A 72,089-nucleotide genomic window follows, 5' to 3' on the forward strand; every position below is an offset into this window, starting at 1 on the left:
AACTCGTAATACTGGCGCTATGGAAATCCCATTGAAAAATAACTTTTTGAAAGGTGCGGTAGTTACGTTACGGCCAAAAAGGTGTGCGGTACAGCTATACCTACAAGACTCGTAATAGCAGAGGTAGTGAAAAAGCAGCGTTATGAGCCATAACGCAAAACTCGTAATCTACCTGAATGTTATTTTATTTAGGAGGTCTCCACTTACATTGTTACCTCATTATCTTTTCTCATTGTTACAATTTTAACATGTATATTATGTATACTTTCCAATGAGGAATTGCTTTATCTGGACTTTCCAATCTAAGGATATATCTTATCAGAACTTATCATTAGATGTCAAAACTAGCTATACTGTTGATCATTTGAAATCCAATTAAATGGAACATTCCTCATTCTATTAAAGCTGATCAAGGAGCACCGCACAATTCCTCTTGACAAAGTCTGGACGCTGCCAGACAAAATGCGTTGAGGTTACAGGTCACATGTTCCAGTCCCGACATCCGCACTCACCACTTAGAGGCTTGGCGGTTCTTTGGATTAGTGCACAGCACGGAACAAGCAGCTTCAAAGTAACAGCATGTTGCGGTGTAGACGGGTCATCGGACTACATTGAGACTGTTTATGTGCTAGTATGCAACTTACTTCTAGTAAGTTTTTCTTTTATTTGCACATTATTTATGTGAAATAAATTGATTACCCTTAGAGTGGGATACACTTTGTTTTTCTTATTTTTTTTTACATAGAAACAAACACTGGTGCCATAGACTGCTAAAAGCATGTGAACACTCCTGAGCTCCTATCAGCCTACCTAGCTTTATCTTTCAAAAAAAGATATCAAGAGAACAAAGCAAATTTGATAATAGAAGTAAATTGAAATGTTGTTTATAATTACATTCTCTTTCTGAAATATGACAGTGTATAAATAAAGGGACATTATACACTAGATTTTTGTTTGCATAGATTTTTTGTAGATGATCCATTTATATAGCCCATACAGTTGTTGTTTTTTTTTTGTTTTTGTTTTTTTAAATGGATAGTTTTGCTTATTTTTAAATAACATTTCTCTGATTTTCAGACTCCTAACCAAGCCTCAAAGTTTTAGGAGAATACCGACGTATAACTACTCCAGTTTGCTTCTGTTTGTGTAAAGGGTCTTTTCATATGCAAAGGAAGGGGGGGGGGGTCCGCTATTTCCCATTTGCAGTGGGTGTCCCAGTAACATTTTAAACAGAGCTAAACTGGAAGCTTCTATGTAAGTTTTTAAACGGTTTAATACTGGATTTTTATATCAGTATCTGTGCATAATATTCATTATAGTCGTGTCTATTACATGCAGTTATATGAAAATTGGTATATACTGTCCCTTAAAGGCTTGCTACAAGGTATCCCACCAGATCGGCATTGCCAGCGAAATTCGGGGATGCTGGTGACATCATAATTTATGGGGGTGGGGATGTCACCAAGCTCCAGAAACACAGAAACCAGGCTGTTGAGGCAGAAAAAGGAAGCTGGATGGGGCTAAGAATTAAAAAAAAAAAAACTCCCTTAAAAAATGTCAACTTCCTTTAAGACCTAGAATCTCCAAGACCAGCTGTTTGAAAGGTTCTTTCAGATGGTGGGTCTTAGGGTATGAAGTTTAAGCACACAAAAAAATTACACACTTTTATAATCTGGGGTTCTCCAAACTATTATAATAGGCCATCAAATTGGCCTAGTGACCCCTGAAATAAAGCCGCTATAAAGGTTTTAATAGCCATGGCATCACTGTGATAATAGTGATAATTTGACATAAATAAATGTGCATTTCAGAGTTATATAAACATACCCAAAGACCCTTTATATATGGATAAACCCTTTTTGTTTTGACTACACGTTTTAGAAGAAAAAAAAGAAAAAAAGGGAGCTTAGTAGGGAGGTGGGTGGTCGGCCCATCGCTACCCGGCATCGGGTTCCTGTATGTGCAAAGTGCACGCCAGGTGCCGGGAGCATGCGGGGGGGACCTGCGGGATGTGTGCGCAGCAACTACTGCCCCCAATGTCCTGGAATTGGAAGGAGGGAGAGGGAGGGGGGGAACAAAAAGAAAGATCAAAGGATCTGGGAGGGGGAGGGGGGTATTGAGGGGGGGCAGCTATACTACAGAAAAATCTATATTTTATCAAAAAAATAAAAAAAAACTTTTGTTTGGGGAGCAAACTGGGTACTGGCGGGGACAATTGTACTTAAGATGACGGGGACTTAAGATGGCGAGGACAATTGTGGGGTGGGGGAGGGAAGAGAGCTGTTTGGGAGATATCAGGGGGTGGGATGTGTCAGGTGGGAGGCTGATCTCTACACTAAAGCTAAAATTAACCCTACAAGTTACCTTATTAACCCCTTCACTGCTGGGCATAATACAAGTGTGCAGCGGCATTTAGCGGCCTTCTAATTACCAAAAAACAATACCAAAGCCATATATGTCTGCTATTTCTGAACAAAGGGGATCCCAGAGAAGCATTTACAACCATTTGTGCCATAATTGCACTAGCTGTTTGTAAATAATTTTAGTGTGAAACCTAAAGCTTGTTAAAAAGTGAACATTTTCTTTTATTTGATCGCATTTGGCGGTGAAATGTTGGCATGAAATATACCAAAATGGGCCTAGATCAATACTTGGAGTTGTCTACTACACTACACTAAAGCTAAAATTAACCCTACATGCTCCCTAATTAACCCCTTCCCTGCTTGGCATAATACACATGTGGTGCGCAGCGGCATTTAGCGGTCTTCTAATTACCAAAAAGCAACACCAAAGCCATATATACCTGCTATTTCTGAACAAAGGGGATCCCAGAGAAGCATTTACAACCATTTGTGCCATAATTGCACAAGCTGTTTGTAAATAATTACAGTGAGAAACCTAAAGTTTGTGAAAAAGTGAACTTTTTTTTTTATTTGATCGCATTTGGCGTTGAAATGGTGGCATGAAATATACCAAAATGGGCCTAGATCAATACTTTGGGTTGTCTACTAAAAAATATATATACATGTGAAGGGATATTCAGGGATTGCCCTTTAACTTGCAAAAAAAGCAAAGAACATGTAAACATTGGGTATTTCTAAACTCAGGACAAAATTTAGAAACTAATTAGCATGGGTATATTTTGGTGGTTGTAGATGTGTAACAGATTTTGGGGGTCAAATTTAGAAAAAGTGTTTTTTTCCATTTTTTCATCATATTTTAAAATATTTTTTTATGGTAAATTCTAAGATATGATAAAAATAATGGAATCTTTAGAAAGTCCCTTTAATGGCAAGAAAAATGCCATTAAAAAAAATGCCATTAAAAAAAAAAAAAATGAATTAGCTGATTTTGTGTTTTGAAGCTACAACCTAATAAAATGGGTTGAGCTTGTAGGAATAATCAGATCTCATTACTTCATCACATTGTGTACATATACCTGCTTCTTTATTTTATATCTGTCCATAAACCAATCACCAATACTTGGAAAGAACAATGGAAAATTAACATTTTATTACCTTATCTCTTCTATAGCCCACTGGGAGTGTAATTTCTTCTACTGGCTGTGTTAATACAGCGTGGCCAAAAACTTTCAGGATGGGTGGGGATACCACAGGCTAAATAAATAAACTAATTCAAATGCCAATATAAGGGTAATGGAAATACTTGTAAACAACTTAATACACTCCAGCAGGTAAAGTGGATCATTGGGAACAAATTAAAGGGGAGAACATTTTTGAGTAAACTGTCCCTTTAAAGGAAGGAAATTGAAAAATGGTCTTGTCCTTAAGGGGTTAAATCTGCAGGGTCTGCTAAATAAATGTCAAAAAATAGATATAATAATATGTTTGCTTGTTTCTTACTGAAAATGACTTACAGTACAGCTTAAATGTGAGCAACATCTGACCTACATTACAGCTTAAATGTAAGCAGCATTTAAAAACTCGAAAACAGCTCAGTACAAGGGTGTAAAATTGCTCTGCAGCTAATTGTATACTTACCATTGACAAAAAGAAAAATGATTATGTCTTTTGGAAAGTCACTGTTTCTTTACAAGGCTTTTCTAATGCGACTTCCTGAATATTACGTCAAAAGCTCTGGATTGGAAGATACTCTTATTTTCCAAAAAAATATGGGTCAGTCCAAGAAAAGTATGGTATTTAAATAAACAAATTATATAACTTGCAATTAATTTCATAATAATACAAAGACTTCTATGTCTCTTTCATCACATCATCTTTTCCAGATTATACACATTATTTCTGTGAATCACAAGATCTTTCAGGGTTTTATTTGTGCTGTAGATTTTAAAAATGTATTTCACATTTTGCTGTTTTAGGCTCTATGACGTGTAAGTATAATTTCTTCTCACTTCTGTGTAAGACCTGCTGCCTCCTGACTTGCCTTTGGATAGTGTCTTTGCCTGTCTGACTACCTATGTATGACCCTGTTGTTTTTGCTTGACTTTGGTAACTGTTTTAACCTTACTTGCTGCGTTTTAATGTATAATTACCTGATGCTGTCTGACCTTTCTGGATCTCATATTTCCCTATGAATTACCATGTATGACTACGCTGTTCTAGACTGATTTTACTAACTACTGTACCCTTGGTTTCTAAGTATCAATGTATGTATGACTTACTGCTACTTCCTGATAGCAATTTAGAACAAGTAGAACTGTCCAATAATGTCTAGGTGAAAGGAATATCCAAAACACACTGTTTGTTCAGGAAGGATCAATAGTTCAAGGGTAGCATCAAAGAAGAATCTTAAAGATCAAGCAAATAATCCAGGAAACAGGTCGAGGTTTGGTAACAGATAATCAAATTCAGTCAGACAAAGATCAGACATGATGCACCATCTTGAAAAAAAGATGTAACATGGCAGCTTTCATAGATAATTCCCAAGGTATAATGTTTATACTGAGATTCCATCTGTGTCTCTCATGAATTTGATACTCCTTAGCGCTCCATTACTTGGAAGCAGAATCCACTGTCCTACTAAACAATGAAACCATTATTCACAAGATCCTAAACTAAATAATGTGTGACCTGACCAGTCACTTATAGACAGGTCCATACCCTGTACAAATCAGACCAGTGTCTCATGTATTGCTCTCACACACGATAACCCTATCAGACAGGGTTCAAGCATTACTGGGCATAATCAGCTGCCGAAGAACAATACATATGTTTCTTAATCGAGGGATTTAATGTACTGACAATATATCCAAACATATAAATGTAATATAGCCCCAAAGGATGGATAAAGACATGTATGTCCACACACTTAACATCCCAAAAATAAGAAATCAATACACCATGAAAACTAATCCGAACCATTTGGAATTCCCACTTTTGGAGTGTTACCTGTGTGCCAATTAATGGCTTTCTTTTCCTTTTCTGTGGGATTATTTTGCATTTAATTAGTTTGAGACATTGGGCATCTCCCATTTATTAAATTATGGGATGGTTAAAATATGATGGTGAATAGAGTAGGTATACTGGAGCTACTGACTATATAGTCTAAATCACTGCCTATTTCTATTTAGATTATAATACATCCAATCATAACAGAACAGTATACCTAGAACATTTGGTTACCAATAACTCTTTTTTGTTCTTTCACAAAAAAAATGTGTGTTTATAAATATTTACACAATACCAACAATGATCATTGAATAAATCTACCTCCCACATTTTATTTTAACAGCACTACACTAGGCTTGGCGTCCACCAGTAAAATCCATGCTTTCTAATGCATCTATAGACCAGAATATCATTTGACTTGAATATAAAATATTAGCTCAATAAGGAAAAAAGCAAGACCCCTAGCCTTTAAAACCTATAAAGACCTTCATACTAATAGTTTTTATTAACAATATTTTCTGATATATTGTATACAGTACATCATTTGAGCAGTTTTATTCATTCATATGTCATAAACACAGTGTTTTTGCAGTTTATAAATTAATTGCAATATATTAAAATGCAAATATTATTATTTCATGGGAATATATGAAATATTTGATTAAACATTTAAAGAAACAATTTAATGAGCAAATCCTACATTTATTAACTTATCATAAGGAAATGAGTCTAAAACACAAAGACAGTGCCCTGTGACAGTTCAAATTAATAATTAATATAACATGATGTTTAATATATAGCAGGATTTGCTCAGCCATCAGTAAATAAATACACTAGCAAACAAGGATTCATTTATCAATCAAAACAAAAACAAAAGTGATTTAAATGAAAAAAATATATATATTTTTTTTTTTACCCATTAGCTAAATTATCTGATTTAAGTTATATAAATTGAGGAAGTCTGCAGAGAAAATCTCCTGCCTGCAGGTTATTTTTAGGACCCCTGGCTAAATATCACCCAGTGTATCCCAGCTTCATGCTGGCAAGTGTGTCATTCTATGCACTGACGAATACTCATTTTCCTCATGCTAACACTGAAAAATAAGTCAGCTACACACAAAGAAACAGAGCAAGGCAGATACAGGCAACACAGGCAGATCCCTGCTCCAGATGAAACCTGCAGCTTACTGACCTGTCAATGGTCTTCTGCACCAGTTACACTGAACAGCTCAGCTAACACATCTTGGCTTTTTCTTTCTCCATTCTGGTAAGTGACTTGAATATTTCTTTTTTTTATTTTTTTCTTTACTTCTTTTTCCAGCTGGAAAACATCATGAATACTGAGTTGGTGGGGGCAGGTAAACATGTTTATTCTACCTGTATCAATACACCTGTCATTGCAAAGAAAAAAAGAAACAGAAGTGTCATTCATGCAATGAAGGCTTTTCATCATTATTTTCCAATGTTTTTTATATTGACATATCTTAATATATAATGTTGTGGGCACAAATTAAAAAAATATACACAGTCTTTTATATCAGATACAACTTACTCTAAGGAGCTTTACAAAGCACTTTTATAGATTAATTTGAAACATGTATTATAATCTTTTATTTTATTTTTTATTTATTTATTAATTGCAGAAAAATAGCGAGTGGTTGATCTTGTGTTTAGCTTGTTTTAGAAATGTATCTATTAGTTACTTTAATTATTTTGAAAATTGATAACTTCATTTTTCATATAAAACATAAATAAGCTACCAAAATAATGCAGATTTATAAAAAAAAAAATTCTTGTAGTTGTGCAATACACATAAAATCCAAGTTTATTTAGTGTACTTTCTATGTAAATTGACAGTAGTGATGCGAGTACAAAGCAAACGACTGCATCATTTGACTTCTTGAGTACTAAGGTGTGAAATAATGTCCAGGCACTTGAAGATCACAAAGAGAGGCAAAAAGGCATCTGCTTCTGTTTTTAATTGATTTTGCATTACTTCTTCTTGAAAAGACACCACTAACAGACTTTTCGTTTCCCATTGAGTGCTTGGCTAATGGGTGGCTAAAAGTGTTTGAATGCTTTTTTTTAATTAGTTGTTGCTTTTTCTGAGACAATAAATATATTTTGAATACCATATATCTCAATGTTGACTGTACATTATGGCATTTGCACCTGCTACCCAGAAGCCAACAATAAAGCTGTATATCTTTGTTCTATTAGAGTGTTAATTCATAGAGCTTCAGAATTCATTTCACTCATCTTTTACAGGGTGAAGGTCAGCATGAACCAGTGGTAACATTGTAAACCTGTATTAAGATGTAAGTATTGTATATACAATGTGATCCAATACTAACACAGATGCAGGTTTTCATTATTGGATTTTCTGTATCCCTTCTCAGAAATATATAGGTTAATTGACATAACAAAATGATTCACTGGCCAGATTGCTGGGTTGTGTTTTACATTTCTAGAATGTGACCTTTCTAATAACAGAGGAACTGTTGGTGCTTCACACATGCCTTCCGGAACAGGAAAACTCATTCCCTTTATAAGCCATTAATGCATGTTGCATGTGTTTGAACGTTGGCCAGCTGTATATTTATTCTCTTCTGCTTCTGACAGTCTCTAGGCAAGACTAAAGAAACGTGATGTTGCCACAGAATTACTGTAACAAATTTAGCCAAAGACTAATGATTTGTTTCCATAGAAAAAAATAGACTATTATTCTACTGTTATTCCAGACATTAAACATCCAAGTAGCATCTTTCATTGTACTGAAAGCAAATATGATGCGGGAAACTAAACACTTTATTTGTTAAAAATTATTAAACTGCACAGGAAGTTAAATTCAAATGAAAGTTTTATCTTTGAGAAAGTGCATCATCAATGTATCGTTTATCATCAATTCATTAAGCTAAGAGAATGTAAAAGGGACATAAAGGTATAAAAATCATAAATATTCAAAGCAGACACATAGATACCGTTGCCAGACCATCTCTTTTCCAGCTGAGCTGAAATAGATTACTGGTTCCCTACTTGGAAAAACAATATTTGCAGAAACTTGAGTGCCCTCTACTGTTGCAATAACTATAATGAATCTAAGCACATATGTTATCTAGCGTTAGATAAGGGTAAACATGTTATATTCTATTAAAATGTCCAGTGAACAAAGCTCAAATAACCTCTATTGTGAGGCACTAACATTCATTTGCTGAGCTGAGAGCAGCTGTCAATCACAAAGGTTCAAAATCAATGGGGGGTTTTTTTTTGTTTTTTTTTTTTGTAGAAGTAAAAAAGAAGTTTATCTTTTCATTGAAAATAACTGATTTTTATCTGTGAGATACAGTGAGGAAGCATCTTCTGTAAAATTCTGTGATCCTAACACCCTTGCACCCCCACCCCCAAAAATAAGCAAACTACTCTGACAGCTGTGAGTGGAGAAATCTGGAATAACAGTGTGAATTCAAGTGGTAGAAGATTAAATGCCACTTTACAATGCTGATAAAATCTCCTTTAATCAGCCTTTTGATAACTCTCCTTGGGAATTGCTTTATAATGTTACTGGTGTATCTGGCTATAATTTAATACAGATTATATTAAGTAAATTGCTGTAGAACAATGACAAAATGATCACAGCTGAAACCCATACTAGTCTTGTGTAGTTCTCCCCTCCTCCACATTCATAGCAATGACCCTGCATTCCTTTCCATTTGATTTCACCTAAAACTGTGAACAATCAAGTAAAGACTGTATGCTTAGGAGGGAGGTTCTAGAAACATGTCTACATGTGAAACTCACAGTTATATATATATATATATATATATATATATATGTGTGTGTGTGTCATATGTTAAATTTCCAGGAAAAATATTTTTAGATGACTGAAAACAATACTCAATCAACTGGTAGTAAAACAAAACTTTAGAAATGTAAGACTGTTGTAGTTGTTACCAGTTCAATTTACAACTGGAATGTTTTCCAGAACTAGGCAATTTATTTGGTTCACAAACACAGTTTTTTTTATTTTTTATATATAACAAAAACTAAGGTGGCAATATATTTCTAGGCTCAATAAACATATAATGTATTACACTAAGATTATTTGTTTTTTATGTGTCGTGATAACATAAATAAATGTGTTAGAAATGTGCCTTGATAAGTAAACACACATTTAGCCAAAAAATAGTCCCTACGTCACTATACTAAAAGGAATAGGGTGCATTGTAGGTGGCAGCTGACAGCACATTCCTTAGGTAGTGGTGAATAGAGACTATTATGAAAACTCTGGGCATAAAAAATGTTGCCCAGTCTGCAAGGCTTACTAGTGGCTTCCTCTTTGGATAATGGTTAGCAAGTAGAAACGTTACTTTAAAATAGCTGGCGTATGCTAGAAATTTGTCAGAATAAAATTAGCTGGAAGACCACCCATAAATTCTGGCTTTCATACTTTACATACGGGATGCAGCAGAGCTGGAATGCATCATAGACTGTTAAAGATTTCTTTTTTGCTCCATCATATAGTGATCTGTACTAAGTTTTGGTGTTCAAATACCTACAACATCAATGGCATGCATATATATTGCTAATTTGAGGAAGAATATAATTTGTCAAATATGTTAAAATGTTATGACAAGTTTATATTTCATATACTGCAGAATAAATGCCTCTAATTTTAAGTAAGCATAGTTTAAAAAATTGCAGAAACTAAACTATACGCACAAATCATGGGACAGATATTCCCTATTGCGTACATCTATAAAACAAGGGGTGCTGTGAGCCTTAGAGTATGCGCATTAATTGCATTCCAGTGCTCCCTAGTTACTGCTACAGACAGCTCACATAAAAGGGCTGCTAGAGCACTGCACTCAGATAAAGAGCACACCTGAATGTCCACACAAAAAAGCCTTCTGTACGTAGCACTGAAACAAAGCAAATATGAGTGCAAGTGGAATAGTTACTATGCTGGGCAAGGTAGGGAAGGCTGTCACATATATTATGTTGGGAAAACATCACTATAGTGAGTGGAATGATTGCAGTTGGTGGGCACATGAGGGCAGCCATTATACCTGGTAGGCAATGCCCCCCCTGGGCCTCCCCAAAGACACTTATGTAACTGACTCCAAGATTTAAAATGCACTAGAAATTAATTTGTAACATAAATCACCTAATACAGAAATTAGTACAGAAGTTTTAGCTGTAGAAATGCCTCACCATAGAACACTGGTTTTCAAACCTATCCTCAAGCATCCCCCAACAGGCCAGGTTTTCAGGATTACCTTGGATGAGTGCAGGTAAAATAACCAGGTTTACTAATCAGCTGATTATTTCATCTGTGCTGCAGTTAAGATCTCCTAAAATGTGGCCTGTTAGGGAGGCCCGAGGACAGGTTTGTAAAACAGTGCCATAGAAAAATAAGACAGATCCTCAAGGTCAATACCAGATGTGTAACTAGGCCTCACAGCAGCCTATTTTTAAAGGGTGTTCCTGTGGATGCTTCGAATACAATTAACTCGATTTAGCTGCTTGCCTGAGTACATTGTCACTATGGGTTCGATTTATCAAGCTGTTCGCCAAGCTCCGACTGCAGATTCTCACGAGAACCTGCAGTCAGTATTTGTCAAGCAGCGGTCATCAGACTGCTGCTTCCTAGCCTCTTCTCAACCTCTTAGGTGGAGAATTTCAACAATTCCTGCCTGAGCGTGATTGGCTGTGTGCGGGCAGGGGGCGGGATTACACATGAGCACAAAATAGCAACCTAGTCCGGCCCAGCTTGATAAATCGAGCCATATAAGTTGTACTATCTGCAGCTGCAAATTATTGTCTCTTCCAAATGGAATTAGTGATGGTTTTAACCACTTTTTGGGGGTTAAACACAAAACAAGGGATACTATTGCAAAAATAATATGATCCAATTTTACTTTTACAGTAGACTGTTCCTTTTAAAGGGACGGGGTTTTTTTCTCTTAAAGAGGGCATTTGAAAACGTGTTTGTTTTTTTTCCAAATAAACCAGTTTTATTGCCTCACTTACAGAAGCATGGCTCTCTATACCATTATAGTAGAGGCAGTTGTCCTAATCAGCCAATGAGGATTAGTAAGGAGTACAAAACCAACATTACAGTATTTAACCATAATATAAATAGCATTCATTTATATTTTTCATACAAAAAAAAAATATTTAATACGTGTAAATGTTGCTCTTTTATAAGCATGGTAGATTTGTTTTTAATATGACTGGTTAATAGGGACAAGAAGCCATGATTTAGAGAGAGCTTGCAATTTTAAACAACTTTCCAATTTATTTCTATTATCCGATTAGTAGTGTTCTCTTAGTAGCCTTTGTTGAGAAGCATACTTTGGAAGGCTCAGAATCTGCTGATTGGTGGCTGCACATATATGCCTCATGTTATTGGCTCACCCATGTGCATTACTGTTTCTTCAACAAAGGATACCAATAGAATGAAGCAAATCAGACAATAGAAGTAAATTGGAAAGTTGTTTAAAATTGTATTCTCTATCTGTATTAGACATGTGCATTTGTATATTTAGCTACTATCCGAATGCAGAAGTTGTCGCCCACTTGTGGCATTCAGCACTTTTTGGAGATGGATTTCTTTTTGAAAGTGCAATACACTAAGAAATGTGCAAATCCAGATATTAGTGTGTTGCACTTACACAAGAAGAAATCTGGCTTTGAAAAGAGCTGAACGCAGCAAGTGGATGCCTTCTTCCGCAATCTGATAGTAACTAAATATGCGAATGAACGTCTAATCTAAATCATGAAAGAAATATTTAGCAACCCTGCAATACTCTTTGTTTAACCCTGCAAAGTGGTTAAATACACAATAGAAATACCCCTTGGGACCTGCAGAGCACTGCTGCTCCAATCAGCAGGACTACACAGCTGATTTTTGTACAACTAGCCATGCTGATTGGAACAGTGACAGTTTCCACTTGCCTGATGAAACTGTCACCTATACTGAAAATGTCAATACTACTGCAGCAGAAATCAACCTACAAACAGGGGATAGGAGAGATAGAGCCCAGCCCGTTTGAAAGGGTATTCCAGCAGCAGCTTTTAATAAAATATCTTTATAGCTGCTTGCATGAGTACATTGTTGTGACGTACAGGGTTTTACTAAACTTGCAACAGTCACCAGATTGTCACAGAAAGGGTTAACCGACTCTTTCCACCTTAACCAGTTTGTCACAGTCTAGCAACTCCAGGCAAGTCCATGATGTAGTTCAGTGGGTGCAAGGGTAGACCCAGAAAAATGTCAAAACTTCCCTTTAATGTCACCCACACTAAATTGTCGCTGCATCCACAATCTAAAGAAAGTTATATGAAAAATCCTACAAAAAACCCAGACTAACAGATTACAAATCCCAAAACCCAATTTGCCGAAAATCAATCTTAAAAACACAGTACTGCTATTACTAATCTCTTGTTAAGGGGTTGCGCAGCAGCATCCCTCATTTTCTCCAATGTAGAAATGATCTTCTGGGCCTACTGAGAACACTGACTCTGCCCTTATACCAGTGTGCTGGATGGGTCTGTGGTGCTGTGTAAATACACTCTCTGTATGTCTCCTCTTCAAATCCTCAGTCTGAGTCTGTCCTTGTTCCTAGTTTGTCGCTGTCACCCACACTCTTTCACAATCACTCTGGGGGGGCCTCAAGGAGTATCTTGTACCCTCCTCACCCACTCATTTTGGATTATGGGGCACTGCTGCTTCTGGCACAGATTGGTCCACACTCTCCTTCTGCCCTCGCTCACAGTCAATTTGCCCCTTCACATCGCCACTCAGGGTTTGGGATCCTTCTGGCTTTGGAACATACAGGCACATATTGTCCTCCTGCCCCTTCTCACAGTTATTCTGTCCTTTTACATCCTCTACAGGGGACTTTATTGGTTCAGGCACACACCATCCATCTGCCCTTTTGCCCAGTCAGTCTTTCCCTTTACATTGTCAGTTGGTACCGCAGACCCCACTGGTTCTGGCACCAACTGATTCTTGCTGTAATTTGATCCTCTCACATTTTCACACCTTAGCACAGACACTGCCCGTTCAGGTACAGATTGTTGCAAAGATGCACTCTGCCCTCCCTCCCAGTGACTATGTCCCTGAGCTTTTTTACCCACAGTCCTTTGCACATCAGGGACCATATCTAATGTAACTAGGTCACAGGCAAATACAGTGATAACTTGCCAAGATCAGTACCCAGTAATACATCAGTAGGAATAATGCCAGATACCCCCACATTTATTAGACCTCTACCTGCTACCCAATCAAGTTATACCCCCCCCCCCCCAGAACTTAAAGGTATAGTCTAGTCAAAATAAAACTTTCATTATTCAGACAGAACACACAATTTTAAACAACTTTCAATTTGTCTTTGTTCTCTTGGTATCTTTATTTTAAAAAGGAAGAATGTAAGCTTAGGAGCCGGACCATTTTTTGCTCAGAACTTGCTGATTGGTGGTTACATTTAGACACCAATCAGCAAGCACTACCCAGGTGCTGAACAAAAGATGGTCTGGCTCCTATGCTTACATTCCTGCTTTTTCAAATAAAGATACCAAGAGAAAGAAGAAAAATTGATAATAGGAGTAAATTAGAAACTTGCTTCAAATTGTGTGATCTGTCTGAACTATGAAAGAATAAATGTGGGTTTCATATCCCTTTAACTCTTTCAAAAACTAGTATTGCGAAAGTTGTGTTACTGTAACACCCCCATACTGCTCAATATCTTGATAAGGTCAGTTATTAGCGCATTCACTTGTAGGCCTGCTGCTGATTTGCTCAACAGCAGCATCCTCATCTGGAGTAATATAGGAGCACAAATGAGAGAATATGTAGTTTGCAGGGTTTAAACATGAAATGGATTTGTTTAACAATGAGCACTATAATGTAAACAGGTAGCCCTCAGTTTACGCCGGGGTTAGGTTCCAGAAGGAATGGTTGTAAATCGAAACCGTTGTAAATTGAAACCCAGTTTATAATGTAAGTCAATGGGAAGTGAGGGAGATAGGTTCCAGGTCCCTCTCAAAATTGTCATAAGTAACACCTAATACATTATTTTTAAAGCTTTGAAATGAAGACTTTAAATGCTAGACAGCATTATAAACCTAATAAAATAATCACACAACACAGAATATATAATTAAACTAAGTTAAATGAACAAAAACATTTGCTAAACAACATTATAAACCTAATAAAATAATCACACAACACAGACATCACTTGCATTTTTCTGCAAACAGTTCTTTCTATGCATTCCAATCTGGACTGAGTTATAGACAGTAAGATCTTGTTTCTTTGAAATCTGCTCGATAGCTTAGGTCTGGTTAAACTGATTAATTTCAGCTTGCTTGGCTTTGCTGCAACACAAGCGGACAGCTCCACCTACGGGCTATTTTAATAAATGCACTGCTTCTCAATAGCAGTCGCATGACTGGAAAAAAGGTTGTTATTCTGAAACGTTGTAAATTGAACCGTTGTAAAAGAGGGCCACTTGTATTTTAGAGTAATTGCAGCTGCATGCAATCATTCAACAATAGAATAATTAACATTTTAAACAGAAGCAAAGTCTAATTAAAAACTTGCTGAACAGCACCTTATAAGGGGGAAAGAATATTCTTTAGGTTGTCCATGTATAGCTCAGTGAATGGCCTTCTTTCTTAAAGTTTGTTATGTAACCTGGACAACCTCCATTAGTTAAAAGGATTATAGTTTTTCTGTATACACACTTGTTAAGCAGTTAACCCTATATAGTTTTGTAAGGCATCACTCCTCCTATGTATCACTCTTGGATGTATGTAGCATACATTTTCCCCAACCCGCTAGTGCAGATTTTAGTCACAGGGGGCCCTGGAATGCTGGCTGGGGTGGGGATCAGGTTCAAGACACAGGCCAGCCCTCTTCTTCTCCTCTCAGCCAATCATATCCCCGCCCAGTTAAGGTTACATTCCGATTTGGAAGGCTAGACAGCAAGTCCCGTGACTCTAGAAGGCCTCTCATCTGGGTTTTTACAATTAAATAGTAATTGAATGAGGAGATGTGATATCAACAAATTATTAGTGCATTAGATTATGGCGATGAGATCAGCACTTCCCCTTAAGAATCCTTAGCTACAATAGGTGAACTACATATAAAAAACAAACCATACCACTTATGTATATTACCTCAGAATAAACCGTGTGCATAACCTGCTGTTAACTGCACTATGGTATCTAAAGAGTGTATTTTCAAGCGTACAAGGTTATAACAAGCGATGCTGAAAGTCAAATATTTTTTTTAAACCCGTTCCCTTAGACTGCAAAACAACGCGTTACACGGGAGCCATGGGGTTAATGGAGAACTAGTTTTCCTTCAGCCTAATACGCTATTTGTGTGTTAGACTTAACATGAGGCCGTGGGTTTTCATTTGAAGGATCCCAGGTCACAACTCCCCTGCTGAGCAGCGCTCCCCACACCAGGCTTTGCAGTAAGAAAACGATTCATACGGAGCACAAATGACTTTATTCTTAAACTGAAGTTGGGCGGTTTCAATGTTGACCAGGCAGGGGCGGAAGTTGTGCAGTCTCTGCTTATCTGATTGGCTACCTGAGAAAAGATTGATGGTTTTCTGGCTGTGGAGTGGTGGGGGAGAGGAGATGGGAGACGCCCCAATGAGTAGCAGTCGCCGCCACTCTCCTCCCCGCTGTCCCATTCCTGTACATTCAGTGTCTGTGCTGTTCTAGTCGCTATTCCGGGATATTTGCAACAAAATAACGATCTATTTAAGCTCTTTTCCAGTTTTATTTGTTTCCTTTGTTTTTTTTTGTCTGTGTTGCTTTTTCTACTTTTGCATTTTTGTACTTTTACATTCTTACATTTTGTGTTTTATTTATTTTTTGCACTTTTTTTTAACCCCTTCGTGCCATCGTTAAGGAAGAAGAGGAAACGATATACCCACTCCTCTTACGACGAAAGCTGCGTCTCCTTTTGCTTCTCTACCCGTGCTGAGCCCCAGAGCCCGGCATTGCGACCTGAATGGATGGGCATGGGGAAAAGGGCCGCACTCTCCTACCACTGGGCTGATCGCCTGCGGTTGCCCCGCAGCGGCACATTCAGCCCTCTGCACCTTCTCTTATTACTCACCCTCTGGACGGACACAGGTAAGAAAAAGAAAGCTCATATTTTCTTGTATTTTGCATAGGGCATCATGTATTGTATAATATATATATATATATATATATATATATATATATATATATACTCTGTTTTAATTCATACAATGTACTTTAAAATTCAGAACACATACTTGCATGTTCTTATTTAAAGTTTTCGCCAAGGATGGATCTAACATGTTGGATATCATTTCTTTGATGTCCTCTAGAACCTAAGTGGTTAAATAAACTTAATCGATATAGACCTCTATGTCATAGGTTTGCAAATTTGTTTAAAGCTTCCATACCTGTTTAAGAGACAGATAATATTTTTATGTTTGGATTTAATGTAACAACATACATAATTAATATTATAGGAGCCATGGATTATTGGTTAATGGGAAGTGTGAAGCCCTGTTTTATAACAAGCAATGGGTTAAATATTAGATGTAAGGGGGGGGGGGGGGAGCTATGACACCCAAGGCGTTAAAACCCGTTTTGGGAAGTCAAGGGGGGATGTAGGTAAACAATGGAGCCTTGACAGTTTAGATAAGTGCTGTAGTCACTTTTAAAACAGATAAGATAATTTATATACAGATCATGTGTTACATCTTTATGTGAGATATTTAAAAAATAAGTATGTGTATATATATATATATATATATATATATATATATATATATAACTAGAAATCAATCACTGTATAATTATTTGGGACTATAAACTCATGCGATATGTAAACATAACTGCTAATTGTTCCAAAGTGAAACTACTTAGTATTGAGCTTTTTCTATTAAACCAGTTTAAACCTAATTTTTCTTAGTTCTTTATGATTACAAAGAAATGTCCCATCTAATTGAATACCATCTCAAAAGTTTAGTTACTGTTTAGTACAGAATTTACAATTTTAGTTTAGTATTTATTATTTTTTGATATAGAATTATGTGGATACTAGATATGTAGGTATGAATGTTCATGCAAATATAGCCCCATACAAATCCATTGTTAAAATAGGCTAGACCTAGGCTTGACAAATGCATGTGCCTGGCTCCTCAACATTCTTGCTGGCTCCTAAGATTTGAATACATTTTGTTGACTCTCAAATTTGAGAAATGAATGTTAAAGGGGGCATTTTTAAATTGTCAGACCATATAATGTTTAGTATGGACTCAAGTTGTTTTAGATGTGTGTGTGTGTGTATATATATATATATATGTATGTGTTTTGTGGAAAATCAAAACCATGTAAACTTGTTTGCATCAATCATATACATTGTATGTGTGTAATTGATGTAAACAAGCTTACATGGTTTTGATTTTCCACAAATAAGTGTTTTTTTTTTTTTGTTTTTTTTAGAGATATATTGCACATATAATTCTTCCGGGGTCTGCTCATCTGCGACCTTTGTGTAAAATTGATGTTTAATAACACAGATGGCACAGCTGGAAGAAAGTTTCATTATAGATGTGCTGCAAGGCATCAGTGATTTCCCCAAGGTGGGGGATGGATTTAGAACTCTGTATAATGCATTGGTACATATGCCTGGCCATATGTGTATGAAGGTAATTTTAATCTTTTGAAAAATGTAAAAATCAAATTTAAGAATATGTCTGGGCAGGGCACATGTAATTATGTAAATAAAGCCCCATACATATTCTGTGGGTGCCCTGGTTTCTGGTATTGGTCAAGTTCTGACATAAATGTGTTTTAAAGGCCATATAAGGAGTACATTTGAGCTAATACCTATTGCTTTTGTGGGGTGCTAATTCAGTAACTGTTTTGGTGTGTGGGCCAAGCCATAGACATGTCATATTGTCAGTGGGGTTAAACTGCTATTGCTATTATGGTGTGGGGTAACATTTACTATTCTTTCTCTATCTTTAAGAGTTAATGTTCTGTTATACTCAAGGTATATAGTAATCCAGATGTATTTTCCTTCCCTCAAATTCCCCCATTCCTTTCCTGGTGTTTGCTGAAAGTCAGCCTGAGATCAGGTTTCCAGCTCTACAAGAAAAGAAGGAAGCCTTGTACAGTTTCTTCTGTGGATGGGAGTTGGAAAGAATTTAACCCTACAGACACACTTTTTATGATTTAAAATTGACTATTTATGAATATCAGTTGTGAATTGCAAATGTAGAGTATGTGTTAAACTGTTGCAACCCGTTTAACCTATAGTTGCCTAGTTGCCTTGTGGGGGAGTATTGTAGTTTATTGCAACATAAACTTTGATAGTTGCAATTTCAGAATTCTAGTTACTTACATAATATATATTATTACAATTCCTGCTGTGGTCATGCACATAGTAAAATACAATGGGGCAGGGAACCTCTTTTGGGTGTAAGCAGTTGGAGAGAGGCTGGGATATAGTCCTAGAGGTTTTTAAAACATGGAGTCCACATATGTGATTTGACCTTTGCATAACATCGTAATATTTGTGGCTTGTGACTAATTTGAACAGTTTATAAGGGGGTAGATGTCTGAGAGGGTCTTTTGTTCAAGATCACTGGTTTTGGATAATTCTTCCAGCAATTATCCAAGATGGGGTTGAGGAAGAATAATCTTAAATTTGATTAACAAAGCCCAGTTATCTATTAAATGTTTTCATGTGCATTTAAATTCATCTGAGTTATTAATTAACCCATTCGGTTTAGGAGCCGTCCAGTGTGTTACTGCTCAGTGTTGTGCAAGCAATCTCTAGGGCATAAAAAAACATTTAAATTTATTGAGACATTGCACTTACTGAATTGTGTGTCCATGAGTCATTAGTGCAATGTCATAATTCTCAAATGTTCTGCATTCACTAGCGTTTTTAAGACATTCTATAAATATCCAGCTGAATACCTGTTTTGTGAAATAAACACTGGCAATTTAAAAAGCACCATTTTTAAAGAATCCCATGAAATAAAACTTTGATTTGTAAGAACTGATGTAGAAAAAAACAAACTGATTTTGTGTGTTATGTATGCAATGGTAAGTAAGCAAACATATGGACATGTCATAAATTCCCTCTGCTCACTGTTTATTCACCTTTAATGTGGAACTGAGCATTGGAAGAAACATGGGTGCATCATTATCACTTGGCATCAGATTTATTAAAGGGACAGTCTACAATAGAATTTTTATTGTTTTAAAAGATAGATAATCCCTTTATTACCCATTCCCTAGTTTTGTATAACCAATAGTTATATTAAAGGGACACTGAACCCAAATTTTTTCTTTCGTGATTCAGATAGAGCATGACATTTTATTTCTTATCTATTGACTTGCATTTTAGCCAATTAGTGCTGTGTTGTGCTGACTCTTAAATAACTCCCGGGTCATAAACACAATGTTATCTATATGGCCCACATGCAGGGGTCAAGTCCTACAAAAAAGTGTGGGAACTCACCAAGACTTCCACCGCTATTATTATTATTATTATTATTATTATTATTATTATTATTATTATTATTATTATTTATATATATACACACACACTGTATTTATATGTTTATAATCTATACACTTTGGTTAATGAAAGCAAATTAAATCCAATGAATGGTTGCCTGAGAATCCCTCCTCTGTCACAGTCTCACCCAGTTAAAGAGACAGTATACATCAATTTTCATATAACTGTATGTAATAGACACTACTATAAAGAATAATATGCACAGATCCTGATATAAAAATCCAGTATAAAATCGTTTAAAAACTTACCTAGAAGCTTCCAGTTTAGCTCTGTTTAAAAGGTTACTGGAACACCCACTGCAAGTGGGAAATAGCAGACACCCCCCGCCCCCTTCCTTTGCATATGAATAGACCCTTTATACAAACAGAAGCAAGCTGGAGTAGGTATATGTTGGTATTCTCCTAAATCTTTGGGGCTTGGTTAGGAGTCTGAAAATTAGAGCAATACTATTTAAAAATAAGAAAAACTATCCATTTTAAAAAAACAAAAATAAAAAACTGTATGGGCTATATAAATGGATCATCTACAAAAAATTTATGCAAAGAAAAATCTAGTGTATAATGTCTCTTTAAGGTGCAATAGTCCTATTTCTGTAGTGGGTAGCTAAATAACCCCAGAGCAAGCCTCACAGAAATGCAAGCACCATGTGTTACACACAGTGCAGGGTGATCACACAGCAGGACCACTGACAGACTTGAATTTCGTGTATTGTAGGAAGGTTTACTGATTATTACTAGAGGATCTCACTATCCCTCTAAACAGACTGTGCTTTAGCTCTTTCCACCAGCAGCAGCAGTGTTTACTAAAGCATTTCTGTTTTCTGTCCAGAGGGAACTTAGTCCCTCCGGCAAAAATAGTGCAGAAACTCTGTTCCCATGCGATCCTGCTAGACTTGATCCCTGCCCACATGAACTAGCAGTCTCCTATTGTGAAAAGCAAATAAAAAAGCAAGTGATAAGAAGCTGTCAGTAGTGGCTTAGAAACAGGCAGACATTTAGAGGTTTAAAGGGACAGTCTAGTCCAAAACAAACTTTCATTATTCATATAGGGCATGTAATTTTAAATGATTTTCCAATTTACTTCTATCACCAATTTTGCTTTGTTCTCTTAGTAGTATTAGTTGAAAGCTAAATCTAGTAGGTTCATATGCTAATTTCTAAGCCCTTAAAGGCCGCCTCTTAGCGCAGGGCATTTTGACAGTTTTTCCCCACTAGGGGGTGTTAGTTCATGTGTTTCATATAGATAACTCTGTGCTCATGCACGTGGAGTTCATAGGAGTCATCACTGATTGGCTAAAATGCAAGTCTGTCAAAGGGACTGAAATAATTAGCAGTTCGCAGAGGCTTAGATACAAGATAATTAGAGGTAAAAAGTGTATTAATATAACTGTGTTGGTTATGCAAAACTAGGGACTGAGTAATAAAGGGATTATCTATCTTTTAAAACAACAAATATTCTGGTGTAGACTGTCCCTTTTTAATTGTTAAAAAGTATATTAATATAACAATGTTGGTTGTGTAAAGCTGGGAAATGGGTAGTAAAGGCAATATCTATCTTTTTTTAAACAATAACAATTTTAGTGTTAACTGTCCCTTTTTTTTTAAAGCTGCGTATTTAAAATTTAGATATATTTAGTTAACTTTTAAAAAATTGTAACTGAGGGCTGTGTAAAATTGTTTTTTAAATACTTGTATCTCCTGTTTCTTGAAGTATTTGGTGATGCATTTTTCCTACTGGAGTGTATTACATTAGGTTTTCTTTACACAACACCAATACTGTATTTGACGTCAGAAATCAACCTCCCAGTTCAGAGTGGGAGAGAGAACCAATTCTATGGTGTTCCTAACAATGGTAAATTTTTATTTTCAGCTGCTAAACATAGTTCATTATCCCCTTTTAGAGTTAAACAGCTTTTTACTTGGAGGGACATGATAGTTAAAATTAAAGTTTTATGATTTAGATAGAGCAGACAAGAGACTTAGAAATTCACCTTATTTGTCAAATTTACTTTGTTCCTTCATATCCTTTGCTGAAAAGCATATGAACATATTCTCAGCAGCTGCAGTCACTTATGAACTAACATAAGTTTCTAAATATATAATGTAGCCAAAGCTTCCCTGCAAAACTTTCTGTTTTAACCCCTTTAACTCAGGCATGGTTTTGTTTGCAGCAAGCTCCCTCTTGGGCATTTCCATATATGGAAGGTGCTATCCAGGCCATAGCTTCTGCAGAATGCACTTGTGAATGGTAAGGGGCACATGGCACCTGACTAAAGCAGTGCACAGTATAATGCTGAAGCTTTCAAAAAGCATGTGACATTATCACCCATGGAAATGAGCAAGCCTCTTGGCAACTAACAATAGCAGTACCTGCTGTCCCTCCTCAACCCCCCCTTGCTTGCATAAGTAATTATCCTCACATGCACACTTTGTTATATGATACCACAAGGTTTGACGTAGGACACTGATAAGGGGGGGGGGGGTGGAGCAGGCTACACTTGGTAACACTAAAGTGCAAGTCATTTTGCAGGTTTTTGGAAATTTTTATTAATTTTTTTTCCCACACACTGTTTTACATCAGTTGACCCTTTTTATAATATGCATTTAACTATCTGGTGATTGGTGACTATACACACTTGTTTCTTGTCATTGGCTGACCATATTGTTTCACTTGCTTCCAGTAGTACATGATGCTTTGATTTTACCTGTGCACCTAATCTAGAGGTCGACATATCTGTTTAAAATTTAGGAACCAGACATACTCTTAAGAGCCAGACAGTGTTATCTGTATATAGATATACGGAGACTTCCCAAAACAGTTGGGAACCAGGGGTAAAATTCTAGGAGCCAGTGGCTCCTAGGCTCCTGGGTTTGTCAAGCCCTGGTCTAATCTCTTTGCAGGGAGTCAAACACAGTCCTATGCAAGCAATAGTACAATAATAACAAGCTCTAGCACAAGGCTCGACTTAGGCCCTGGCTCCCCGATTTACCCCCTGCTGACGCTGCTTCTAGGCACACTAGACATTTTACCCAGTATGGATGAACCTTTTATAGGCCACACAACTGGTCTGTTATGGAGTGGTAGGGGCAGTATTTGGGAGCTCTAGCAGAAAAAGGTGCAGGATTGTAAGGCCATGGGAAGAGGATTGGGTGCTGCTAGGGGACGGGGCAGCTTGTTACCACACTTGCTTTACTCCGATGGACATACAACTTTCAACTCCATAGGACCCGATATAGGCCTCCCCACCATTCTGATCTGCTGGAGCTAGGGCCCAAAAGCTGGGATGAGTTTGAGGAAGAGCTTGATGCCTGCTGGGAGTGAGTACAATGTAATAGTCCTTATGGGCAGCACAAATCAAGGGCTGTTTTCTCTGATGGTAGCTGACAGACTTCCAGTGGTACTGACAAGACATATCTCCAGCCAAACCTGTCTTCCTGAAAGGCCACTGAGGGGGCCATGTTATACCAGTAAATAAGTAATCTTATTCACAGGAAAAATGCTGTGCTTGCTGTATATTTGCCCTCACATTTGCAACAAAAAAGGTAGCTCTAGTGGTAGTGAGGGCAAAGATGTGACAGTCCGGAGATAGCGGATTGGGGGTTGCTGCTTCGGGAGGGTTTGGTATACATGAGCTTCCACTCCAATTCCCAGTGGTCTACCCTATGTTTTTTCAGGCTCAAGTCTCCGGGTTATATATATATATATATATATATATATATATATATATATATATAACCAGCAGTTGCACAACTGTTAATATAATTGCCTGTTAAATCTGTCAAGAGTAAAAAAACAAAAAAAAAAATCAAATCTGCACCAAAGTGCATATATAGATATCACATTTGGATGCCTAAAAATACCTGGCTCCTGGATGTTTAGTTTGGTGACTAGATTTTGAACGAATTTGTCAAGCAATGCTCTAGCATATAGAGCATTTTCTTTATACGCTTTTAGCCTCTTTAACATCTTTCTAAGATTAACCAATGCAACAAGTAAAGGGGACTTTCAGTAATGAAGTATAAAATACTTCATGCTGAAGTTCCTTTATTTGACTGTAGCATTCACCGTGCTGAGTGCCTCCAGCCACCCATAGCAGAATGCTATTTTTTTCTATGAGGGGACATTTCAACCTCTTAGCCAATAGCCATGCGGGCCATCTGCCATTATTCCAGATAGCTAGCACACTATTGGCTTAGATCACCTCACTGCAAAATAGCATTCTGCCGTTGGCAGCTTGAGGCACTCGGCACAGCGAACGCTGCAGATAAATAAAGGAAGTATTTTATACTTCATGGCTGAAAGTCCCCTTTATTTGTTGCACTGGTTAATCTTAGCGTTTTACAAACACTAGGCTTTACTATCACTTTAAAACGCAATCTAAAAAACTGCATCAATGTAAAACTTCTGTTGTGCAAGCTAATCCAAAGTGCAATACACAGCTGTCAAAAAAAAAAAAGTAGTAACCTCACTGATCTGTGAAAGTGCATCACTTCTATCACAGGATACAAAAATACATGTGTTACAAGATGGCAACCACAGTATAAAGATGCTGAGCTTTACCAACTGCCTTCTGTAATTGCTTAAAGGGACACTCAAGTCAAAATAAACTCTTATGATTCAGATAGAGCATGCAGTTTTAAGACGCTTTCCATTTTACTTCCAGCATCAAATGTTGCAGTCTTTTTATATTCACACTTTCTGGGGAACAAGATCCTACTGAGCATGTGCTCACAGGGTATACGTATATGAGTCTGTGATTGGCTGATATCTGTCACATGATACAAGGGGGCCGGAAAATGTGAGGGAGGGGGGGAAATGGTCAGAAAAAAATCTGTTTATTTGAAGTTCAGAGTATGTGCTAAATCATTGTCTTTTTATTATGCATCTGTTAATCATGTAATTCCACTACATTGAGTAGTCCTTTTAAATAAGATAGCTGCCATTACAGAGGGAAAAGAGCAATCCTAAGTATACTATCCATCCTACTGTAGTAGTACCCAGCAGTTTTAATGTCCCTTTTTATTGTTTTTAATTTTAAATACATTTTAACATCTGAATGGCTCAGAAAATTAGCACCCATACTTAATAATGTATACTTCGGACACCCTTTGGGGTGATTTGTAGCCCCTCAGGGAAGTCTAGGTTGTTTAGGATCAGGGTCAAGGGTGAAAGGATTGAGGATAAGGTAGGATATTTATCTATTCATTTTGAAACTACAAAGGTTTCATGAAGAATCGGTTAGTGTTTAAGTTGATATTACAGTTCTTTTTAAAATGGTAACCCTATTGGGAACAAAAAAATATAATGTTACAGCTTAATACATTTTATACTGGTGGTAAATAGTGGGAGAAAATGTGTTTTCCCCCTTTAGCAGGTGTGTGTGTGTGTGTGTGTATATATAAGGAACGCAAACTCTTAAAATTGGTTGATAAATCACAAGTCTGAAATTCATGAATAGGATATCATTTTAAGGTATACTATTTCCTTTTACTCCTGAAAGCCCCAAAGCTGGTACAGCGATTCTAACAGAATATTATGCTATATAACTATGATTAGTAAGAGGAGAATATAATAGAATTACTGGTCAATACATCCCATCTAAAAGCACTTTGTATTAGGTAATGTGAGTATTTGTTTCACATCCATTTACATTGTCACTCAGATAATGCTGGGTAATAGTCAAACACATTAATCTCTTCTCAGGTGGAACAGTCAGCTCCAGGAATGTGCATTTAAAATCATGAAGTAGCCATAGGTTTTTAATATTACATTTTTTATTATTATTATAAATAATATGGTAGTGATGTGTTTTTAATTGTAACATTCTGCAGTGTTTTATATCAGTATATTGCTAATATGTGATGTGCTGCAAGTGTTAAAAGCTCATGTTGCATAGATTGCAACCGGAAAGAACTCAGCAAATGGGCCAGCATCTGTTTTGTTGTTCTAAGCGCACTAATAGCGGTAATAACCATATGGCCCCTTCTGTGTTTTATTTTCCCTTTCTGTTTTTATCTCTACATAACAAACACATTGTGAAACACCAAATGATAATTTATATACTTTCATTACCAAATATGAGCTGATATGGCAGTAAACTATATCTGTAAATGAACTTACTTAGTAACTAGTGCTAGGAATACATTCAGTATTTGAACTACACTGCCAATGTTTGAATTATCAAGGAACGAAGGTTATTAAATGAGACATTCCTACTTGATAAAAGGAGGTCAACTAGAAGTTCAAATCAATACAGATCCCAGCTTTGTGTGTTCTGTAAGTTTATCCAAATACCAGGGAAAAGCCACACACACCTACACACACTCACCTACACACACACCTACACACTAAATAGTACAAATATGTCCTGAATTATGATCTAATGGGCTTGGTATTTACTTGATTAATCCTCTTGGCTCAGTATCTACGCTTCTTTTTAGCTATGCAGCTGATTTGCTATTCTATTAGTAGTGAATTTCCTGTAGACACTTTCTCTTACCAAAGTATGCTTTGTCATTATATATTTATGACTATTGGCTATTTTGGTTGTATGCTGCACAGGATGTACTGAGTGGAACAGAATAAGGCTTGAGATTGATGAGTCATCTGAAACCTGCATCCGAGCAAGGAACGTGAGCGTGTAGGTTATGAGACAATCCTTAATTGCCAAGACCTTGGAGTGGCCCTTGGTCTGTCTGCCTTTGTCTGCAGAGACTGCCAAGTGCATGACATTCCCTGTAAACGCTGAGTTGATTAAATTTGGGGTTGCATGTCTATGTAAACAGAAGGAATCTTACTATGCTAATGCGACTTTAAACAGTAAAAGGCTATATATGATGTATTCAGAGCAAAGAGTATCCTGAGCAAAATATGTAGAGGTTGTTGTTTTATTTTGTATAAATTTGATTTTAGATTCTAAAAAACCCCACGTTGAAACCTAGGTTCAAACAATCATTGTGTGGAATATTACATTGTTTAAGCAACTATTTAACATGGTATTTAGCCTCTTTAATATGGTTTATAGAAATTCTGGGGATTGGAAAATCCAAAATTACAGGAAAAGCGGACTAAATTAATAGAAAAAAAACTTTGCAATATTCTGTGTGTGTATCTATCTATCTCTATCTCAGTTTAATGTCAATTTAAATATGTGCTGTTACAGGGACAGCAAACACTTTGAGATTTTTATATAACAAGTTTAGTTATGTGCAATGAAACCACTTTGCAGTGTACTTTATTTAGAAAATTGAGGATTTTGCAATTCTCAGAACTTGAACTGTACCCTTGATGCTAACCCTGCTACATATCTGTCCCTAATTTGCTTTAGCCAATAACTGCAAAACAATGTACTTTATACTAACTTTATGATCCTGGCCGCCCTTGTTGTTTGCAAGCTAACGCATGTATTGAAAAATAAGGCAAATGGTGAGTGGAGTTTGGTTATGGGGAAAACTACAATAAGGGACATCATATGATTTTTAAAATGTTAACTCCTTCGGGACATTCTATGCCGTCCTAACCGCGCTGGGCTTTAGCGCCCTTAGGATGGCATAGAACGTCCCGGCCTTTTGGCTGTACTGAAGCCATAGGCGGTTCCTGAATGGAATCGCGGGCTGGAGGACATGCCTAGCGTCATAGGCACTCCCCCCCCCGAAACAGTCACATCATTGAAATCCCATGATTGCATGAACGATTGCGCAATTTTTACTTATTTGTTTACTTTGGAACTTTGTTCCGATGTAGACAAATAAGTTTGGACGGGAAGGGGTTAAGATTTGACTGTTCTATAGCAAAACAACAAATTGCATGCCTTGTGATCACAAGGTGTTTACTGCCCATTTAAGAGTGTTGCTTTACTGCCATTTGTGGAAAACAAGACTAGGATCTGCATAAACAACAATAGCAGGGTGAGTGTGTTCTAATCATGCTATTGTTGCTTTTATGTTGGTGTTTATTGTCCTATTTTCATATATGCTAAACATCTGTGCAGTCAAGCTGATGACCCCTAGAGTGATGCCTCAGAGTGCCAGTGTATACAGTAGTACTGTCAGTGTGCCCAGTGCTAATGACCTTTTTTTTTTTTTGCCACTCTTAGTACAATGTAGCACCACCCCAACTCTATAGAGTGTGCATATATGGATATCGATGAAAAAACATGAAACAATATACATAAACATAAAACATATCATCATTTGGCAAAATAAAGCATTATTATTTATTGCAAAACTCTTCAGATGTGTACATTATCATACAGTTTACTGTTTATGTTTAATGCCTTTCATATTCCTTAAAGGGCTATAGTGTGAAAATACTGCCTGGGACTTGCACAGCACTGCTGGTCCCGAGCAGTACTTTTACTGTGCATTTAACCCATTTGCAGGTTTTAAACGCATAGTAGTGAAGGGTTTGTAATCTTAAAATAAAATGCTCTAACAAATTGTTTTGGCTATTCTGGCCCTTTAGGAAGAGAAGATACCATCTATCAAACCTATTTACAAACACTTGTGAATGTGTAACTGTTAACCAATTACTTTGAGTGTACTCCCAAACAATGCCAAAATATACAAGTCTCCCTAAAGTGTAATTGTGTAGACATGTTTTGTGAGGAAGAAAACCTTATGTAATCTGTGACGGCCTGTCATGCGGGTTTTCTGTTTGTTTGAATGTTTTGACCTTTTGAGATTTGACAGTCTGAGAATTTTGCCAGTAGGCTTGCAGACAGCATTGTTTTCTTTTCAAGACATCTTGTTTTACTCTTGATGAAGACAATGCAGCTTTAAAACACGATTTTGCTTTAGCCAGGAAACGGTGTCAGCCCTGTGTGCTGTATTGCTAGAATTTCGTTTTTGCATCGTCTGAAACCTGAGCTTTATTTTTCTTCTTCTTTATGTACAGGATTTGGAATATTAACTTACCACCTGTGTTTTCTTGGCAGCGGTTTTCAAGCTGTAAAGCAACATCAGGGTGGTCATACTTAATGGCTGCAACAACCTACATGCTACAACTTTATGATTAGTCAGGGTTCTCCACTGTTCAATTTGCACTGGAGATAAATAGAGTAAAGGATAGGGAAAAAGGCTGGCCTTGTATTTTATGAAAATTAAAGTGACATTCTAATGCAAATCAATGCTCATTTGTCTGGGCAAGCAGTATTTGCATTAATGACCCTAAATAATTAGACCTTTAAAAGGACAGTCTAGTTAAAATTAAACTTTCATGATTCAGAGCATGTATTTTTAAATAACTTTCCTATTTACTTTGATCAACTATTGCTTTGTTCTGTTGGTATTCTTAGTTGAAAACTAAACCTAGGTAGGCTCATATGCTAATTTCTAAGCCCTTGAAGGCCGCCTCTTATCTGAATGCATTTGACCGGTTTTCACAACTAGAGGGCATTAGTTCATGTGTGCCGCATTAGATAACATTGTGCTCACACCAGTGGAGTTACTTATGAGAGGGCACTGATTGGCTAAAATGCAAGTTTATCAAAAGAACTGAAATAACTGGGCAGTCTGAAGAGGCTTAGATACAAGGTAATCACAGAGGTAAAAAGCGTATTAATATAACCATGTTGGTTATGCAATACTGGGGAATGGGTAATAAAGGGATTATCTCTTTTTAAACAATAACAATTCTGGGGTAGACTGTCCCTTAAACCCACATAAGGGGGTTAAACATAAAAGTAAAATCATGCTAGAGAGTCACAAGCCTTTCAGCTCAAGAGCAAGACAGTCGATGAGCCAATCGGGAGTGGCAAAAACACTAACCTCCAATCACTAGCTGTATTCTGCTCAGGAGGTGCAATGCATGCAGCTCTCACACATGACCTTTAAAGGGATTCAGATAGAGTATTTGTTTTAAAGGACCAGTCAACACAGTAGATTTGCAAAATCAACAAATGCAAGATAACAAGACAATGCAATAGCACTTAGTCTGAACTTCAAATGAATAGTAGATTATTATTTTTTTCTGACACTTTTAAAAGTTTTGTTTATTTTCCCCTGTACCATGTGACAGCCATCAGCCAATTACAAATGCATACACGTCCCATGTGACAGCGATCAGCCAGTCACAAATGCATATACACTTATTCTGTGAATTCTTGCACATGCTCAGTAAGACCTGGTGACTCAAAAAGTTTTTAAATATAAAGACACTGCACTTTTTTTTTTTTTTTTTTTTTTTTTTTATGGAAGTAAATTGGAAAGTTGTTTTAAAATTGCATGCTCTATCTGAATAATGAAAGTTTAATTTTGACTTGAGTGTCCCTTTTTAAGAGACTTTCAATACTTCCATTATCAAATTGTACATATAAGAAAACTGAACAATTTCTGAGGTAATAGCTACTATGGTGTGAGAGTTGAGTTTATAGCTTATAACTGTCAAATGATGATAAAGGGAGCCGACAAATTGAAGTGGATGTGAAAATATATATATATATATATATATATATATATATATATATATATATATATATATATATATATATATATATATATATATATATATATATATATATATATATTTAGGTGCTATTGCTCTGTCTGTCTATGTATTTGTTAATGAATTAGCTATTTCAAATGACAATATTAAAGTTAATGGAGCTATTAAACCATTTTAATGCATTCTTGTAGGTAAAATGTATCATTGAGAACACATTAAAGGGGAGAAAAAATAAAATGCACTGTCCCTTTAAATACATAGGTAAATGCATAGTTAGCTTGGGTTAATAGTGCAAAAAATACACTCTCTAATTATTTAGACTCGGGTCATATAATTTTTTCTAGAAAAATGTCATATTTAAGTTTTGTTAATGTTGGTTTTTTCTTTTAAATTGTAGTAGGAAAAAAAAAATACATTCCTAAAAGAGCCAGTATTTCAAAGGATAAAAAACAAATTTTAGTATGTACAAAAGTGGCTAAGATTTTAGGCCATGTGTCTGAAGATATCAAAATGTGTAGGACTCTATGTTGGGAAGCAGTTCAGGAATATACACCTTAAACAGGCTGGGAAAATTCATGTAACTCATTTTACTTAGGAATATAAGAAAGTAAATTAATAAAAAATGTGCAAAGCTTTATATATAAATTTTATGCGAGGTTTAAGTTTAACGTAAGTCAGTTTTTCTGTAATGAGCTTGGTAACCTGATCTGCACAGTGCCTGAAACATGCAAATCTTAGTTTATTCAAACAAATAAAAATGTTTTTCTAATCTTGTATTTTGCACTGTGATAAAATGTAAGTAATCTGTTCCAACACTAATAACCCGATGGCTACAAGAGCGTGACGAGCAAGAGAGGATGTTACTTGCAATCAGGAGTATACACATCACTGGGAAGTTTTGGCTGGTGCCCTGATTACTCCCAATAGAGTAAGCCTGCATGAGAATTTCCTTTCAGAAAAAAGGAAACGCGCAGACATTTAAAGGGACAGTGTACTGTAATCATTTCTATTTTACCTACTTGAGTGTATTAAATTGTTTACAAATGGCTCCTTCCCCTTTTTATTTTCTCATTTGAAATTGCCTATAGTATGCCCATCCATATTGAACGTTTCTTAACTGAAACAAAATGTTTCTTTAATGATTCAGATAGAGCATACAATTTTTAAACACATTTCCATATTCTGTTATCTCATTTGCTTTGTTCTTCTGATATCCTTTGTTGAAGGAGCGGTGATAAACTACTGGGAGCTAGCTGAAAGCCAATGACAAGAGGCAAATATGTGCATCTATCAATCAGAAGCTTCTGAGCCTACCTATGTATAATGTATCAATAAAGGATACAAAGAAATCAAAACAAACTAGACCATAGAAATAAATTGAAATATTATTAAAATTGCATGTTCTATCTGAATCATGGGATTCATAGGTTTAAATAAAATAATGCTCCCAAAGGGGGCCTGTGACAGAGAGGTAATACAATGTTTCTATTGATCTCTCTATGTACTTTGTGCAAACAGTAATAAAGAAGATAAGGAGGACAGTGTAAATAATTAGATAACAAAATTAGGTATTCTTTTCCTATAAGATCAGCCCACCTTATTGGGTTGTGGTTACAGTTAGCAGAGACAGTTATTTCATATACAAAAATATACCTAAATTGAACACTTCCCCATACATTTTAAACTCTGCAGCTGGTGTAAAATTTTAGAAAAATTTCTAAATGAAATGGTACAGCAAATATGAAGCCATGTGGGTGCAGCACCATTGTTGTTGTACCTCTTGTAATATGTACTTCCTGTTTATAATACAAATTTACATTTGTAGAACATTTAATTATGCATGATGGAAAAAATGTCTCTTCACCCCAAGAATGGAGGGCATTCAGTGTAATGCAGAACCATGACATGCTATAAAGCAATTGGCTTATATCCTTAAAGGGACAGTCTAGACCAAAATAAACTTTCATGATTCAGATAGGACATGCAATTTTAAACAACTTTCCAATTTACTTTTATCACCCATTTTGCTTTGTTCTCTTGGTATTAGTTGAAAGCTAAACCTAGGAGGTACATATGCTAATTTCTTAGACCTTGAAGGCTGCCTCTTATCTGAATGCATTTTGACAGTTTTCAGCACTAGAGGGTGTCAGTTCATGTGTCTCATATAGATAACACTGGTCAAGCACGTCGAGTTACCTAGGAGTCAGCACTGATTGGCTAAAATGCAAGTTTGTCAAAAGAATTGAAATAAGGGGGCAGTCTAAAGAGGCTTAGATACAAGGTAATCACAGAGGTAAAAAGTATATTAATTTAACCATGCTGGTTATGCAAAACTAGGTAATTGATAATAAAGGGATTGTTTGTTTTTTTTTGTTGGGTGTTTTTTTTTTGTTTTTTTTTTTTGTTTTTAAACCTTTTCACGCCGTTATGCCGTTCTATTCCGTCACAACGAACACTGGTCTTTAAAGCCGTTATGTCGGAATACAACGTCCTAGCCAACGGCTGTCCTGAATCCTACAGCGCTTGCAGGATTTGATCGCGGTCTGGAGGGCGTTCCTAGCGTCACAGGGATGCCCCCCAGACCCGATCCCATAATTGAAATCTTGCGATCGTTGGCACGATTGCGTGATTTCATTTTGTTTACATTGGAACGTTCCAATGTAGACTTTATAACCCTATCACGAAAGGGTTAAACAACAATTCTGGTGTAGACTGTCCCTTTAATTGGCTACAGCAAAGGGAGAATGATGAACATCATACTCGCGGCTCTTCAAGGGTTCTGTACCAAACCTGCAAAACAATGCATATTTTTCTATCAAATTGACAGTTTTGTGTACAGATCATTTGTAATACAGCAAATAATTTTCTGATGCAAAAATAAAAATATTGACCAATGTCCCTTTGAAACTTTCTTAATTCAGACAGCGTACAAATTTGATTATTAAAACAAATATGTCCATCCATGGCAATAAATTCCTTGATTTTGGTTTCTTTCATTGTACCTGTGTTTTGAACTTGGTTCTTGATGTCACATAATGGTTTCATGGTGAATGGAGAGAGTATTTTAATGTACACAGTTATCTTAGCAACTTTCACAAAGCACTACAAATGCATGAGACATTCCTGGTTTTTATTGCATGCTCTTGTGATACAACAAAGATTCCAATAATGCAGGGGTTTTCAAACCTGTCCACAGGCCTCTCCCTAACGGGCCAGATTTTCAGGCTATTTAAACTGGAGCACTTGTTAAATAATCAGTTGATTAGTAAATGTGGTCATTGACTTGCTCTCACCCAAGGTAATCCTGAAAAGCTGGCCTGTTAGGGAGGCTCCAGGACATGTTTGAAAACCCCTGCATTAATGTGATCACAAACAATATTGCTAGAAATTATTTTCACATTGATACCACAAGGTAACTCTATGCATAACCATACATAACACTTTCAGCTAAGAGCTTTGGTGTCCTTGGTTGTCAGACAAGGCTGTGCAGAATAACTGGTTTCTACCATTCAGAAGCTAGACCCATGATATTAATTCCCAACATGCAGTTCATAAACCCTAGAAAGTTTACTGTTTCTACATGTCAGGCCAAGATAGTACTAACTAGATACAGCCAAGTAGTGCTTTCTAAAACTAAGTCACAGTATAGAAATACATTTTATATATTCTAAGGTTTGCTTTGAAACAATGAAATCTGAGAGAGATATTATTGCCATTATATTGTAGATGTTCTGTTATTTCATTATGAGACCTGCTAAATGCAATTGCTTTTGATATGTTTGTATTGATATATTTATATTATTTTCTTCCACAGGGTACTGTCAGCAGCAGACACAGTGCAGGATTCAGAAGTGTACAACTGACTTTGTCTCCCTAACTTCCCATCTGAACACAGGAAGTGATGGATTTGACTCTGAGTTTTGCAAGGCGTTGCGGGCCTATGCAGGCTGCACACACAGAACTGCCAAAGCGTGTCGTGGAAACCTAGTTTATCATTCTGCAGTTCTGGGCATAAGTGATCTCATGAGCCAGAGAAATTGTTCAAAGGATGGTCCAACATCGTCTACAAACCCAGAAGTTTCAAATGACCCTTGTAATTACCACAGTAGGTTAGCAGCAAGAGAACTTCGGTCAGGAGAGCACATTCAGCCTAATTACCTCTTCTGTGGCTTGTTCGGAGACCCACATTTGAGAACTTTTAAGGATGTTTTTCAAACATGCAAAGTAGAAGGTGCATGGCCATTAATAGACAACAATTATTTGTCTGTACAAGTGACAAATGTGCCAGTAGTTCCTGGTTCAAGTGCGACTGCTACTAATAAGGTAATGTATATATTCATTCACCTGTTTTAAAACCCTGTTATACAGCCCAGAGGAAAAACTTTTTAAAAATACATCTACATGTTATTCTCAGACAAATCTTTCTTTGAATGTAATATTCAATCTAGCATTTATTTAGTGCTTAATGTCACTTTAAGGAAAACGTACACAATGCTGTTTAAAGAGAACAGCCCGATGTGGAGCAGCGATGCAAAGTGAAAGCGCTAAAAGTTCCTGCATGTTTCCCATTCTTTACCAGACATGCTGCAATGACATCTTGAATCACAGCATGTTCTGCTTGGGGTTAAACAACCTGAGCAAAATGGATTGTATATAAACCAGAGAAGGGTAGTTCTGTATTGTAGGTATTAGCTGTAACTGTATAATAGTACACAGATTTTGAAACATAAAGGGATGTTGTAGTTTAAAAAAAAAAAAAATTTGCTCTAATTTTGCAAGAGCATGCTATTTTTAATGCACAGCCAACCTTACAAGCCTGAGTTTAACCCCTACAAAGGACATGGCCTGTGAGCCAATCAGCAGTGTCATTTGCACAGCTGGCTCACTGGTCATGGCTGCTCAGGACCAGCAGTTCTCTGTGGCTCCTGAGAGCTACTTTGTAGGGGTTAAATACAGACTTTTTAAAATTAAATGCTCAAATTCATTTTTGCACTGCAATGTCACTTTAATGTTTGCAAATAGAAGATGACTAACTTATCTAAAAAGCATATTATGGACAAGGTAACATTATAAGCATAATTTAATACAATAGAACTATATTGATGGTATCACATTGATATTGCAGTGGTTCTTGCTTCTGTAACATATTAAAGGGATATGAAACCCATGATGCAGATAGAGCAAGTCATTTTCAAAAACTTTCTAGTTTACTTGTGTTATTTTATTTTTTTCTTTCTTTGTTCTATTAGTATCTTTTGTTGGAATGTATACATAGGACCCGACTCATTTCTGGAGCACTATATGGCAGCAGTTTTGCAAGAATGTTATCCATTTGAAAAAGCACTAGATGACAGCACTATTTCCTGCCAGGTAGTGCCCCAGATGCCTACTTGTATCCTCTTCAAGATAGATATCAAATATTGCTTCTGATTTATGAGCAGTTTGATTGCTATTTGCCGGCTGTCATGCATAGTCCCCCTAAGCCATTATGTAGCAGCTTCTGGGGTGATCCATACACTGCCTAACTTGACAGGCAGCAGCGGAGAGGGCATACAGTTGTTACCGGGGTCACTAATCTTTTACAAAATATTTTAGAGCGTGCAGGATCAGGAGGTGCTAATTATTGCACTAGCGGATGAAACCAGGCAAAGAAAGAGGGAGGGCATTGGAATGTGCAGGGGTCTAAGACATCAAATTGAAAAAGTGAGCTTCATTGTATTTGGTGCCAATAGTGCCCAGGCACCCAGAAAAAGCGAGCACTACATACAGTGATCACCTGACTATACAGACTATATGCACTATATTGGTGGTCTGTGCTTTTTTTGTGTGTTTCATCTTCTGCCTTTATTACTTTTTTTTTGGGGGGGGGGGGGGGGCTTAGTGATTATCAAGGCCACCTGCATTTGAATGAGCAGTAGATTCTTTTTCAAATCGGTGGTCTTGATTGTTTGTAGATGCTACATTCCCATTGAAGACTTGGAAGTGCTCCCCACTAGGCCACTAATGTTCCAGCCTGTAGTGCGGGGGGTCAGCAAAAACCGCTCTTGATCAGCGATCCCTCTGCATGGTGAGAACGGCTTATCATGCGCAATAAACCTGTTCATTTATGATGCATACATTATATACAATTGATGTCCCTTTAACTCCACATGTTTGTGCTTTGAAAGTAACCATAGATAAGACATTACTGTATTTTCTAAGGAAATAGTTTTGGTTGTGATACCAGCTAGTGTCAGGACTTTTGTAACTGACAAACATGTCTAATAGCGGTGACTTACTGTACTTGCATTTTAACCATTTACCCTAATATTGTACCTGTGTGCCGTCTATAAAAATGTATGGGAGCCAGCAACAAACCCAAGTGATTTGCCACTGACATTTAGAGCTGCCAAAGTGGTTGTTTCTCCTTTTTAAATGAAAATTCTATACAACAATATTTCTTTCTCTCCTGCTCCCATGTGCTCTAGATGATGAAATCTGAGGTTATGACTCATGGATTTCTGTGGTGTTGCACAGCTTTATTTCTTATCTCAGCAGAGAAAATGCAGTTGACATCCGACATGTGCAGAGTCAAATGTAATGTCCACGTATACAAATAACAGAAAAAACTCTTTCTATGCAGAGCTCACATCTTGCATATACTGTCAATACACATATAAGAGCAGATTAATCACTGAAATAAATGGGCTTCTATTATTTACATTTAACAGTATGCTAGGAACAAACTGCTGTAAAATAAATGGTGAAGAACAATTAAAACAAAACACTCAAAATAGGAATGAACATGGGTGATAAAGCCATACATGGTGTGGACTTGCTAAGATCTTCCCAAATCTGTATAGGATTAATAATAATAAAATGTTTCTTTAAAGGGACAATCCAGCCAAAATTAGAAACCATGTTGGGATATATTTCAGTTTTCAATAGAAACATTTTAGTAATATACTGTACATGTGTTTAGCAAAACTGCTTCTAATAAAAGCTATAGCTGTTTCAAAAGTGTATTTAAGTATGCACTGTGCACCAGCATTTTTAAATACAGCACTTGCTCAGAGAGCCTAAGATGCTGTATCGTCTGGTAATGACTCAATTTGTTAATTGCTGACATGATACAAGCCCCTGTGCTGAGCAGCTGCAGTATTTAAAATGCTGGTGCACTGAGAATATCTAGCTTTACTTCACATGCACGTGCAGAGAAAAAGGCTGCCACTAAAACAGTGATAACGTTTACTAGAAGCTTTTTTCAAATGTATTTTGGAAATATCTTTCCATTTAAAGGGACAGTACACTGTAAAATTGTTTTATATAGGAATGTATTTTCAATGACTTGTTATACCAGCTGCAGAGTATAACATTTATGAAAAATTGCATTTTCAGGTTTATTTGTGTATATGAAGTAGCTGGTTTTGTGCTTTTAAACCACAGCCTATTACAATGGGTTGAGCTTCAGGTAATATCAGATCTCATTATGTTATCACTTTATGTACGCAGACTTGCTTCCTTATCTTATATTTGTCTAGAACACCAAAGCTCAATACTTAGAGAGAACAATGGCAAATTATCATTTTATTACTTAACTATCATGCCCCCCAGGTTGTTCACCAAAAATGGGCCGGCATCTAAACTTACATTCTTGCATTTCAAATAAAGATACCAAGAGAATAAAGAAAATTTGATAATAGGAGTAAATTGGAAAGTTACTTAAAATTTCATGCTCTATCTGAATCACGAAAGAGAAAAATTGGTTTCAGTGTCCCATTAAATAATTATTATAGTCTGTGGATTACATGTATTCCTTTAACAAGTAAAAACACCTCTTGCACATACACTTTCAGTATTCTTTACATTAAAATTCCCTACACTGACTTAATCCATGCCCAGCAAAGTATATAAATTAATATTTTCTAAGGTTTTCAAGGTCTTCAATAGGTTGGGGTGAATTGTTTTATGTTTTAACCCCTTAATTGCCTAAAGGCAGTGGCTTTGAGAGGTATATCATCCCTTAGTAAAGCATATATAGTCATAGTCTCGGCTCTTAGCTACTTGAACAATTATACATTTTCATTTTAAGTGACTTCTGGTCAATTTCACAAAGTGATGAATAAATTTATAAGCACAAGGGTCCTACTTTTATTTTGGAATTTAAACAGGAAGAGGAAACATTTATAAAGATCTGCAGTTTTGTTGTGAATGATTTTTTGGCTCCGGCAAGTTGTATATTTTCTGCCCAGTGTGGCCACTAATGCAACCTCGGAATTCTGAGCATCTTTATTTTTACATAGACTGGTAACTTAGGCAACAGCTGAGAAAAAGTTGGATGTGAAATAGGTGACTCTTTCATCCTAGCAATTTTATGTGACAACACTGCAATGTGTTGCAACTCCTTATGGCAGTGAATGGGTTAGAGTTTGTGCCAGCTAATACCATGCATTTTATTAAAGTCTGTCTTTGTATGGGGATGAATGCTGCATTCATGCTAAGCGGGCATAGAGCCCTTGCAAGGTGTGTGTGTGTGTGTGTGTAAACTGTGGGGCATCTGTCTGACTTGGATTACTTGTACATTGTGTTTAACAAACACAACTGTTTTTACAATATGTTCTTTATTTCATGATTAAAAATGCACAGATGTCTACAAATTCAATGTATAGCAAATGTGTGTGACAAAGAATCTTATTTTGGAAAGTCTTTAGAAAGGTGTAATGCTAACATGTGTGGAATTTTCACAGTGTACCTATATCCAACCTTGTAAAAATATCATTCACACAGTAAATTCTTATTTTTTTTCAAGCCTAGTGTACATAAGATAGAAGTCTCTAATGTATTTGCATCCTTGAAATAAACTAGTTAGTTCATTGTGAAAAGGTTTAGCAATGTGCTGACTTTTTCTGTAACTAGAAATGTTTTTTGTTTAATTTAGAATTTGGATTCTTCATGATTGAATACCTGAATTGTATTGTTAATTTTATATGGCATGCTATTCTAATTGGTATAGCAAATTAGATAAGGAAAATTGTGTGTGTATAATTTGTAGAAAGTGTAGCAGCACTCCAGCTCCAAATAGCTCAGTTGAGCTCTCCTTGCCCCGGGTACACTTCAAGAGAATAAATAAACCAGCATAAAAGAAGTCACTCACAGGGTCTTGCAAAAAGATAAAGCATTTATTTTGACGTTTTGGGTGTTACCCCTTTCTCAAAACAGCACAGTGTAAAACAGTATACTCACCCCCCTTAAATAACCCTGCACAGCAAACAATAAGTGCGGAACGGTGGTTGGCCATTCTGGTCCTCAAGTCATCCACCATTTTTCCTACATAAAACATCCCGCACACACAGTGCAGGAGGTATACAATAAATTTTGTGGTACAGGTTACCCTGTGTCTGATTTTAAACTTTCTGGTGGAATACGGATGGATGAAGAAGCTACCTGTAGAGTCCTCCACAGGTGGTGCAACCCAGACACCTAAAACAACCTTTTCTTTCATGTAATTAGCAAGAGTTCATGAGCTAGTGACGTATGGGATTTTTTTTCAGTGGAATTGGCTGTCTTTATTTTATCCCTCCCTCTCTAGTGACTCTTGCGTGGAAGATCCACATCTTGGGTAGTCATTATCCCATACGTCACTAGCTCATGGACTCTTGCTAATTACATGAAAGAAAACATAATTTATGTAAGAACTTACCTGATAAATTAATTTCTTTCATATTAGCAAGAGTCCATGAGGCCAACCCTTTTTTTTGTGGTGGTTATGATTTTTTTTGTATAAAGCACAATTATTCCAATTCCTTATTTTTATGCTTCGCACTTTTTTCTTATCACCCCACTTCTTGGCTATTCGTTAAACTGATTTGTGGGTGTGGTGAGGGGTGTATTTATAGGCATTTTGAGGTTTGGGAAACTTTGCCCCTCCTGGTAGGAATGTATATCCCATACGTCACTAGCTCATGGACTCTTGCTAATATGAAAGAAATTAATTTATCAGGTAAGTTCTTACATAAATTATGTTTTTTTAGTTTTAAGCCAGGTGTCATTGCTGTAACAGTTCCTTGGGTCAGTTTTTATTGGCTGATCCCTTGGAGAGGTAGCTCTACGGTACCCAATTCTGGGTGGGGGCATGCATTTAAAAGATAAGTCATTGTCAGACGATAAGAGCCCCCAGTTTTCCTTAAGGGTATCAGCAATTCCCTCTTTGTTCTTTGTATAATTGGTGGTAAACGTGAGTCTATCCTCAGGTGTTGTAGCATTAGTTCAATTTAGCAGGTCCTTTTGCGCCGTGTCCGACACTGTCATTTTACTGGTTAAGAGATTGTTATGGTTGTATCCCCTCTGACTGAATTTTGTCATGTCGACCAGTTTTGCTCCTTTAAGCTCCTCAGTTGTATTATTCCTTGCTACCCTCTTGAATTGGGATAGTGGGAGTGCCTTCTTAAGGCTGGGTGGATGGCAACTGGTTGCATGAAGGACGGAATTCTTGTCCGTTGCTTTGCTGAAGAGGGTAGTGTTTAACTTATCTCCATGCTTGAAAATTCTTATGTCAAGGAAGTCTATTGATTGTTTATCATATGTTAGCTTGAACTTGACTGTCGGATGTACCTTGTTGAGTTCCTCGAACCAAGCCAGTAGTTGATCCTCCGTGCCTGTCCACAGTAGAAACAGGTCATCAATGTACCTCTTGAATATTGGCACTCTGTTGTCCTTGAACAGTTGGGTGCCTTGATCCTCAAATTCTGCCATGAACAGGTTGGCGTATGATGGGGCCATGTTCGACCCCATCGCCGTTCCAGCCACCTGCAGGTAAAAGGATCTTTTCGAAGCAGAAGTATTTGAGTTCTAGACATAGTCTCAGCATTTCACATATGACATCGGGGGGGTCCAACGTACAGGTACTGACCAGCAGTGTGTTTTCAGTGAGAGGAGGTAAGTCCAGTATTAATTTGAGCATGGATGCTGAATCCAAGAGGAAGGATGGTATGGTGCGGACAATAGGTTGTAGAATAAAGTCAATGTAGGTTGCTATTGGTTGTAAAAGAGAGCCAACAGTTGACACAATAGGTCTTCCAGGGGGGGCGTCCAGGCTTTTGTGTACTTTCGGTAGCATGTAGAGAACCGGTATTCTAGGGTATGTATGTATGTATTCCCTAGAATACCGCTTCTCTACATGCTACTAAAAGTACACAAAATATATATATATAATATAATATATTTTGTTTTATTTTTTTTTTAAACTTTTATTTATATGATGCTCCCAAAAGCTTGTGTAATTATCAGGCAGTTTCAGTTGATTACTGATACAAATTAGAACTAAGGAAATTAACTTTAATTGAATATTGCTTACTGATATTTCATGTAAATTGTATGAACAGAAGGAAGTTGTAGTTCATTGTGTTACATTTCCAGAATGCTAAGGTCAGATACCATAATAAGTAAAAAACACAGTGCCAATGTTTGCTTGCTTAGGGGAATTTAGTTCAATATGTAATTTCTTGCTTGCTCTATGTGATCTAAATTTAACACATTAGTTGCAAAATGTTCTGAATTTGTTGTTTATAGTACTGAAATATGTTGGTACCTTACTAGAGGGCTCATCAAACCCAGGAGCCACTGGCTCCTAGAATTCTATCCTTGGCTCATAACTTTTGGGGTTAGTCTCCATATATTTATATACAAATACTACTGTCTGGCTCCTAAATATTCTTACTGGCTCCTAATTTTTAAACTGATTTGTCTAGCACTGCTACATTTAAAAATGATGTACTTATGTAGTAAGCCTTACTACATAAGGGCATCCTTTTAAAATGTAGCATTTTTTGTTTGTTTTTGTAGGACCATTATATGCATTAGCAGGTACTCTGAATTTCAAATCATGTGACAGCCATCAGCCAATCAAAGACTAGTATAAGTATACGCTGATCTCCTGCACATGCTCAGTAGCAAAATTTGCTAAGGGAAGTAAATTAGAAAGTCTCACCTTGGCAATGCATTTTCGTTATTTTGCCTGTTTTTTCTTTTTTTTTTTTTTTCTGTAATTTTAACACATAGTGTTTCTACTCCCCTCTGTGATGCTAGGGGTGTATTCAGTGGAATGAAAAAATTACTATTTGGTGCACAGCACATTGATTATATCTAAACCTGATTTCTTTCTGGTGTAGACTGCCCATTTTATATCAATATGTATTCAGGGCTTGACAAATGTTTATCCCAAAGTTTAGGAGCCATATATCAATGACTGACAAATCATGGTTTCAACAATTTTTTTTTTCTTGCTCCCTAGTGTGTGCTTGTGCGCATAGGACATCAGAATAACAGAAACATTCCAATTAAATATGCAGTTAAATTAATACTCCTAGTTCTAACGAAATATAATTGGCATCACATAAGTTCATGTGCAGAGAGAAGATAAATGACCTCTCCTGGCTTTAGAAATGTTTGTATGGTACTGTAATGTGCGCAGAGAAAGCAATGATGTTAGCATATATAGAGTTTGATCACTTTAAAAACATTCAGAGGTTATTATACATCAGTACCTTCCTTTGGAAAAAAGTAAAGTTAAAGGACAAGTCAACACAGTAGATTTGCATAATTAACAAATGCATGATAAGAAGACAATGCAATAGCACTTAGTCTGAACTTCAAATGAGTAGTAGATTTTTGTTAAATAAATTGCAAAGTTATGTCTATTTCCACACCCCCTGTATCATGTGACAGCCATCAGCCAATCACAAATGCATATACGTATATTCTGTGAATTCTTGCACATGCTCAGTAGGAGCTGGTGACTCAAAGTGTAAATATAAAAAGACTGCGCACATTTTGTTAATGGAAGTAAATTGGAAAGTTGTTTAAAATTGCATGCTCTATCTGAATCATGAAGTTTAATTTTGACTTGAGTGTCCCTTTAAGAAAGCAGCTCTCCTTATTCTTTTCTCATGACAAGGGGGGTTGCTTTGAGCCACGTAATTTATCTCCTTGGCACAGAGGTTAGAGTGCAAGGAGCTGCTGCAGATCCCACACCAGTCCTTGTATGTGTGAGGGCTGTCTGCAACAGATCTCACACAGAGGTTGGGACAGAAAACTGATCCAGTGGACCTTAGCCTATACCCTCTATCCACAGCGTAATCCTGAGCTTGACAAACCCTAGTGCTACTGGCACCTCAAAAACGTGTGCAGTTCTTCTCTGGTACCATGTTTTCCTAGGCAGCCAGGCTCGGAGCATTTGCACATGTATGTTTTGGGAAACAAGGGGATACTTGTTGTGGTGGTACCCTAAGAAATGAAGGGTTTGAATCAACTCTTTGAGTGTAGTTTTTAGTTGTGTTCTAAACGTTTATGATCTTGTATGTTATGGACAAGCAAGGGTTAAGTCATTGCTGCATGTCACTAATGTAAAATTGTGTGGCTGCTATATTTTGAACACATTTATCAAGCTCTGGTGTTGACTAGTAACCTGAATCATCTCCTAGCTCACAGGTTATGTCTGTGCAAGTTACATAATTAATTATGCTAATTATTATTGGCAATGTTTTTCAAGAAAGGTAACAACCCTCCTTTACTTTAAAATGCTATGAACAAATTAGGTGTGACAGACGGCAAACCATGAGTAATTTTATACAATGTAAAAAGGCAAAACAATCCCAGCTTTTGCCTAAAAATATACAAAAAAAGTTGCTCTTCCACCAATCCGTTAAACAGTAGGAGATTACTACCTAAAAAAAAACCCCTGTACATTGCTACAATATAGAATTTGTGTTCAGTGTCCTATAAAAGTATTTATTTTTCTCTACCCTTTTTTTTTATTTTCCTCTCCATTATTAGTTTTTCTGGTTCTTTTTTCTTTTCTTTTTCAGATGCCTTCTCACTTCCCCCATACCCCTGTGTTCTGCTGCATTCCTAACCTTTTTTTTTTCTCCCCGAGTCTCGTTTTCTTTGTCTCTTAAAGGGACAGTATACACTCATTTTCATATAACTGCATGTAATAGACACTACTATAAAGAATAAGATGCACAGATACTGATATAAAAATCCAGTATAAAACTGTTTAAAAACATACTTAGAAGCTGTCAGTTTGGCTCTGTTGAAAAGGTAGTTGGAAAGCCCACTGCAAGTGGCAAATAAGACACTCCCCCCCCCCTCCCCCTTCTTTTGCATATGAAAAGACCCTTTACACAAACAGGAGCAAGCTGGAGTAGGTAGTCGAGCAAATTCACATAAAACTTTGGGGCTTGGTTAGGAGTCTGAAAATCAGAGCAATGTTATTTAAAAATAAGCAAAACTATACATTAATTTAAAAAAAAAACCTTTATGGGCTATATAAATAGATTATCTACAAAACATTTATGCAAAGAAAAAATGAGTGTATAATGTCCCTTTAAGTCCGCGTTCATGTGAGTAATGGCTCATGAACCTATATGAATCCATTGAATGTGAAGATTTTTGTGACTGATAATTTGATACATTAAATCATTAAAAATGCAAAAAAAAGCTCAAAAGATTGCTATTTTCTGCATTTATAAGTGATAATAAGACCCCTTCACCTAGAAATGCAGGTGTGCCTGCCTCTATGAATGTATTGAGGAATAGCTATTCACTAAAATCCCTTTAGTGAAATATGTGTTTTATGCTTGTATCTCTAAAGGGACAGTAAAGTCAAAATATAACTTTCACTATTCAGATAGAGCATGTCATTTTTAAACAACTTTCCAATTTGCTTATATTAATTTTGCTTAGTTCTCCTGGTATCTTTAGTTAAAAAATAATCCTAGGTGAGCTTTAAAGTGTGCACGTGTCCTTAGCCATCAGCAAAGCGTTTGCAAAAATGCTTAAAACAATGTTATACATAGTTGCAAACTCTGCTGTCATAGGGTGTCTGTAGCATTATTTGGCAGCTGTGTAAGCAACCATGTATAACATTGCTATAAACATTGTTGCACAGACTCCTGCCAGACGGCTAAATACATGTGCACGCTCCTGAGCTCATCTATGATTACTCTTTACTAAAGGATACCAAGAGAACTAAGCAAAATCAGTACTAGAAGTAAACTGGAAAGTTGTATAAAATGAAATGCTCTATCCAATCCATATAGATTTAATTTTGACTTTTACTGTCCCTTTTAAATAGCCCATTTAGGGGGGGGGGTGCAGTATGGAGTATTTGCATTTTTTTTCTCTCCTAGAGGACTTGCATGAAAGTCAGGGGAACACACCGAAACGCGTATTACCATGATATTTCTACTGGGAGCAAATTATTTAAAAATGAATGAGACTGGTAGCTAGTACGGGAAATAATTTTAACGTAAGCATTGATGTTTAAATGCACAGCACTATAAACTATCAATAATAAATGAGCCCTGAAAAATCAAATGTGCCAAAGTTTTTGTTTTTTTTTCACTGCATTTTGTGCAGTATAGTTTTTGTTTTTTGTAAATTTGTCATGGGGAAAAAAAATAACCAGTGCAAATATATAAATATACAATGGGTAAATATGTGTAGGTGGCTCTGTATCCATAATGCAAGGACGTCTCTTCTTACTTCAATTTATTGGAGGAAAAAATCAAAACTTGTGATAACCTTCTATTGCCTTCACCAATGTACATCTGTCCTTATTTAGTGGTAACTATAAAAATATTACAAATGTTCAACTGAAAGACTTAGGGAAACGGTAATAAAGCAGACTGACACTCTGATATCCCAAGGTAAATGATCGTCTGCATCTCATTGGTATAGGGCGAGATGCTTCTGCCGTTAAGACTTCTTCTGTGAGCAAGAGAAAATGGTTGAATTTAGAGTTTCTCAATAACAGAAAAAGTCTACAAATCCTTAAATGAGTTCCCTATAAGCTTATGTCCCGTCCCCACCGTGTAATGCCCACATGCTTTTCAGTAGCAATTGATAAGTGACCTGAAATACAGCATGCCATTTTAAACCACTTTCCAATTGACTTCTGTTATCTAATTTGCTTTTTCTCTTGGTATCCTTTGTTGAAAACATACTTGGGTAGGCTCAAGAGCTGGGAGCTTGCTGCTGATTGCTGCACATGTATGCCTCTCGTCATTGGCTTACCAATGTGCTCAGCTAGCTCCCAGTAGTGCATTTCTGCTGGTTCAATAAAGGATACCAAGAGAATGAAGTTGATAGAGGTAATTTGGAAAGTTGTTTAAAATTGTATGCTCTATATCAGGGCAGGGTTTTCAAAACTGTCCTCCGGCCTCCCTAACAGGCCATATTTTCAGGATATCGGAACTGGAGCACAGGTGAAATCAGCTAATTAGTAAGCATGGTTAATAACCTGCTCTCTCCCAAGGTAATTCTGAAAATCTGGCCTGTTAAGGAGACTTAAAGACCCCATGTTCTATCTGAATCATGAAAGAAAAAAATTGGGTTTCATGCCCCTTTTGAAGTTTTATTTTACAAACGATTATGTATTTCAGCCACAAAAACAGAATTGACAGACATAAATTTATGAGTCATAACTGTCAAGCAGACAAATTGCTCCGTTTTAGAACAACAGTTGATACTCTAATTTACAGTGCTAATATTATGATTGTGGGTTGAAAAAAGTACTCGTTAAACAGAGACCTGTCATTTGTCTCTCATTATGGCTGCACCCATTATTTAACTTCATTCTCATGCCTTGAGAAAACTCGCTTCAGACGCTGCCGATTTTATCCCAATTTAGTAAATATCAAGTGCTTCTAACACCACAAATAGTAAAACTACTGCCAGTGCAATTTATTATTGTTGGGGTTTTAACAAAATAGATTTATCTTGTTAATCTAAAAACATTAAAGGGACATTGCACTTAAAATGTGATTCTCCACAAAAGGTTGAATTATTCACATAACTGCAATTGTTTGTCTGCTTTTTCTGTAATTTAAATCTGAATATTGTAATGTTGATCAGCGCAGAACTTAATTTATATCTCTGACTGGCTCAATTTTTTTACTGACGCTTAGAGACCTGAAATGCAAAGTTTTTCTTTCATTATTGAGCGTTTTCAATTGACTTCTATTATCAAATGTGCTTTGTTCTCATGTTATTCTTTGTTGAAGAGATACCTAAGTAGGTAGCGTCCACATGCCTGAAGCACTATAGGACATCTGCCATCTAGTTCTCTTGCTAATGTATAACATTGTTGGAAAACTGCTGCCATGTAGTGCTGCAGACGTGCACTCTCCTAAGCTTACAATCCTGCTTTTCAACAAGGGATAATAAAACAAAGAAAATTTAATAATAGAAGTAAAATGGAAAGTTTTTTTTTTTTTTTTTTTTTTTTTTTTAAATGTATGTTCTATCTGTTTTTTCGAGGGATTTTCCCCAGGACTGTAAAAAAATCTGTGTTTTGCTAACACAATTACAGTTTAAAATATATATATATATATATATATATATATATTTTTTATGCAGATCTTTTGCAATGCAGTGATTCATTTGTGATGCATGGAAACCTACACAAAAATGTACCGTTCCTTTTAATATGATGTTCTTGTAGTCCTTTGTTCATGCCATGGGCTGGAGATTTACTTCTATTCAGTCTTTCCTTTTTTCTTAAAAACATCCAGTTCCCTGCCTGCTAAGAATGTCGTCCTTGTAGTATCAAAACGCTCTGGCATTGAGTCCTCCGCTTTAGCAACATTTAACTACTAATTCTGAAATTCTTTATTTTTTTCGTCTTCTGAGCTTTTATTATATGTTGAAAATATTCAGCACATTTATTACACTTCTAGACAGACATTTTAGAAGGATGTTACAATTGACTAAATGTATGATTTTATGAACTAAACATTCAGAGTTTAGTTAAATATGTTTGTGTGCATAGAGAAAAATACAGTGCGGTAGTTACATGCATGATCAGTGACAATCTGACAACAAATCCTGTATTTGTACTGTTGTGGCCGTCTAACACCTTTTTTTTATTTTTCATTCATCTACAAGTATTTTCTTTAAAAGGATGCTAAACCTAAAAATTCATATTTCTTAATAAGAAATGCAATTTTAAGCAACTTTCTAATTTACTCCTATTATCAAATGTTTCTTCATTCTCTTAGTATCTTTATTCGAAAAGCAAGAATGTAAGCTTAGGAACCGGCCCATTTTTGGTTCAGCACCTGGGTAGCGCTTGCTGATTGGTGTCTAAATGTAGCCACCAATCAGCAAACATTACCCAGAGTGCTGAACCAAAAATGGTCCGGCTTCTAAACTTACATTCCTGCTTTTTCAAATAATGATAGCAAGAGAACAAAGAAATTGATAATAGGAGTAAATTAGAAAGTTGCTTAAAATTGCATGCTCTATCTGAATCAGGAAAGTTTAAATTTGACTAGACTATCCCTTTTTAAGAAAGACAAAAACAGTAGTAGTAATACAAATCGCAGTTGTGTTTAACCCATTAACAAAAATGCACACGACTCGTATCTGAATTGTGAAAGACAAATGTTTGGTTTGATATCCCATGGAAACAGTAAAGTAAAAATGTTTTAGACCACATGCAATTTTAAACTTTCCAATTCTGTTATCTTCTATCTATTTTATTGGCTAAACTCATCTTGGTGAGCCAATGACAAGAGGCATCTATGTGCAGCCACCAATCACCTGTGAGCTCCCATAAGTGCACTACTGCTCCTGAACCTACCCAGGTATTCTCTTCAACAAAGAATACCCAGAGAGTGAAGCCAGTTTGATTATAGAATTACATTGGAAAGCTGTTTCCAAATGCTCTACCGAAACTGAACAATTTTGACTTTACGGTCTCTTTAAACATCCATGAACTCCAGACAGGCATGTTTTGTTTTTTTTTTTTTGTTCCCCCCCCCCCCCCCTTACATTGGAGACTAATTGCATAAATGATCAGCTCTAGACAGGTAGATCTAGACTGGTAAAATTATAGTTTAAAAGGGACACAATTTAACATTTCTCTAATTATTCAAATCAACTAGATCTGCTTTTTTTTTTTTTTTTTAATATAAACTCGCAGAGTAGGAAGCATTTATTATCGTTACAATTGTTTTATAGTTGTTTATTTCTAGCTGTTTTCTTTCTTAGATTAGTTATCAATGATTTTTTGTTAAACTGCCTTTAGATATAATTCTCAATCTTACATTGTTCTATTTAGAAATCCATTTTCACTCACTCTCATTTTCTCTTTTAGGTAACTATAATATTTAAATCTTACCAAGACTGCACAGAGCAAAAGGTGTACCAGGCTGTGAGTGATGACCTCCCGGCAGCGTTTGTGGACGGCACTATTAGTGGAGGCTACAGTGAGTCCAAAACATTACACATTTTAGAGAAAGTCAGCGGAAAATATGTTGAAATTCATGCTAAATACATTGGAACAACAGTGATTGTGCGTCAGCTTGGAAATTATCTAACATTGGCAATCCGAATGCCAGAGGAGCTGGCAATGGCCTATGGGGAAAGCCAAGACTTACAGCTGTGCATGAACGGCTGCCCTACAAGTGAGCGCATTGATGAGGGTGGACATCTACGCTTGCCTGTCACTGTTAGCACTCCAGCTAACGCTTCCTCAGTTCAAGCACGTTCCGTGTACACGCTGGAAAGTGCCACAGCCAAATGTCTGGAGAAGATACAAGTGAAACACATCTATTTCCACTCATGTGTTTTTGACCTTCTCACTACTGGGGATGCTAATTTTACTGCCGCAGCCTATAGTGCATGGGAGGATGTAGAGACCCTGCACCCCAGAATGGAACGTTGGCAAATATTTCCAAACAATGGAATCAACGGAATGCCCCATGCTTTGCCCGCAGTTGCTCTTAGCCTTTTGTGCTTTGTTTCTGTTGCTTTTTTGTAGCAGTTTTCTTGTGCAAACACAAAATGTAAAATATATACTGTCATAATATATTGAGCAAAAGATAATATTATATATGTATATACCGTGTATATGAAGGGATGTTTGTCTTGGGACACCCACAAGATTGTATATATTGTGCAACAGTTTTTACTTATGTTGGATGTAGTATTACTTGTGTTCTTTTTTTGGCAGTTTGTGAATTGTTTTATGTTCCTTCATTGGTAACAATTAGAAAGCACTTTATTTTTTTATATACTATTTATGTATGTATACCTGAAGATGAGTACGAGACACACCCAGCTTACTTTGGTTTCAATGCCAAGACTGTTTGTACTGTATGATATTATGGCATTAGTTTTGCCATGATACGTAATCTATTAAAGTTGAATTCTTATTAAGAATATATTGGTTATTTTTAATATTGCAGTATGTCTTTACATTTTGAAAATGTGAATAAGGCAACCTCCATTTCAGCTGCGGCTACAATTGCCCTGGTTTACATAAAGGCAGAAGTTACCATACAGGTCTAAAAGCTATGTTTTCTAAACATTTAAGCCCTTCATTTTGATTGATCAAAACATTCAAAGTCTCCTGTGCTGTTGTGCTTAAGTCATAGATTTACCATGATGGAAATAAGAACACACATCTCTGTTCATAACAGTGAACAGGAGAAACCATTTTATTAAAGGGAAATTAAACATTTGCTTTTCTATAAAAATAATTCCCACTCTCCCTGGAGACGGCAAAAAGCAAATTCTGGAATCTAGGTTCTCAAAATGTAACATTTTCCGGATATAGAATTTTTTTAGCCTCTAGGGAGCGTGGGACAAGCACAGTCTGTACACAAGAAAAGTGTTTTAAAGTCAAAACTTTAATTTTTATTTCATTTTAAAAAAAATATAACATTGCAAAATGAATTTGTTTTTTTAGTTTGCCTGCTTTTACTTTGAAATACCTCTCTCTGAAATTGTGCTTGTTCCACACTCCCTAGAAGAGGCTGTGGAGCTTAGATTTTATGCTTAGAGGGACATTTTAAAGGTTTTTTTTTCCCTTGTTGCATCTAAATAGAGCAATAGAGTCCTTAAAGGGACATTAAACTTCTGGGCACAGATACTTTGTTACTACACACCATGCTATTGTTTTTCCTCTTGTGCCTGTAGCTCTCATTAAAGCTGTTCTGTTATTTTAACTCTTTACAAGTACTGGTTAGTGAAGCTCTGCATCTTTACACTGGACGCCACCATCTTGGAATTTAAAGGGACACTGAACCCAATTTTTTTCTTTTGTGATTCAGATAGAGCATGCAATTTAAAGCAACTTGCTAATTTACTCCTATTCATTTTTCTTCGTTCTTTTGCTATATTTATTTGAAAAAGGCATCTAAGCGAAGCAGCCAGCCAATTTTTGGTTCAGACCCTGGGCAGCACTTGTTTATTGGTGGGTGAATTTATCCACCAATCGGCAAGAACAACCCAGGTTGTTCACCAAAAATGGGCCCGGCATCTAAACTTACATTCTTGCTTTTCAAATAAAGATACAAAGAGAGTGAAGAAAATTTGATAAGAAAGTTGCTTAAAATTGCATGCTCTGAATCGCAAAAGAGAAAATTTGGGTTCAGTGTCCCTTTAAAGGGACAGTATACACTCATTTTCATATAACTGCATGTAATAGACACTACTATAAAGAATAAGATGTGCAGATACTGATATAAAAATCCAGTATAAAATGGTTTAAAAACTTACTTAGAAGCTTTCAGTTTAGCTCTGTTGAAAAGGTAGTTGGAAAGCCCACTGCAAGTGGGAAATAAGCCACTCCCCCCTCCCCCTTCTTTTGCATATTAAAAGACCCTTTACACAAACAGGAGCAAGCTGGAGAAGGTAGCTGACGGTATTCAAATAAAACTTTGGGGCTTGGTTAGGAGTCTGAAAATCAGAGCAATGTTATTTAAAAATAAGCAAAATTATACATTTTTAAAAAAAACTAACTTTATGGGCTTTATAAATAGATCATCTACAAAACATTTATGCAAAGAGAAAATGAGTGTATAATGTCCCTTTAAGTATACTCACACTGTCAGCAGCAGTGGGCATTCACGGATCAGTGATATTGACAAGCCTTATTGTTCTCTAGTTTAGAGTGCACAATACAGAGAGGAAGCTAGACATGTTTGCAGTGGGTACATTGCTCTTTATTATTCCTAGGGCCTTTTTTTTATCATGCAACTTTTAAACTATAAAAAAACAAACTGCAAATATGTAAAGCTTCTGTTTTCTGTTGTGTAAGCTCACACAACGTGCAGGTACAGCTGTCCATCGGCAGCAGCATCACTAATGTGTGAAACTGCACATTGCTTCTATCACAGGCTGCAACAATAGGCGCGCACCCAGTCTAAAGATACAGAGCTTTACCAGGTGGATTCTGTAATGGGTTAAAATAAGAGACTGGCTATAAAGAGAGATGCAGATACAATAGGAAAAACACAGCATGGTGAGTAGTGACCATGTTACTGAAGTTGTAACCAGTTTCCTTCCCATCTTATGAAAAAAAAATATATATATATTGTTTGACATTTTTGATTTTCTTTCATATTGATAATATCTTTAGAGTTTATTGTCCCTATAAGTGTGCACTGTGCAGCAGTTGGCCTGACCTAGATATGTCGTATAATCTACACATTACTTAGAAAATGAGTATTAGATCTCTTGTGCCAATGACTATATGGCAACTTATAGCCTCTCCAAAAAGAGACTGACTTTCCTCCCTTTCAACAAAACAATGTACTAAAAGTGCGCTCTAATAAAAACAATTAGAGCTATAGTATAGGGAAGACTACAAAGTTTTATATAAATATTTGCTTAGAATCAATAAACATTTATTAATAAAGTGGTCTTAAAATAGCGTGCATGCTATACAATATGTAGAAATACAGTATGTAAATGCATATAAAAGCATCACTAAATAGGAATATTCCGACAGAGTCCAAGATTAGAAATATGTATCAACAATAAGACTTCAGACGTCAATCACAAAGGATTACAGAAAAGTTCATAGATCCGTGGAAATCCTTAAAACATATAGATTTAATCCATGTTCAGTATTGATTAAAAAAAAAAGTCCAAATTATAATAAATAACAATGGATCCAAGTTCACTAAGTGTGCAATAAATCAAAGTGTAATATTTTCCAATTGATCCAGATACAGTTAAAGGGACAGTCTACACCAGAATTTTTATTGTTTTAAAAGATCGATAATCCCTTTATTACCCATTTCCCAGTTTTGCATAACCAATAGTTATAATAATACACTTTTAACCTCTGTGATTATCTTGTATCTAAGCCTCTGCAAACTGCCCCTTTTTTTAGTTCTTTTGACAGACTTGCAGTCTAGCCAATCAGTGCCTGCTCCCAGAACTTCTCGTGCACGAGCACAGTGTTATCTATATGAAATACGTGAACTAACACCCTCTAGTGGTGAAAAACTGTTAAAATGCAATCTGAAAGAGGTGGGCTTCAAGGGTCTAAGAAATTAGCATATGAACCTCCTAGGTTAAGCTTTCAACTAAGAATACCAAGAGAACAAAGCAAAATTGGTGATAAAAGTAAATTGGAAAATTGTTTAAAATTACATGCTCTATCTGAATCATGAAAGTTTATTTTGGCCTAGACTGTCCCTTTAATATTGATAATCCAAGTTTTAATAGGGAGACATAACACCCATAATACTGTGAAATAGATATTTTAGTACATTAATTAGTACTTGCTGTAAATGAGTTTGTGCATTGCTCTAATTGGCCACTATTAAGGAAAATCAGATAAACACAATCACCATGGTAAGTACATTCACTAAGGGATCTATTCTTGGTTTGCAAAACTCAATGTTAAAATAGTTATTTTCTATGTAGATACATTTCAGTCCAGTGCTTAATTACTGATTTGGATTATGGGTTTACAAAAATGAATGTCCATCAATGTCCCTTTTCAAACATATGCACCTATAAACTGATCTGCTAACTCCAAAGGCAGACCCTGTGTTGGCACAAAGCAATGCGGCACTCTAGTCTAATGCTCTGTTTGGGGCCGATTAAAGCAATTCAAAGAAAGGAAATAAATGATTTGGCTTTTACTTTTGTAATCGGGAAAATGTGTAGGTACAGAAATGTGAAACCTTGTAAGCCATATAGTTCAGTACAAACAATGCTCAGAAAACTGAGACACATTTTAAGCGCTTCTTTAAAATATATTCAGTTTTCCACTCTTGGGCCAGCTGAAGGATTTGAGAAAATGTTGTTTGCACATGTTCTTGAAGGCTGCAGCGGCCAAGAGCTTTAGATAATGCCAAACATATGGATATTTAGAGGCTTGTGATGGTTCCCCGGGGAGAGCTAAAACTGAGGGAACATGCTCAACAAAATGGATGTCTTTTTCAGACTTTGAAAAAAAAAAAAAGGTTTTGCAGGAACTTTTAGATGTGGTTCTTAGCTCTACCAATCAGTATCTGTTTGTGTTCCAGTGACTGTGCAGTGTGTAAATAGTTTAACGTATTATGCTACAAGAATAAAGTTAAATATGTTTAAAGCATAATGCTGTGTTCTAGTGACCTCCAGTGTCAATGAAATAGTAGGCTTTGCTGTAACCATTTTCACATTCACTGTGTGTGAATTACCGGATGTGCTTCTTTCTCTCTATATACTATTTATTCTGTTGGCACAAAACCCAGAAAGCTGTGTTTTTTTTGTTTGTTTTTTGTTTTAGTTTAATTAAAGGGACATGTTACTCGACATAAATATTTTATTTATTTCCTTGATGCAATTGTGTGTTCATATTTAATACTATGGTTAACTCACCAGAGTAACTATTTGAGCAGTTACCATTCAGCTACATTTTTATAGCCATCTGTATGATTAAAAAAAAATAACAAACGGCCAATCAGCACTATGTGCTGAATTTACATTTTGATTTACTGTAATGTTGGGAGATTTCACCTTAGGGCCAGATTCTCTAAACAAATGCTTTCCTCTGGAACACGGCAACAATCAGCAACTAGAGCCGGAAATCCTGTTAAAGGTCACACACTACCTCCTGTAAGCCTGGAGTACCGTAGTTGCGGCAGATCAGGTCTGTAAATCCAAAGTATTCCGAAAAGGAGGAGCAGGAACTACTTGGTGTAATATATAAAAATATCCAACTTTTATTAAGTAAAGTAAAAAGTCCAGCCGCCATGGAAGGGATAACCGTCTATCCCTTACTTGTCTCCCTCCATGTCTGTGGGACTTCTTACTTTTTGTAATAAATAAAGTTAGATATTTTTATATATTACACCTAGTAGTGCCTGCTCCTGCTTTCTGGTCTGGCACAATTTTCTAAGAAGTATCGTTGGCACTGCAAGGTCTCTCAAAGAATTTTAGAATGGCAAACTACCTTAAGAGCTGTTTATCTTACTAAGCTGGGTTCTGGATGGTCTGGTGGGATTTCACAAGCTTTCATAGTAAACTTCCTGGAACTGAAGAAAGTGACTGGCTGCACATAGCAGATGCTTGCTCCCTTGCATGCCCTAGGACAAGCATCCAGATTGGATGCTTACATTTCCTCTACAGTGGGATGAGGCTACTGAGGAAATGTTCAGGTACGATATCTAAAGTGCAAATGCATGTTTGTCATTTTGTAGTCCGCTTTTTACAGCTATGCTGCATCACTTTCAAGTAATTTTAGTATTTGGGTATCATGTCCCTTTTTAAATGTAGTAGGAAACAAGTTTAATTCAGATTATTAATTTACTTAAAACTCATGTAACATTAGGTGATTTATCCTTAAATATATATTTTGTCCCATTGAACTATCACAAAAACAACTATCCTGAATTTGTTTATGGATTAACAAATGTGTATGTGTGTTTATATCCTATGTAATTGCAAAAACAGTAGTGTGTACGCTTACGTTGTCATTATTAGACATTTAGTTAGTTTTATCCCCCCTACAGAATACTAGTCGTGTGCATTTTTGTTAATGGGTTAAACACAACTGTGATTTGTAATATTACTACTGTTTTTCTCTTTCTTTAAAGGGATAGTCTAGTCAAAATTAAACTTTCGTGATTTAGATAGAGCATGCAACTTTATTATTTAATCCTATTCATTTTTCTTTGTTCTCTTGCTATCTTTATTTGAAAAAGCAAGAATGTAAGCTTAGGAGCCGGCCCATATTTGGTTCAGCACCTTGGTAGCGCTTGCTGATTGGTCTCTAAATGTAGCCACCAATCAGCAGTTGCTCCCCAGATGCTGAACCAAATATGGGCTGGCTCCTAAGCTTACATTCTTGCTTTTTCAAATAAAGATACCAATTAAACAACGAAAAATTGATAACAGGAGTAAATTAGAACATTGCTTAAAATTGCCTGCTCTGTCTGAATCGGGAAAGTTTTTTTTAATTTTGACTAGACTATCCCTCCCTTTAACTCCATTTTGTTGCGTAAAACAGGGATGGGTGCTCTTTGGCAGGGAGATACCTATATTGAAGCTATATGCTTGCTAATTTTTGGCAAGGTTTAGTGTGTGTTATTTACAAAAGTAATATCACTTCAGTTCCCTGTGACTTGGCACTTACTGAGGCTCTCGCCTCATACCTTTCTATAATGGGTGTGTGGTGGTTATGGCGCAAATCAATTTTCCCCCTAATTTTGACAAACTGTGCAATGTTGTGAAACCAGAGTTCAAATTTGTACTTCATGAACTGAGTACACCGACATGGTTCAATCAGATAACAATAAAAAAAAATCACATACAATGTTGGACTTGTTGATGTAGACATTTTATCTGTAAATTGTTTATGTAAATATCATGTTAATAAATTATTACATTTTAAAAATGTGAGCTGCATGTGTGCATACTATTTATTTTTGCATATATTGGGTTAAAAAAAATCTGTGAATGCTCACTTGCCTTGAAAGAACATATACATGAAGTTTATTTTTGGACCGCAATATAGTGCAGAGTCATCTTGATGCATATACTCCCTCTCTAGATATGTGGATTTGAAGGTTTCGTTCACCTTCGAATGCGGAAGGCGGCAGCTCTTCGTGCCACTCGGCTATTTTCGTTGCAGCAATTATTCTTGTGCAACCGCAACACACTAAAATCTGTGCAAATCCAGATTTATATACAAGAGATTTAAAGTTACACTTTATTGACATATATGCTAAATCAACGTTACCACAGGGAAAATACTGCCATAGGTATTTATGAAATGGGTATATTCACCTCCAAACTTCTTGTAATACACCTTATTGGTCAGCATAAACCTGATGATAATCGCACAAATAAAAAGGAGGATGCTAGAGTGTGCTATTAAAGGGACATGAAACCCAAATTTTTTTCTTTCGTGATTTAGAAAGAGCATGTCATTTTAAACAACTTTCTAATTTACTTCTATTATCTAATTTGCTTCATTCTCTTTATCACTTGCTGAAAAGCATATCTAGATATGCTCAGTAGCTGCTGATTGGTTGCTGCACATATAGGCCTTGTGTGATTGGCTCACACATGAGCATTGCTATTTCTTCAACAAAGGATATCTAAAGAATTGAGCAAATTAGATAATAGAAGTAAATTGGAAAGTTGTTTAAAATTACATGCCCTATCTGAATCATGAAAATTTAATTTTGACTAGACTGTCCCTTTAAGGATGGAAATGATCACTTCCACCACTACTACATAGCATCTGGTATTAAAATAGAAAAAACATAATTTATGCTTACCTGATACATGTATTTCCCTTGTGATGTATCGAGTCCACGGATTCATCCTTACTTGTGGGATAGTCTCCTTCCCTACAGGAAGTGGCAGAGCGAGCACCCACAGCAGAGCTGCCTATATAGCTCCCCCCTTAGCTCCACCCCCCCCAGTCATTCGTCCGAAGGCTAGGAAGAAAAAGGAGAAACCGTAGGGTGCAGTGGTGACTGAAAGTTTAAAAATAAAAATATATATGCCTGTCTTAAATAAACAGGGCGGGCCGTGGACTCGATACATCACAAGATAAATAAATTTATCAGTTAAGCATAAATTATGTTTTCTCTTGTAAGATGTATTGAGTCCACGGATTCATCCTTACTTGTGGGATACCAATACCAAAGCTTTAGGACACGGATGAAGGGAGGGACAAGACAGGGACCTTAAACGGAAGGCACCACTGCTTGTAGAACCTTTCTCCCAAAAATAGCCTCCGAAGAAGCAAAGGTATCAAATTTGGAAAAAGTATGAAGCGAAGACCAAGTCGCCGCCTTACAAATCTGGTCAACAGAAGCCTCATTTTTAAAAGCCCATGTGGAAGCCACAGCTCTAGTAGAATGAGCAGTAATTTTTTCAGGAGGCTGCTGTCCAGCAGTCTCATAGGCCAAATGGATGATGCTTTTCAGCCAAAAGGAAAGAGAGGTAGCCGTAGCCTTTTGGCCTCTCCGTTTACCAGAATAAACAACAAACAATGAAGATGTTTGACGGAAATCTTTGGTTGCTTGTAAGTAGAACTTTAAAGCACGAACCACATCAAGATTGTGCAACAGACGTTCCTTCTTTGATGAAGGATTAGGACACAGAGAAGGAACAACAATCTCTTGATTGATATTCTTACTAGAAACAACCTTAGGAAGAAAACCAGGTTTAGTACGCAAAACCATCTTATCTGCATGGAAAATATGATAAGGGGAATCACACTGTAAAGCAGATAGCTCAGAAACTCTTCGAGCCGAAGAGATCGCAACTAAGAACAAAACTTTCCAAGATAGAAGCTTAATATCTATGGAATGCATAGGTTCAAACGGAACCCCTTGAAGAACTCTAAGGACTAAGTTTAGGCTCCAAGGCGGAGCAACAGGCTTAAATACAGGTTTAATTCTGACCAAAGCCTGACTAAAAGTTTGAACGTCTGGAACATCTGCCAGACGTTTGTGTAGTAGAAAAGAAAAGCAGATATTTGTCCTTTTAGAGAACTAGCTGATAATCCCTTCTCCAAACCTTCTTGGAGAAAAGACAATATTTTAGGAATCCTAATCTTACTCCACGAGTAACCTTTGGATTCACACCAATAAAGATATTTACGCCAAATCTTATGATAGATCTTCCTGGTGACAGGTTTTCTAGCCTGAATCGGGGTATCAATGACCGACTCAGAGAACCCACGCTTTGATAGAATTAGGCGTTCAATCTCCAAGCAGTCAGACGCAGAGAAACTAGATTTGGATGCGAGAACGGACCTTGGATTAGAAGGTTCTGCCTCATTGGCAGGGTCCACGGTGGAACCGAGGACATGCCCACTAGGTCTGCATACCAAGTCCTGCGTGGTCACGCAGGTGCTATCAGAATCACCGAAGCTCTCTCCTGCTAGATTCTGGGAACCAGACGTGGGAGGAGAGAAAGCGGTGGAAATACGTAGGCCAGATTGAAGGACCAAGGTACTGCTAGAGCATCTATCAGTCCCGCCTTGGGTTCCTGGGACCTGGCCCCGTAACGAGGAAGTTTGGCATTCTGATGTGACGCCATCAGATCCAATTCTGGTGTGCCCCATAGCTGAATCGGCTGAGCAAATACCTCCGGATGGAGTTCCCACTCCCCCGGATGAAAAGTCTGACGACTTAGAAAATCCGCCTCCCAGTTCTCTACTCCTGGAATGTGGATAGCTGAGAGATGGCAAGAGTGATCCTCTGCCCATCGGATTATTTTGGTTACCTCCATCATCGCTAGAGAACTCCTTGTTCCTCCTTGATGATTGATATAAGCTACAGTCGTGATGTTGTCCGACTGAAACCTGATGAATTTGGCTGCAGCAAGCTGAGGCCACGCCTGAAGCACCTTGAATATCGCTCTCAGTTCTAGGATGTTTATCGGAAGAAGAGATTCCTCCCGAGACCATAAGCCCTGTGCTTTCAGGGAGTTCCAGACTGCACCCCAGCCTAGCAGGTTGGCATCTGTTGTTACAATGAGCCACTCTGGCCTGTGGAAGTACATTCCCTGAGACAGGTGGTCCTGAGACAACCACCAGAGAAGAGAATCTCTGGTCTCCTGGTCCAGATGCAGTTGAGGAGATAAATCTGCATAATCCCCATTCCACTGTTTGAGCATGCATAGTTGCAGTGGTCTGAGGTGTAGGTGGGCAAAAGGAACTATGTCCATTGCCGCTATCATGAGTCCGATTACCTCCATACACTGAGCCACAGGTGGCCAAGGAATGGAATGAAGAGTTCGGCAAGTGGTTAAGAGTTTTGATTTTCTGTCCACCGTCAGAAATATTTTCATTTCTACCAAATCTATCAGAGTCCCTAGAAAGGAAACTCTTGTAAGAGGGAAGAGAGAACTCTTTTTTTTTTATGTTCACCTTCCACCCGTGAGATCTCAGAAAAGCCAACACAATGTCCGTGTGAGACTTGGGTAGCTGAAAAGTCGACGCCTGGATTAAGATGTCGTCTAGATAAGGCGCCACTGCTATGCCCCGAGGTCGTAGAACGGCCAGAAGGGACCCTAGCACCTTTGTGAAAATTCTTGGAGCCGTGGCTAACCCGAAGGGAAGAGCCACAAACTGGTAATGCCTGTCTAGAAAGGCAAATCTGAGAAATTGATGATGATTTCTGTGAATAGGGATGTGTAGATACGCATCCTTTAAGTCCACGGTAGTCATATATTGACCTTCCTGGATCAGAGGCAGAATAGTCCGAATGGTTTCCATCTTGAATGATGGAACTTTGAGGAACTTGTTTAGAATTTTGAGATCCAAGATTGGTCTGAAAGTTCCCTCTTTTGTGGGAATCACAAACAGGTTTGAGTAGAACCCTAGCCCCTGTTCCTCTTTTGGGACTGGGCGGATCACCCCCATGGTAAGAAGATCTTCTACACAGCGTAAGAACGCCTCTCTCTTTGTCTGGTTTACAGACAATCGAGAAATATGAAATCTCCCCCTTGGAAGGGAGTCTTTGAATTCCAGAAGATATCCCTGGGACACAATTTCTAAAGCCCAGGGATCGTGAATTTAAAGGCCGTCATATCAGAATCTGTCTGAGGAAGCGTCTTTCTTGAATCAGAATCAGAAATTTCTCCCTCAGATAACAAATTCCTCACCCCTACTTCAGAGCATTGTGAGGGCATATCAGATACGGCTACTAAAGCGTCAGACGGCTCAGCATTTTTTCTAAACCCAGAGCTGTCCCGCTTTCCTTGTAAACCAGGCAGTTTAGATAAAAACTCTGTGAGGGTTGTATTCATAACTGTGGCCATGTCTTGTAAAGTAAAAGAATTTGACGCACTAGAGGTACTTGGCGTCACTTGTGCGGGCGTTACTGGTTGTGACACTTGGGGAGAGCTAGATGGCGAAACCTCATTTACTTCTGACTGAGAATAATCTATTGCTCTATTTTTAAGTGCTAATATATGTTCTTTATAGTTTAGAGACATATCAGTACAATTGGGACACATTCTAAGAGGGGGTTCCACAATGGCTTCCAAACATATTAAACAAGGATTTTCCTTGGTGTCAGACATGTTAAACAGGCTAGTAATGTAACAAGCAAGCTTGGAAAACACTGTAATCAAAGTAAAAAACACTTAGAAATAAAACGGTACTGTGCCTTTAAGAGAAAAAAAGCTGCACCAGTTCTGCAAAACAGTGTAAAAAAGCAGTAAACTTAACAAAATGTTTACAGTAGCATTATAAAGACTTAGTAACTTTGCACAGCTATGCAAATAAACAATTAACCCCTTAATGGCAAAAACGGATTGAAAAAAAGTGAAACCCAGTAAAAAAGACTTTCAGCACCTTGCCACAGCTTTGCTGTGGCTCCTACCTGCCCTTCAGAACAATTTGTGGGGGGAAAAACTTCTTTAACAGCCCTCAAACACAGCAGGAAAATCAGGAGAAGCAGTGATATGTCTCAGGGGAAAGGAAACTGCGCAACTGAGGTGCGAAAATAGGCCCCTCCCACCTTACTCGATGTTTTGAGGCCTATCAGAGAAACACCAGAGTGTCTCTTAATTAACCATGTGAGTTACAAAACTCAAAACCAAGCCACAATGACCCCTTTAGTCCCTTCAAAAAACTTTATAAATGCATCAATAAACAAAACGTTTTTTAACTAACAGTGTCACCAGCCCTTTAGTCCCTTCAGAAAACGTTATAATTGCATCAATAAACAAAACGTTTTTTTCTTAGCAGTGTCACCAGTAACTAATGAGCCCTTCAAGCAAGCTGAAATTCCTATTAAAATGTCTGAATACAGCTTACCCTTCCCTCATGGGGATATTGCCAGCCTTTTCTAGAATTAACACAGTCTGTCTAGAAAAATATAGACTGAACATACCTCATATGCAGCTTAGCCTGCAAACTGTTCTCCCAACTGAAGTTTTCCAGTACTGTTCAGCCCTTTTGAGAACAGCAGTGGATCTTAGTTACAAAGTGCTAAGATCATCCTCCTTGCAGAAATCTTCATCCCTTTTCTGCCAGAGAGTAAATAGTACACACCAGTACCATTTAAAATAAACTTTTGCTTGAGAAATAAAAAACTAGCATTATAGTCACCACATAGCTCTTTGCCCTTCCTAGCAGTTAAGCAGGCAGAGAGAATGACTGGGGGTGGAGCTAAGGGGGGAGCTATATAGACAGCTCTGCTGTGGGTGCTCTCTCTGCCACTTCCTGTAGGGAAGGAGAATATCCCACAAGTAAGGATGAATCCATGGAATCGATACATCTTACAAGAGAAATACAGATTTATACACATATACGTTACTTTACACAAAAAAGATTTTAACAGTGCTTTGTGCCATAAAAGTTCTAATGATTCATGTGGGATAATGTCAATGCATATTTTCATGGATTTACCCCTTAATAGAGTAAACATAGAATATTCAAATTCTATACAGTAGCAGTGATGACTGAGTAAGCATATAGACTGATGTGCTTACCTGGTCTGTTGTCTTCCTACCTGCTCTGAAGATATTTATTTGCCTTGTTTAAATAACAATATTGAGAATACAATTTAAATAGAATACAACATTATTTTTGTGATGCTGAATAAAAGGACAGTATACTTGAAAAATTTGATTGTTTAAAAAGATAGATAATCCCTTTTTCTTTCATGTAATTGGCAAGAGTCCATGAGCTAGTGACGTATGAGATATACAATCCTACCAGGAGGGGCAAAGTTTCCCAAACATCAAAATGCCTATAAATACACCCCTCACCACACCCAAAATTCAGTTTTACAAACTTTGCCTCCTATGGAGGTGGGAAAGTAAGTTTGTGCTAAGATTTCTAAGTTGATATGCGCTTCTCAGCATTTTGAAGCCCGATTCCTCTCAGAGTACAGTGAATGTCAGGGATGTGAATGGAGTATCACCTATTGAATGCAATGGTTTTCCTCAAGGGAGATCTATTTCATAGGTTCTCTGTTATCAGTCATAGAGATTCATCTCCTACCTCCCTTTTCAGATCGACGAAATACTCTCATATTCCATTACCTCTACCCATAACCGTTTCAGTACTGGTTTGGCTATCTGCTATATGTGGATGGGTGTCTTTTGGTGAGTATGTTTTCATTACTTAAGACACTCTCGGCTATGGTTTGGCACTTTATGTATTTATATAAAGTTCTAAATATATGTATTGTACTTATTTGCCATGATTCAGATTTCAGTATATTTCCTTTTGCAAACTGTCAGTTTCATATCTGGGAAATGCATTTTTTAGGAAAAATTTATTTCTTACCTGGGGTATAGTCTTTTTTTCAATTGACTTTCATTTTAAATTTGCGGGCAGAATTGGGCTTGCGAGGGCGCAAAATACCAAAGTATATTGCGTCATTTTTGCAGCGAGATTTTTTTGCCACGAAGTTACGTTCGATGACTCAAAATTCGTAATTTCTGGCGTCTTAGTCGAGTCCTTTCACAGGGTTGTGTCTTTAATGACGCGAGAGTGTCATTTCTGGATGTTGTTAGCGCCAAAAATATGTTTTCAGTTTGTTGTGCGTCATACTTGGCACCAAATATTTTCATTATTTAAAACCCCATTCCTATATGCCCCTTGCCTTTTTTCTCTATCAGAGGGCTATGCTGTTTGCATTTTTTTCCCATTCCTGAAACTGCCATATAAGGAAATTGATCATTTTGCTTTATATGTTGTTTTTTTCTCTTACATTTGCAAGATGTCTCAATCTGATCCTGTCTCAGAAATCTCTGTTGGAACCCTGCTGCCTGATGACAGTTCTACCAAAGCTAAGTACATTTGTTGTAAACTTGTGGAGATTATATCTTCAGCTGTGGTTTGTAATGGTTGTCATGATAAAACTTTTACATGCAGATAAAGTGTCCATCAGTAACAGTACATTGCCTGTTGCTGTTTCTTCAACATCTAATGTACAAGATATACCTGTAAATTTAAAAGAATTTATTGCTGATTCTATTCAGAAGGCTTTGTCTGCCATCCTGCCTTCTAATAAACATAAAAGGTCTTTTAAAACTTCTCATAAAGTTGATGAAATTTTAAATGACCGACAACATACTGAATTATCCTCCTCTGATGAGGATCTGTTTCAGAAGATCCTTCCTCGGATATTGACACTGACAAATCTATTTATTTAAAATGGAGTATATTCGTTCTTTGTTAAAATAAGTGTTGATTACATTGGATATTGAGGAAAGTAGTCCCCTTGATTCTAAAACTAGTAAACATTAAATTCTGTTTATAAACCTCCTGTTGCTACTCCAGAGGTTTTTCCCAGTTCCTGGTGCTATTTCTGTTATGATTTCTAAGGAATGGAATAGGCCTGGTGGTACTTTTATTCCTTCTTCAAGGTTTAAAAAATTGTATCCTTTGCCAGCAGTTACATTGGAGTTTTGGGAAAAGATCCCCAAAGTTGATGGGGTTTTCTCTACTCTTGCTAAACGTACTTCTATTCCTGTGGATGATAGTACTTCTTTTTAAGCTCCTTTAGATAGGAAACTTGAGTCTTATCTAAGGAAAGCCTATTTATATTCTGGTCATCTTCTCAGGCCTGCAATTTCTTTGGCTGATGTTGCAGCTGCATCGACTTTTTGGTTGGAAAATTTAGCGCTACAAGAATTGAATTCTGATTTGTCTAGCATTTTTCGCTTGCTTCAACATGCTAATCATTTTATTTGTGATGCCATTTTTTGATATCATCAAAATTGATGTTAAATCTATGTCTTTAGCTATTTTAGCTAGAAGAGCTTTGTGGCTTAAATCTTGGAATGATGACATGACTTCTAAGTCTAGATTGCTAGCTCTTTCTTTCCAAGGTAATAAGTTATTTGGTTCTCAGTTGGATTCGATTATTTCAACTGTCACTGGGGGGAGTTTTTTTGCCTCGGGACAAAAGACCTAAGGGTAAATCTAAAGCTTCTAACCGTTTTCGTTCCTTTCAACAATTAAGGAATCTGTTTCCAGTTGAAAATCTTCAAATTGGAATAAATCCAAGCCATTTAAGAAACCAAAGCCAGTCTGCATGAAGGTGCGGCCTTCATTTCAGCTCTGCTGGTAGGGGGCAGATTAAGATTTTTCAAGGATGTTTGGACAAATTCTGTCCAAAATCATTGGATTCTGAGTATTGTCTCTCAGGGGTACTGAGTAGGATTCAGAGTAAGACCTCCTGTGAGAAGATATTTTCTCTCATGCATCCCAGCAAATCCAGTAAGGCTCAGGCTTTCCTGAAGTGTGTTTTAGACCTGGAGTTTTTAGCGGTAATCATGCCGGTTCCGTTTCAGGAACAGGGTTTGGGGTATTATTCAAATCTATTCATTGTCCCAAATAAAGAAAATTCATTCAGACCAGTTCTGGATCTGAAAAATTTGAATCGTTATGCAAGTGTACCAACTTTCAAAATGGTGACTAGGGACTATTCTGCCTTTTGTTCTGCACAGGCATATGTCCACAATAGACTTACAGGATGTATATCTTCATATTCCGATTCATCCAGATCATTATCAATTTATAAGATTCTCTTTTCTAGACAAGCATTACCAATTTGTCGCTCTTCCTTTTGGCCTAGCGACAGCTTCAAGAATCTTTTCAAAAGTTCTCGGTGTCCTACTCTCTGTAATCAGAGAGTGGGGTATTGTGGGGTATTGTGGGGTTTCCTTATTTGGACAATATCTTGGTACTAGCTCAGTCTTTACATTCTGCATAATCTCACACAAATCAACTAGTGTTGTTTCTTCGAAAACATAGTTGGAGGATCAATTTACCAAAAAGTTATTTTTTTATTCCTCAGACAAGGGTCACCTTTTTAGGTTTCCAGATAGATTCAGTGTCCATGACTCTGTCTCTGACAAGAGACGTTTAAAATTGGTTGCAGCCTGTCGGAACCTTCAGTCTCAGACATTCCCTTCAGTAGCTTTGTGCATGGAAGTTTTAGCTCTCATGACTGCAGCATCTGACGCGATCCCCTTTGTTCGTTTTCATATGAGACCTCTCCAGCTTTGTATACTGAACTAATGGTGCAGGGATTATACAAGGATATCACAATTAATATCCTTAAATCCCAATTTTCGACTATCTCTGACTTGGTGGTTAAATCACCATCGTATAATTCTAGGGGCCTCTTTTGTTCATCCAACCGGGACTGTGATCAACAGATGCGAGTCTTTCAGGTTGGGGAGCTGTTTGGGAATCTCTGACAGCACAAGGGGTTTGGAAATCTCAAGAGGCGAGATTACCAATCAATATTTTGGAACTCCGTGCGATTTTCAGGGCTCTTCAGATTTGGCCTATGTTGAAGAGAAAACCATTCATTTGTTTTCAGACAGACAATATCACAACTGTGGCATATGTCAATCATCAGGGTGGGACTCACTTCTTTCATAGCTTGGGGACTGTATCTCGGATACTTGCTTGGGCGGAATCCAGCTCTTGTCTAATTTATACGGTTCATATCCTAGGTATAGACTATTGGAAAGCGGATTATCTCAGCCATCAGACTTTACATCCGGGGGAGTGGTCCCTCCATCCAGATGTGTTTTCTCAGGTTGTTCAGATGTGGGGTCTTCCAGAAATAGATCTGATGGCTTCTCATCTAAACAAGAAACTTCCCAGGTACCTGTCCAGGTCTAGGGATCCTCAGGCAGAAGCAATGGATGCGTTAGCAGTTCCTTGGTATCTCCAACCTGCTTATATTTTCCCGCCTCTAGTTTTTCTTCCAAGAGTGATCTCCAAAATCATCATGGAGCAAACGTTTGTGTTGCTGGTGGCTCCAGCATGGCCTCACAGGTTTTGGTATGTGGATCTTGTTCGGATGTCCAGTTGCCAACCTTGACCACTTCCATTAAGGCCGGACCTTCTGTTTCAAGGTCCGTTTTTCCATTAGGATCTCAAATCATTCAATTTGAAGGTATGGAAATTGAACGCCTAGTGCTTAGTCATAGAGATTTCTCTGACTCAGGGATTAATACTATGTTGCAGGCTCATAAATCTGTTTCTAGAAATATTTATTATCGAGTTTGGAAGACTTATATTTCATGGTGTTCTTCTCATAAATTCTCTTCAGGATGCTTTGGATAAGGTTTTGTCGGCAAGTTCCTTTTAAGGGACAAATCTCTGCTCTTTCTGTTTTATTTCACAGAAATATTGCTAAGCTTCCTTATATTCACTGTTTTGTACAGGCTTTGGTTCGTATCAAAGCCTGTCATTAAATCAATCTCTCCTCCTTGGAGTCTTAATTTGGTTTTGAAGGCTTTACAGGCTCCTCTATTTGGGCCTATGCATTCTTTGGACATTAAAATACTTTCTTGGAAAGTGTTGTTCCTTTTGGCCATCTCTTCTGCTAGAAGAGTTTCTGAATTATCTGTTCTTTCTTGTGAATCTCCTTTTCTGATTTTTCCTCAGGATAAGGAAGTTTTGCGTACTTCATTTAAATTCTTACCTAAGGTTGTGAATTCTAACAACATTAATTGAGAAATTGTTGTCCCTTTCTTGTGTCCTAACCCTAAGAATTCTTTGGAGAAATCCTTACATTCTTTGGATGTGGTAAGAGTTTTGAAATCTTATGTTGAAGCTACTAAAGATTTCAGGAAGACTTCTAGTCTATTTGTTCTCTTTTCTGGTTCTAGGAAAGGTCAGAAGGCTTCTGCCGTTTCTTTGGCATTGTGGTTAAAGCTTTTGATTCATCAAGCTTATTTGGAGTCGGGTCAAGCCCCGCTTCAGAGAATTACAGCTCATTCTACTAGATCAGTCTCCACTTCGTGGGCTTTTAAGAATGAAACTTCAGTTGATCTGATTTGCAAAGCAGCAACTTGGTCTTCTTTGCATACATTTACTAAATTCTACCGTTTTTATGTATTTGCTTCTTCGGAAGCAGTCTTTGGTAGGAAAGTTCTTCAGGCAGCTGTTTCAGTTTGATTCTTCTGCTTATGTTTTAAGTTTTACTTTTCATTTATGAGAATAAACTTATATTTGGGTTGTGAATTAATTTTTTCAGAAAAAAATGGCTGTTTTATTGTATTTACTCCTTTCTTTATCACCCCACTACTTGGCTATTCATTAAACTGAATTGTGGGTGTGGTGAGGGGTGTATTTATAGGCATTTTGAGGTTTGGGAAACTTTGCCCCTCCTGGTAGGATTGTATATCCCATACGTCGCTAGCTCATTGTCTCCTGCCAATATGAAAGAAATTAATTTTTCAGGTAAGTTCTTATATAAATGATGTTATTACCAATTCCCCAGTTTTGCACAACAAACACTGTTCTATTATATTACCTCTGTGATTACCTTGTATCTAAGCCGCTGCAGACTGCCCCCTTAGCTAAGTGCTTTTTACAAACTTGCATTTTAGAGAATTCATGGTGTTTCCTGCATAACTCCACAGGAGTGAGCACAGTGTGATCAATATGGTACACATAATCTAGCACTGGCTGTGAAAAGCTTATAAAATGCCTTGAGATAAGAGGCGGCCTGCAGGGTCTTAGAAACGGAGAGGTTTAGAGGTTATATATAGACATATTGATATAACAATGCTGGTTGTGCAAAGCTGTGGACTGGGTTAAAAAGATGCTAAAAGTAGACTGTCCATTTCAAGATTACATGATTAAATAATTTAGTATTCAAAAGTTACACAATTGAACATTACATTTTGTATGCTGAGTATATAATTTCAGTATGTTGAGGTGTGTTAAACAGCAGACAATGTTTACATATTATCTAAATAAAATCTTTTTAAAATGTGCAGCACTGCATTTAATCACCAAATAGTGCAGTAGTAGTTGCTTCCCTTTACATTATAAACATTGTACCAGAACATGCTACTGCAGCGCGAGAATAGCTTTCCTCATACATTGCATGACAAATGAATGCACTAGCGTTGCACTCATACCCAAGTAAACACTGATGTTAAACTGAAATAGAGCCATACCAGCTCTGCACCTCCTTATCTAGCATTGATACATATACCCTTCCTCTTCGGCAACTCTTTAACTGGAAAACTGCACCATTTTGATATTAATTCATATTAATTGATTAATATGCATAATCTTTTTTAACAAGAATGTAAGTTCAAAAATGTTTAAAACTGTCATTTTGTTTGCAGGGTTTATTAAATCCAGAGATACTAAATGGTAATGTTAGATTTAATGATGTATTCAAAGCAAAACTAAAGTAATGGTGTAACTATGTTGGCACCTAGGTTTTTTATGTATCTCTTCTGCTGAGGGCAATTAAAGCTAGAAATAAAACAAGTTTTTTATATGCACACTTTCTGAGGCATTAGCTCCTACTAAGCCTGTGCAAGAGTTCAGTGTGAGCCTGTGATTTGCTGATGGCTGTCACATGATACAGGGGGGGGGGGGGTTAAGGACATTTTGATATGTCAGAAACAAAATCTGCTATTGCTTTGTATTTTTATCCTGCATTTGTTGATTATTCTTGTAGTTAAAGGGACAGTATACACCAATTTTCATATAACTTGCATGTAATAGACACATGTAATAGACACTACTAGAAAGAAGGATATACATGGATGCTTATACATAGGCCCCTATTTAAGAAAGTCTGGCGGACCTGATCTGACAGTGCGGATCAGGTCCACTAGATCTCGTTGAATTCGGCGAGCAATACGCTTGCCGTATTCAGCCTTGCACCAGAAGCTCACAAGAGCTGCTGGTGCAATGCCGCCCCCTGCAGACTCGCGGCCAATGGGCCGCCAGCAGGGGGTGTCAATCAACCGGCTCAGAGCAGGCGGACAGGTTATTGAGCAGCGGTCTTTGTGACCGCTGCTTCATAACTGCTGTTTCTTGAGAGCCTGCAGGCTCGCCAGAAACACGGGGCATCAAGCTCCATTCGGAGCTTGATAGATAGGCCCCATAGTATAAAACGTACTTAGAAGCTCTCAGTCTAGCCCTGACTGTTGATAAGGTTAGACTGGGACACCTAATGAAAGGGGCTGGGAAAGCAGGAAGAGCAGATACTCTCCTCTTCCCTGCATATGAAAAGAGACAAACGCAAGAAAAAGGGAATCTGTATACCTGGGTCTACATCTGATACTTTGCGGCTTGGTTAGGAGTTTAAACATTAGCACAATGTTATTAAAAAAAAATAAGCAAAACTATACAATGTTACAAAAAACTCCCAGACGGGCTGTATAAATGAATCATGTGCAAAACATTTAGGCAAATAAATATCTAGTGTACAATGTCCCTTTAATGTAGTTCCAAATGCTGTGTGTAATGTCATGTAATTTGTGACATAGAATGACTTTTTATGGCATCAAATAAATAAAAAAAAAAACACTAAATCCCAAACTGAGTTTTGGATTTGTAAATGTCTTTTTAGCCTTATGTCCCTTTAACCCCAGCAACTAACTTATAGAATGTGGCACATGTAACTTATCCAATGAAATACAAGGTGTTCATAGGAATTATGAATATCCAAATAAATGCTGACTATTACAATTAAATGGGCTTAAACTCAAAATAGAATTCCCTATAAAACATTTAAAGGGACGTGAGACACAATTTTTCTCATGATTCAGACAGAGCATATCATTTTAAACAACTTTACAATTTACTTCTTTAAAATGTATTTTGTTCTCTATCCTTTGTTGAAGGAGCAGCAGTGCACTACTGGAAGCTAGCTGAGCACATCTGGTGAGCCAATGACAAGAAGCATATATGTGCAGCCTCCAATCACCAGCTAGCTTCTAGTAGTGCATTGCTGCTCATGTGCCTACCTAGGTATGCTTTTTAACAAAGAATATCAATGGAACTAAGCAAATTAAATAAGAGGTCAATAGGAAAGTAGTTTAACCTTGCATGGTCTTTTTAACCCCTTAAGTCATAAGGACGTAAGTACTACATCACAGGGTACTTTGCCACCTTGTTGATTTAGTACCTACGTCCAACCTTCTGGCTCATGCTATGGTACTCACTGTGGGCTTTGACAGTAAAGACTGCAGCCAGAGGCAGAAGGTATCTGTCTTTTCATTCTTCCTTTACAATATGAAGTCAGATCACCAATACACATAGGTGAGGGAGGGGGCTCTATCAACAATTGCTTAGTGGGGGGGGGTGACTACACTAAAGAAACAGTAAGAAAAATGCTAAAAGCTTGGTACTTGCAGACAGCTGCCAGTACTTAATATGGCTGCTAATTGTTAGAGGGTTAGAGAGCTGTTTGGGAGGGTTGATTAAGGTTTCCTACATTAAAAAAATAAAAAATAAAAAATGCCCTAAAACTGCATACTGGCACACTGTCTGCCAGTACCTATGATGATGTTGGTACACAGCTGCATAAAAGGGGATCCCAGAGAGGCTTTTCAAGGGTGTGGGTAAAAGCCAGATCCATGCCTAATTTAGACAGATACATACAAATGTAAGTGTTTTCCACATAAACACATCCAGACAC

The 72,089-nt window shown here is 37.0% G+C and overlaps 1 protein-coding gene across 2 annotated transcripts; it reads left to right on the forward strand.

Moving 5' to 3' along the window:
* The first annotated feature begins 6,498 nt into the window (after nucleotides 1–6,498).
* On the forward strand, nucleotides 6,499–57,081 carry RGMB (repulsive guidance molecule BMP co-receptor b). Of its 2 annotated transcripts, none has more exons than XM_053701512.1 (5): nucleotides 6,499–6,636; nucleotides 7,638–7,687; nucleotides 16,303–16,529; nucleotides 34,226–34,734; nucleotides 49,550–57,081. In XM_053701512.1, coding segments are annotated over exons 2-5 (1,404 nt in total). In that variant the 5' UTR covers nucleotides 6,499–6,636; nucleotides 7,638–7,685; the 3' UTR covers nucleotides 50,216–57,081. The 2 variants fall into 2 exon arrangements, with proteins under 2 accessions (XP_053557487.1, XP_053557488.1); XM_053701513.1 differs by having other exon boundaries at nucleotides 6,506–6,636; nucleotides 16,307–16,529.
* The last annotated feature ends 15,008 nt before the right edge of the window (nucleotides 57,082–72,089 follow it).

Source organism: Bombina bombina, chromosome 2 (genome assembly GCF_027579735.1).
Source record: "Bombina bombina isolate aBomBom1 chromosome 2, aBomBom1.pri, whole genome shotgun sequence".
NCBI classification, from domain to species: domain Eukaryota; kingdom Metazoa; phylum Chordata; class Amphibia; order Anura; family Bombinatoridae; genus Bombina; species Bombina bombina.

What these genes read in the sequence shown, in the direction of transcription:
- RGMB (XM_053701512.1), top strand. An exon ending in CACCCTCTGGACGGACACAG is followed by an intron (nt 16,530 to 34,225) that starts GTAAGAAAAAGA and finishes TTTCTTCCACAG; the next exon opens with GGTACTGTCAGCAGCAGACA. An exon ending in GTGCGACTGCTACTAATAAG is followed by an intron (nt 34,735 to 49,549) that starts GTAATGTATATA and finishes TTTCTCTTTTAG; the next exon opens with GTAACTATAATATTTAAATC.